The sequence below is a fragment of the Triticum dicoccoides genome, chromosome 4A (genome assembly GCF_002162155.2).
Source record: "Triticum dicoccoides isolate Atlit2015 ecotype Zavitan chromosome 4A, WEW_v2.0, whole genome shotgun sequence".
NCBI classification, from domain to species: domain Eukaryota; kingdom Viridiplantae; phylum Streptophyta; class Magnoliopsida; order Poales; family Poaceae; genus Triticum; species Triticum dicoccoides.
Genome location: NC_041386.1, coordinates 60,557,527 through 60,629,615, shown reverse-complemented (window position 1 = coordinate 60,629,615; position 72,089 = coordinate 60,557,527). Strand labels below are relative to the sequence as shown.

Below are 72,089 nucleotides of genomic sequence, written 5' to 3'. Positions count from 1 at the left end.
AAAGCCCATAAACATCCAAAGTTGATAATATAATAGCATGGAACAATCAAAAATTATAGATACGTTGGAGACGTATCAGCATCCCCAAGCTTAATTCATGCTCGTCCTCGAGTAGGTAAATGATAAAAACATAATTTTTGATGTGGAATGCTACCTAACATATTCATCATGTATTTCTATTTATTATGGCAAGAATATTCAGATCCATAAGATTCAAGACAAAAGTTTAATATTGACATAAAAATAATAATACTTCAAGCATACTAACTAAGCAATCATGTCTTCTCAAAATAACATGGCCAAAGAAAGCTATCCCTACAAAATCATATAGTCTGGCTATGCTCCATCTTCACCACACAAAGTATTTAAATCATGCACAACCCCGATGACAAGCCAAACAATTGTTTCATACTTTTGATGTTCTCAAACTTTTTCAATCTTTACGCAATACATGAGCGCGAGCTATGGACATAGCACTATAGGTGGAATAGAATGGTGGTTGTGGAGAAGACAAAAAGGAGAAGATAGTCTCACATCAACTAGGCGTATCAACGAGCTATGGAGATGCCCATCAATAGATATCAATGTTAGTGAGTAGGGATTGCCATGCAACGGATGCACTAGAGCTATAAATGTATGAAAGCTCAACAAAAGAAACTAGTGGGTGTGCATCCAACTCGCTTGCTCACGAAGACCTAGGGCATTTTGAGGAAGCCCATCATTGGAATATACAAGCCAAGTTCTATAATGAAAGATTCCCACTAGTATATGAAAGTGACAACATAGGAGACTCTCTATCATGAAGATCATGGTGCTACTTTGAAGCACAAGTGTGGTAAAAGGATAGTAGCATTGTCCCTTCTCTCTTTTTGTCTCATTTTTTATTTTTTTATTTTTTATTTGGGCCTTTTCTCTTTTTTATGGCCACTTTTATTTACTTACAACTCAAGAATTACAACTCGATACTTAGAACAAGATATGACTCTATATGAATGCATCCGACAGTGTACCGGGATGTGCAATGATGCATGAGTGACATGTATGAAAGAATTATGAACGGTGGCTTTGCCACAAATACAATGTCAACTACATGATCATGCATAGCAATATGACAATGAAGGAGCGTGTCATAATAAACGGAACGGTGGTAAGTTTCATGGCAATATATCTCATAATGGCTATGGAAATGCCATAATAGGTAGGTATGGTGGCTATTTTGAGGAAGGTATATGGTGGGTTTATGGTACCGGCAAAAGTTCTGCGGTACTAGAGAGGCTAGCAATGGTGGAAGGGTGAGAGTGTGTATAATCCATGGACACAACATTAGTCATAAAGAACTCACATACTTATTGCAAAAATCTATTAGTTATCAAAACAAAGTACTACGCGCATGCTCCTAGGGGGATAGATTGGTAGGAAAAGACCATCGGTCGTCCCCGACCGCCACTCATAAGGAAGACAATCAATAAATAAATCATGCTTCGACTTCATCACATAACGGTTCACCATACGTGCATGCTACGGGAATCACAAACTTCAACACAAGTATTTATCAAATTCACAACTACTCAACTAGCATGACTCTAATATCACCATCTCCATATCTCAAAACAATCATCAAGTATCAAACTTCTCATAGTATTCAATGCACTCTATATGAAAGTTTTCATTATATCCCTCTTGGATGCCCATCATATTAGGATTAGTTTCATAACCAAAGCAAATTACCATGCTGTTTAGGACTCTCAAAATAATATAAGTGACGCATGAGAGTTCATTACTTTCTATAAAATAAAACTACCACCATGCTCTAAAAGATATAAGTGAAGCACTAGAGCAAATGACAAACTACTCCGAAAGATTTAAGTGAAGATCGATGAGTAGTCAAATAATTATGCAACTATGTGAAGACTCTCTAACATTTAATAATTTCAGATCTTTGTAATTTATTCAAGCAGCAAGCAAAGCAAAATAAAATGACATTCTAAGAATGGCAGACATCATGTGAAGAAGCAAAAACTTAGGATCAACCGAAACTAACCGATAGTTGTTGAAGAAGAAAGGTGGGATGCCAACCGGGGCATCCCCAAGCTTAGACGCTTGATACTTCTTAAAATATTGTCTTGGGATGCCTTGGGCATCCCCAAGCTTGAGCTTTTGTGTCTCCTTAATTCCTCTCATATCACGGTCTCCCTAAATCTCAAAAGCTTCATCCACACAAAACTCAACAAGGACTCGTGAGATAAGTTAGTACAAATCAATTGAAAAACCTTATCATCCTCTACTGTAGCAAATCACAAAAAATATTATTCAACATTTCATACTAAATTCCTCTGCATACTTAATAGTCCTATCCTCAAATAGAATTATTAAAGAAACAAACATATGCAAACAATGCAAGCATAACAGCAATCTGCCTAAACAGGACAGTCTGTAAAGAATGCAGCTAGATTCATACTTACCTAACTCCAAAAATTATCAAAGAAAATTCCCACTGTATTAAATTTATCAGAGCTTAATATGCAAAAGGTTTTAACATTTTATCACATTCTGAATTTTCTAGGGAATAATTGCAACAGCGGTAAACTTTCTGTTTTCAAACAGCAACAGGAAGACTTGTAAAATAGGCATTGTAAAGGCTATCAATGCCACTTTTATTGAAATAAAAGATGCAAAACATTGTTATAAATACAGCAAGAAAATCCTAACAAAATAAATTGACGCTCCAAGCAAAACACATATCATGTGGTAAATAAAAATATATCTCCAAGTAAAGTTACCGATGGAAGTAGACGAAAGAGGGGATGCCTTCCGGGGCATCCCCAAGCTTAGGCTCTTGGTTGTCCTTGAATATTATATTGGGTTTCCTTGGGCATCCCCAAGCTTAGGCTCTTGCCACTCCTTATTCCATAGTCCATCGAATCGTTACCCAAAACTTGAAAACTTCACAACACAAAACTTAACAGAAAACTCGTAAGCTCCGTTACTATAAGAAAATAAATCACCACTTAGGTATTGTTGTGAACTCATTCTAAATTAATATTGGTATAATATCTACTGTATTCCAACTTATCTATGGTTCATACCCTCCGATACTTCTCATAGATTCATCAAAATAAGCAAACAACACATCGAAAACAGAATCTGTCAAAAACAGAACAGTCTGTAGTAATCTGGATCAAACGTATACTTCTAGAACTCATAAAATTCTCAAATAAATTGCTGGACGTGAGGAATTTATCTATAAAACATATGAAAAAATAATTAACTAAATAACACTCTCCAAATAAAAATGGCAGCAGTTCTCGTGAGCGCTAAAGTTTCTGTTTTTTACAGCAAGCTTAACAAGACTTTTCCCAAGTCTTCCCAACGGTTCTACTTGGCACAAACACTAATTAAAAGCATAAAAACACATCTAAATAGAGGCTAGATGAATTATTTATTACTAAACAGGAACAAAAAGCAAGGAACAAAAATAAAGTTGGGTTGCCTCCCAGCAAGCGCTATCGTTTAACGCCCCTAGCTAGGCATGATGATTTCAATGATGCTCACATAAAAGATAAGAATTGAAATATAAAGAGAGAATCATGAAGAATATTACTAGCACATTTAAGTCTAACCCACTTCCTATGCATAGGGATTTTATGAGCAAACAACTTGTGGGAACAAGAATCAACTTGCATAGGAAGGTAAAACAAGCATAACTTCATAACTTTAAGCACATAGAGAGGAAACTTGATATTATTGCAATTCCTACAAGCATATGTTCCTCCCTCATAATAATTTTCAGTAGAATCATGAATGACTTCAACAATATAACCATCACCTAAAGAATTCTTTTCATGATCTACAAGCATAGAAATTTTATTACTCTCCACACATGCAAAATTCATCTCATGAATAATAGTGGGAGCAAACTCAACAAAATAATTATCATGTGAGGCATAATCCAATTGAAAACTAAAATCATGATGACAAGTTTCATGGATATCATTATTCTTTATAGAATACAAGTCATCACAATAATCATCATAGATAGCAACTTTGTTCTCATAATCAATTGGAACCTCTTCCGGAATAGTGGATTCATCACAAAATAAAGTCATGACCTCTCCAAATCCACTTTCATCAATATAATTATCATAAATAGGAGGCATGCTTTCATCATAATAAATTTTCTCATCAAAACTTGGGGGACAAAAAAATATCATCTTCATCAAACATAGCTTCCCTAAGCTTGTGGCTTTGCATATCATTAGCATCATGGATATTCAAGGAATTCATACTAAAAACATTGCAATCATGCTCATCATTCAAATATTTAGTGACAAACATTCTAAGGCATTCTTCTTCTAGCACTTGAGCACAATTTTACTTCCCATCATACTCACGAAAGATATTAAAAAGATGAAGCGTATGAGGTAAACTCAATTCCATTTTTTATAGTTTCCTTTTATAAACTAAACTAGTGATAAAACAAGAAACAAAAAGATTCGATTGCAAGATCTAAAGATATACCTTCAAGCGCTAACCTCCCCGACAACGGTGCCAGAAAAGAGCTTGATGTCTACTACACAACCTTCTTCTTGTAGACGTTGTTGGGTCTCCAAGTGCAGAGGTTTGTAGGACAGTAGCAAATTTCCCTCAAGTGGATGACCTAAGGTTTATCAATCCGTAGGAGGCGTAGGATGAAGATGGTCTCTCTCAAGCAACCCTGCAACCAAATAACAAAGAGTCTCTTGTGTCCCCAACACACCCAATACAATGGTAAATTGTATAGGTGCACTAGTTTGGCGAAGAGATGGTGATACAAGTGCAATATGGATAGTAGATAAAGGTTTTTGTAATCTGAAAATATAAAAACAGCAAGGTAACTAATGATAAAAGTAAGCGTAAACGGTATTGCAATGCGTGGAAATAAGGCCTAGTGTTCATACTTTCACTAGTGTAAGTCCTCTCAACAATAATAACATAATTGGATCATATAACTATCCCTCAACATGCAACAAAGAGTCACACCAAAGTTACTAATAGCGGAGAACGAACGAAGAGATTATGGTAGGGTACGAAACCACCTCAAAGTTATTCTTTCCAATCAATCTGTTGGGCTATTCCTATAAGTGTCACAAACAGCCCTAGAGTTCGTACTAGAATAACACCTTAAGACACAAATCAATGAAAACCCTAATGTCACCTAGATACTCCAATGTCACCTCAAGTATCCGTGGGTATGATTATACGATATGTGTCACACAATCTCAGATTCATCTATTCAACCAACACATAGAACCTCAAAGAGTGCCCCAAAGTTTCTACCGGAGAATCATGACGAAAACGTGTGCCAACCCCTATGCATAGGTTCATGGGCGGAACCCGCAAGTTGATCACCAAAACATACATCAAGTGAATCACGTGGTATCCCATTGTCACCACAGATACGCACGGCCAGACATACATCAAGTGTTCTCAAATCTTTAAAGACTCAATCCGATAAGATAACTTCAAAGGGGAAACTCAATCAATTACAAGAGAGTAGAGGGGGAGGAGAAACATAAGATCCAACTATAATAGCAAAGCTCGCGATACATCAATATCGTGCCATATCAAGAACACGAGAGAGAGAAAGAGAGATCAAACACATAGCTACTGGTACATACCCTCAGCCCCGAGGGAGAACTACTCCCTCCTCGTCATGGAGAGCACCAGGATGATGAAGATGGCCACTGGAGAGGGATTGCCCCCTCCGGCAGGGTGCCAGAACGGGTCTAGATTGGCTTTCGGTGGCTACGGAGGCTTCTGGCGGTGGAACTCCCGATCTATTGTGCTCCTCAATAGTTTTAGGGTACGTGGGTATATATGGGTGAAAGAGATACGTCAGGGGAGCCACGAGGGGCCCACGAGGGTGGAGGGCGCGCCCCCTACCTCGTGACCTCCTCGAAGCTTCCCTTACGTGCACTTCAAGTCTTCTGGGCTTCTTTCCTTCCAAAAATGGGTTTCGTGAACTTTCAGGTCAATTGGACTCCGTTTGGTTTTCCTTTTCTTCGAAACCCTAAAACAAGGAAAAAACAGAAACTGGCACTGGGCTCTGGGTTAATAGGTTGGTCCCAAAAAATAATATAAAAGTGCATAATAAAGCCCATAAACATCCAAAGTTGATAATATAATAGCATGGAACAATAAAAAATTATAGATACGTTGGATACGTATCAATGACATTCTGGTAACCACCGATGGACGAGAACGTTGCCTACTGGTCCACCTCGTTCAACGAGCAGGAAAATGGTTCTCTTCATCCCTCGCCCTTGGTACCGATGTTGTTGCTGACATAACCGACAGACTATCCTCTGACATGCCTGGCTTACATGATCATACAAGATGTCACCGACCTTCCTACTTGTAACCACATGGTGGGCCCATAACCCACAGTTCCACAGGATCGAAACCTGACTCTCCTGTACATCCCTGTTTCAAAGTTATCCCTTGCGCTTCGTTTCGTATGTAAATTGCGAGCCACCTTCCTAGTGATCAATTCTGGTATCGGACACAATACTTATTTCTATTGCTCTGAACCCCTTTCACACTCTGTTTCAGGCAATAAACGATTGCCTATCCGCTCAAAACTTCTTATTGGACCGTCTTACTTGCTCTCGATGTTTTCTTAAGTTTCAACTCGAGAGTTACTTTCCGCCACCTTCCCTGGTGTTATCTACCGGCTGAGCAACCTTGTAGAGGCCCGTTCTTCCGAAGTTACCCCTTAGCATTATCGTAAGTACGGTGGAGTTCCTGAAGAAAGGACGACAACCTCATCATGATGCATTGATGCATAGGAATGAAGACATCAGCACTATGGATCGACCACTGAAAGTGCGTTATATCGACTAGAGGGGGGGTGAATAGGCGATTTTTATGAAATTCTTCACTGAGGAATTTGCTGGTGAGGAAATTCCTTAGCGAAGAACTACTAGCAGCGGAATAAGTACTCAAAAGTAAACACAACAGAATACAAGCATAGTCATCATGATGAAATGAAGACAGGCACAGAGTACAGGAAGCATAATCACAGGATAACTCAGGATGAAGGCAAACAGACTGAAGAAATTGAACTGAGGAAATTGAGAAAGTCTTCAGTCAAAGTCTTCAAACACAGATATGAACAAACATACAACACAGTTATGAGGAAATGAAAGAGTTGAGGAAATAAAATCAGTAAGCTCGGTGAAGACAATGATTTGGTAGACCAGTTCCAAATGTTGTCTCAGTTGTACATCTGGTTGGAGCGGCTGAGTATTTAAACTCGCGGACACACAGTCTCGGACACCCAGTCAAGGACACTTAGTCCAAGACACCCAGTCCTCACCGTATTCTCCTTGAACTAAGGTCACACAGACCTCGTCCAATCACTCATGGTAAGTCTTCAGGCTACTTCCAAACCTTCACAAACTTGGTCACTCGGTGATCCACTATTCCTCTTGGATGCTCTAGACCATGACGCCTAACCGTCTGGAAGAAGCACAGTCTTCAAAGGTAACAAGCATAGGATCCACTCAGGATCAATCTCTTCAGTGATGCTCAATCACTTGGGGTTTGTAGGTGTTTGGGTTTTGGGTTTTTGGTTTTTCCTCACTTGATGATTTTCGCTCAAAGTCCTCGGAGGATGGGTTGCTCTCAAATGATAAGTGTCAGTTTCTCTCAGAGCAGCCAACCAGCTAGTGGTTGTAGGGGGCGGCTATTTATAGCCTAGGGAGCAGCCTGACATGATAAGACATAAATGCCCTTCAATGATATGACCGTTAGGTGGATAGATATTCTGGGACAGCTAGTGCATAGCACAGCAACGGTCGGAATTTTGAGTAGCAAAATCCTCAGGGCTATCGTGTTCCTCACTGTGTAGGCAATCCGCACTGGCGAATTCCTAACTCCTCAGTCAGGACAAATTCCTCAGAGACCAGAAGAACTTCGTCTCTGTCACTGAAGAAATTGACTGAACTGTATGAGAATTCCAATGGCTTCACTCGAAGGGATTGGTAGGTGTAGGATTTGAGTTGAGCATCACATGGAAATTTTGCCTTAGTATTTCCTCGACCCCCTTTAACAGTATGGTGTTTCCTATGACTCAAGAAGGAGAAAAACAAAACTATGAAAATGAAAGTCTTCAAGCTTCATATTTCTCGCATGAATATCAAGTCTTCACGGACACACCAATTTCTTCACTTTCAAAGTCTTCATGAAAGTCTTCAGAAATACCAAAATCTTCAGTCGAAGATATTCATTTTTAGGGGTCGACTTTTCCTGTAAATATCAAACTCCTCATAGACTTATAGACCTGTGTACACTCACACATGCATTAGTCCCTTAACCTATAAGTCTTCAATACACCAAAATCACTAAGGGGCACTAGATGCACTTACAATCTCCCCCTTTTTGGTGATTGATGACAATATAGGTTTAGTTTTCAACGGGGATAAACATATGAAGTGTAAATACTGATATTGAGGAATTTGATTGCAAGATATAGAAGAACTCCCCCTGAAGATGTGCATAGTGAGGAATTTGCTTTTGAAGCAATGCACACTTGAAGAATTGAATCATGGAGATCTCCCCCTATATCTTGTAATTCATACACGCATTTAACGTATAATATGAAGAATTTGAAATGCATGATGAAATATGGTGCCTGATGAAATTCAGCATGCGTGCAATAATATTAACAAGGAATAAGCATGCAAAATAGTGCATCAAGAGTATCAGAGCACAGTGCATCAAAAGTATCAGAGCACCATCGGGTTTAAGATTACAACTCGATCCAATAAAGTTTCAGAAGAACGAGAGTTGTAACTTAGCAAAAAAACGCCCATATAGTAGACCCGCTTGAAGACTAACTCATATTTCTCCCCCTTTGTCATCGAATAACCAAAAGGATCGAAAATGAGGACTAACGCCCCTGAAGATAATCATGTTGATGAAGGAGCGCCAGCGTTGTTGGGGTCGTTTGTTGATATAGGGCCTGCCGCAGTGTCGTCCAAATCTTCATGTTCATCAGTGTCGCGCGATGAAGAATATGAGCTGGCCACCAGAGAAGGAACCTTGACCTTCTTGAATTTCTTCGGTGGAGGTGCAGACCAGTCAAAATCTTCATTAAGACCCATGTTCTTCAGATCTTCTTCACCATACAGATGTGACAGGATTGCCCAGGTGCGACCGAAGACTTGATGGAGGTAGTAGTGGTTTTTCTTCACTGCATTGTGTGTGGCAGTCATGTTGTGAAGAAGTGAACCAAACTGACGCTTAACCCATTTGTGATTACGATCCACCTTCTGGTGAAGACTAAGCAGAAGTTCGCGGTCAGTCATCACGCGCGGAGTAGTGGCTTGAGGAGTGGACTTAGGTGCATTGGCAGAGTCATGTGTGGCAGAGTCATCATTGGTGGAATAAGATGCAGCTTTACGAAACTGACCATCCAATGGACTAATGCCTTCATCAATTACAGCTGGTGCCTTGCCCTTTCCATCAACTAAGGAATATGTCTGCTTGAGGACTTCAATTGGGGGCAAGTAGCTGAGATGATTCTGGAAATCAGCTTTGTAGTTGAGTGAAGACCTTGTCCTGAGGAATCTCATGATCCAAGGTGCATAAGGCTTCAGCTCAAATGGAGATAGTGCAACATTGTCCATAGTCCTCATGAAGAAATCGTGATAATTGACAGGAATGCCATGAACGATGTTGAATACCAGATTCTTCATGATGCCAACAATTTCCTCATCAGATGAGTTGTGGCCTTTGATAGGACTGATTGTCCTCGTAAGAATACGATAGACAGTTCTGGGCACGTACAGCAATTCCTTCACGAGGAATTTGGTTCTTGGTGCTTGACCTGGCTTCAAAGGTTTCATCAGCACCTGCATGTAATGATGTGTGAGCTCAGGTTCACTGTAGATGCAGCGAGCTTCTTCAAGGGGAGGACTGAGTGGTAGAGCACGAAGCAATTCAGAGGCTGGTGCAGTGTAGTGAGTGTTTTCAGACATCCAGTCCAGCACCCATGAATTCACATCTTCAGCATCTCCGGTGATGTGTAGCGTTGCATAGAATTGAAGAATCGGTTCCTCATTCCAATCGCAGATGTCAGAGCAAAAGTTGAGCAGCCCAGCGTCGTGAAGAACACTGAGGACTGGTGCGAAGCACGACAGAGATTCCATATCCACGTGAGGAATATGCTCATGGTAGAAAATCTTCTCCTTGTTGAACAACACTGAGGAATAGAAATTGGCTTGACTAGCAGTCCAGAAACGCCTCTTCCTAATGCGAGCAGAGTCATATGGGTTGTAATCTTCGAAGAATACGTGCTCGCCGAAGAAATCATCAGCCTTGAACTTTTGCTTGCGTGAGAATGGATCCTTTGGCTTCGGCAAAGGAGTGTCAGTGAGTTGCATCACGACTTCAAGAATCTCAATCGCAGGTTCTTTAGGCTGAGGAATTTCTGGTTCCTCCTCAGTGGCAGTCTGCGTAGTTGGTTGTGCAGCAGCAGCAGTTTCATTAGCGCTAGTGGCTGGAATTTCCTCATGGACAGATGTAGTGGGATGAGTTTCTTTAAAGCCCATGTGAACAGTTTGTGTGGGGGACTGAGGAATTTGCTGTAGAGGAGTGAACATTGGAGAGTTTGGATGCTGACCTTCCCAGAATTCATCACTGATGACGGGTGTGGAGCAGCCAATGTCCACATCATCATCTTCCATTTCTTCAACGCCAGCCTCTTCAGCTGTGAACTGAGGCATAGGCGAGGAGATGATAGGTGTTGAAGGGATCGCATCCACTTCAATTTCTTCATCCAATGGTTCAGACGAGGCAGCAGAATGAGTTTCTTCATCAGATCCGCTGGGGATCACATATTCTTCATCAAAAGGAACAAGATCCTTTGATGTCCTAGTTGAGATGGGAACAACATCAATCGGATGTGCAAATGAACTTGTCATAGGCTTCATTTTCTTTGGAGCTGAAGAATCTGAAGCAGCTAATGCTTTCCTTTTCTTCACTGCAGCACGCTCTATAGCCTTGGTCTTCTTCACATCTGATGCAGATGGAAGGATTGGAGTTGAAGTTGGTGCAGGAGCAGCTGAGGAATCTGGTTGATTTTCTTCAGACACAACTGATGCAGTTGCCCTGATTTCTTCAGTTTCTTCAGGCGCACCACAAGTGGATGCCCTGGCAATTTCTTCAGCGGCTGGAGTGCAGTCATCAGCCCTGGAACTCACATTTTCTTCAGCAGCCTGATTTTCATCAGCGGTGCTGGCATGTTCTTCAGTCGGCTGAGCAGATGCTTTAGCCTGAGGAATTTCCTGTTGTGTTGGGGCAGCAACATTTGAAGTGAACTGTTCAGTTATCTTTACAAATCTAACTTTGGCTCATTTCAGATTGGATTTTTACAAGTTCATCAGTTGTCATAGTGACAACGTTGTTCTTCAGAAATTTCTCCTTCTTATACTGCGCTTTCTTGATCTGCCTGGCCTTCTCAAATTTCCACTTTTCTTCTTGAATGAAGTGGGTCAGCATGTGACTTTGGCCAGGAGTCGGCTTGAAGTCAGGCAAGGGAGTGTTGGGGTCCTTGTGCCAATCATCAATGTAGTCGAGGATCAGCTTGGGATCCAAAAGCAGTGGCACCTCTGATCCTTTGGCTCTAGCGGCCCTGACTTGCCTGTCTCTGATAATTTCTGCAAGTTCATCATCATCAGCTTCGTCTTCATCAGACGGCACTTGGAAAGCGACTTGCTTCTTTTGAGGACTTGGGCGTGGACCTCGTCCAGCAGTGGCCTTTGTCTTCAGTAGTGAGGGGCCAGCTGAGGAACTTGGTGCAGCTGAGGAACTAGCTGAGACACCTGAGGCAATGGAGATGCCGGCAGTCCTTTGGCACGAAGCGAGATGCACAGGTGCTGAGCATTTGGTCGGAACAGCTGAAGGCTTCGGCGTAGGAGCTGAGGACTTTGGAGGAATAGGAGCAGCATGAGGAATTGGCCGTGAGGGCTTTGATGATTCTAGCCGTGAGGGCATTGCTGGGGAACTTGGCCTTGAGGGCATTGTTGGTGAAGCACTTGGCTTGCGCACAGGCTTCTTTGACATAGCCTTCTTTGGCTTGACAGCAAAGGCCTCAGCAGAGGCAACAGCAGCAGCAAAGTCTTCATTAAATTCCCTCACTGCTTCTCTGGCTTGCTTAGCCAGCTTGGCTTGACGCTTGGCCCATTCATTAGGATAGTCCTCACCTCGCTTGAGGCTGGTGGGATCAGCAATTTGGCCAGGTGCCAATGGAGCTCTTGGGCAAGGAGGATTGAGTGCGGATTTCTTCATATACTTAGGAGTGACATATCTGTACTCCCTCCATTCTCTTGCCCATCTTCTCTCTATTTTATGAATGCGCACTTTGCGCTCATTCTTGGTTTCCTCAGTAGGTGTGCACTACCCAGCATATATGTCATCAGAGATCTCAAATGTTGTATTTACCTCAGGCCTCTTTCCTCCCTTCTGTGGCCTTTTACCATCAGCCATTTTCTTCAGTTGAGGAATTTGAACAATCGAATTCTCTTAAGAAGTATGCAACTTTTCTTCGAGGAACGCTGCAAATGAGTTAAGTTGATGAGAACCTAGTGATTCAACAGCTGACATGTGTACCTGTGAACAGAGTATAGTTGCGAGGAATTTGGAGAGGTCATATGCGTTCTCAGAAGGTTTTTCAAAATGAACAGGTTTGAGGAATTTGACCAGATGAGTCTTGAAGATTTTCACTAAGCGTTCTTTGTCTTAGGTTCCAGAGTTGTATAGATCGAAGATCCACACAATTGAGAAATCTTGAAGAAAAATGATGCTTAGAGAAACGAATCAAGAACAGATGACTTGTGAGATGTTTAGTGTGTGAAGATATGAAGAAAAACACCTTTGAAGATTTTGTAGATAATCATTCGAATCAACGAGGGCAGTAAAAGTAACTTTTATTTACCCTGGATGAAGAACACGACGAACTGGAGTGAGGAGATGTGAAGTTCGTCTATGCAGATCTTCCACGCCCTAACTTGGCGGAGGAAGACGGCTACGGTTGCGGCGGAGTGAAGATGTCCGCGGTCGGCACGAGTACGTCGGCGACGAGGTCGAGGCAGTGAAGCTCTTCCTCATCGGCGGTGATGAAGTAGCGACGGCGCTAGGGTTTGAGAAGCTCGAGCTGGAGAGAGAGGTCGAGCGGAGTAAAAGAAGTGAGGAAGGGAAGGAGGGGTATTTATAGCCATGGTGAAAAACTGCTCGCCCGAAGAAATTGGACGAACGTGCCCCTGACCCTTCTCATTCGCATGACATGTGTCACCCACGTAGTGAGAGGTGGAGATCGTGTTAGATCGTGGGTGAGTGGATAAGTGTATCGAGGGATGCGGAACGGTTTGAGCGGCAAAACCGAAAATTTCAATAACATAGGTTTTAAAGTTCCGTTCGCAATTTCTTCAGCTGACAAGGACACAGTGAAGATTTTGAACGAGTTTCAAATAGAACGCACATGAAGAATTTGTGAACAGATTGGGTTGAGTATAGCATAGAGGGGAAGGGTTCGATCACATTCACTTAGCAAAAAACCAACTTGAAGAAATAGCAATAAGTGAATGTTGTAGAGGACATAAACTCATATATATATATATATATATATATATATATATATATATATATATATATATATATATATATATCCAATGAAGAAAAACGACGGAACCAGTGAAGACTATGCAAAGTTGAAGAATATGAATAATTTGAGGAATTTCAACTTTTGGTGGTGGCGTGACCCACCGTATAAGAATGATGATTTCAGACACCGCGTACAATTATCGTAGGGTTCTGAGAATCAAATTCTTCGTTAATTTCTTCACACTAAGAGTGTTATTCTTCATTGATTGAAGAAAAACGTTTCTTCATGTGTTGCACATCTAAGTCATCAATTTTGCATAAGTGTTAGGGTGAGTGTCCTTTTCAAAGAACATTCGAAGATTCTAGGATATTTAGCTCACACCGCAACTTGCTAAATCTCTTCTCATCCAAGGGCTTTGTGAAGATATCGGCTAGTTGTTCTTCAGTCTTCACATGCTCAATAGAAATGTTGCCCTTCAACACATGATCATGAAGAAAATGATGACGAATCTGAATGTGCTTTGTCTTCGAGTGCTGAACTGGGTTGTGTGCAATCTTGATGTCACTCTCATTGTCACAGAAGAGAGGTACATTCTTCATGTTGACGTCGTAGTCCTTGAGAGTTTGCTTCATCCATAGTAATTGGGCACAGCAAGAACCAGCGGCAATGTACTCAGCTTCAGCAGTAGATAGTGATACGCAGTTCTGTTTCTTCGAGGACCAACAGACCAAAGATCGTCCGAGGAAATGACATGTACCAGATGTTGACTTGTGATCCACACGATCACCAACATAGTCAGAGTCAGAATATCCAACAAGATCAAAAGCCGAGCCCTTGGGGTACCATAATCCAGGTGTTGGTGTGTGAGCTAGATATAGAAGAATATGCTTCACAGCCTTATGGTGTGATTCCTTCGGTGCAGCTTGAAATCGGGCACACATGCAAACACTAAGCATTATATCTGGCCTAGATGCACATAAGTATAATGAGGAACCTATCATGGAGCGGTATACCTTATGATCGAAGTCAATACCATTTTCATCAGTGCACAGATGGCCATTTGTGGGCATAGGAATTTTGACGCCTTTGCAATCTTGCATGCCGAATTTCCTCAGTACATCCTTGAGGTATTTCTCCTGAGATATAAATATGCCATTGTGTTGTTGATGAATTTGAAGACCTAAGAAGAATTTCAACTCTCCCATCCTAGACATTTGATATTCTTCACTCATCATATAGGCAAATTCATCACTATAAAGTTGGTCAGTACAGCCAAAGATAGTATCATCAACATATACTTGGCACACAAACAATTCACCATCATAAGATTTAGTGAAAAGAGTAGGGTCGAGTGAACCGGGTTTGAAGCCTTTCTTCATGAAGAGTTCCTTCAAAGTATCATACCAAGCCCGTGGGGCCTGCTTGAGGCCATAGAGGGCCTTGTTGAGTCTGAAGACTTTGTCACGATTCTTTGGATCTTCAAAACCTGGGGGTTGAGCAACATACACTTCTTCCTCAAGCTTACCATTGAGGAATGCACTTCTCACATCCATTTGATATAGAGTGATATCATGATGGTTAGCATAAGCAAGTAATATGCGAATAGCCTCAAGTCTAGCAACAGGTGCAAAAGTTTCATCGAAATCAATTCCTTCAACCTGTGTGTAGCCTTGAGCTACAAGCCGTGCCTTATTCCTCACCACAAGGCCATTTTCATCTTGCTTGTTGCGGTAGATCCACTTTGTGCCGATGATATTGTGCTTGCGAGGATCTGGACGTTTGACCAGTTCCCAGACATTGTTAAGCTCGAACTGATGTAATTCTTCTTGCATGGCCTGAATCCACTCAGGCTCCAGAAATGCTTCATCTACCTTAGTGGGTCTGTAATAGAAACAAAAGCATACTGCCCACAAAAGTTAGACAAATGTGAAGCTTTTGAGCATGTGAGAGGACCTGGCGCTTTGATGTCATTGATGATCTTTTCAACTTGCACTTCTTTTGCAATGCGAGGATGAGCTGGTTGTCGTTGAAGAATTTGATCAGTGTTTTCTTCAGCACCATTTTCTTCAGCATTTTCTTCAGGTGCATTAGCTCGACGTTCTTCATGTTCCGGAATGAATTCTTCAGCAGATTCTTCAGTAGGAATGACATCCTCAGTAGCCTTGAACTTGATAGTTTCCTCAGGTGCTGGTTCATCTATCACAGTAGGTAGGTGCTCTCTTTGCGAGCCATTAGTTTCATCGAACCGCACATCTACAGTTTCAACAACTTTGTGAAGAATGTTGTTGAAGACTCTGTAGGTGTGCGGGTCCTTTCCGTAACCAAGCATAAAACCTTCATGTGCTTTCGGTGCAAATTTTGAGTTGTGATGAGGATCTCTAATCCAACATTTAGCACCGAAGACTTTGAAATAACTTACATTGGGTTTCTTATCAGTGAGGAGTTCATAGGCAGTCTTTTTGAAGAATTTGCGAAGATATACTCTGTTGATGATGTGGCACGCAATATCAATTGCCTCAGTCCAGAAACGACGAGGCGTTTTGTATTCATCAAGCATAGTGCGAGCCATCTCAGCAAGAGTCCTGTTCTTGCACTCCACGACGCCATTCTGCTGAGGAGTGTAAGGAGCAGATAACTCATGAGTGATACCAAGTTCATCAAGATAGTCACCGAGACCAGAATTCTTGAACTCGATGCCATTGTCACTTCTGATGTGCTTGATCTTCACACCAAAGTTGGTTGAAGCCCTCGAGGAAAATCATTTGAAGACTTCCTGCACTTCATGTTTGTAAGTAACAAGGTGTACCCATGTGTAACGAGAATAATCATCAACAATAATGAAGCCATATTGAGATGCTTCATTTGAGATAGCAGAATAATGATTAGGACCAAAGAGATCCATGTGAAGCAATTCAAATGGGCGAGTGGTGGTCATGATAGTCTTCGCTGGATGCTTGGCCTTGGTCATCTTCCCAGCTTCACAGGCTCCGCATAGGTGCTCCTTGAGGAATTTGACATTCTCGATGCCAATGACATGCTTCTTCTTTGCAAGCGTGTGCAAATTCCTCATGCCTGCATGACCAAGTCGTCGATGCCAGAGCCAGCCTTCTGAGGCTTTTGCAAGTAAGCACACGGCTGGTTGTGGTCCTGTAGAGAAATCAACAATATACAGGTCTCCTCTCCTAAAGCCTTCGAAGACTTTGGAATTGTCAGCTTCCATAACCACAACACAACGGTACTTGCCGAAGACAACAACCATATCAAGATCACAAAGCATTGAGACAGACATAAGTTTGTATCCTAAGGACTCAACAAGCATGACTTTGTCCATGTGTCGATCCTTTGTAATCGCAACCTTACCTAGACCCAATACCTGACTTTTGCCTTTGTCAGCAAAGATGATATGCTTCAGATGCGATGGAGATAATGGAGCATCCATCAATAGATTCTTGTCACCAGTCATGTGGTTTGTACATCCACTATCAAGGACCCACTCAATGGCTTTAGGTTGATCATCCTGCAGATGAATTAGTGCAGCTTACAAACTCATATACTTCATCAGTGAAGAATATGACATCAATTCATCAGATCAATTTCATCAAGTAAAAGAACTGATAAAGCAATATGAGGACGTGAGAAAAGAATGTTCATTTCTTCATGATTAGCCTGCGTCCTATCAGGCATGCTCAGGTCTCCAGCAAATTCTTCAGACGATTACGTGCGTCTGGAGACCTGACCCTGCAGAAGAGATTAGTTTTTTTTCTTCACCACCCACATCTGAAGGGGTGGCAAAGAGTTCATCATTCTGCGAGCTCCATACGAGAAGGATGGCATAGAAGCCAATCCATTTCGTTTCACATAAGATGGGTTAGAGTAAGCATATGAGTAAGCAGAGAAATTCTTCGAGGACTTATGGACATAATGATTTGAAGAATAATGCACATATCCATAATCCTTAGATCTTCCCTGCGAAACAGACGGGTTAGCATGATGATGTTCATATGAGGACTTTGATCCATATGAGGAATTTGGTCCGTATGAGGAATTTGATCTGGGGTTCCTATTCTTCACAGGTGGCGTCATGATGACATTCACCTGAAGATTTTCAAGGCATCTTTTGGGAACCCAGATTTTCTACATAGGGGAGCCGTTCCTGCAGTTAGTGCCAACATATCTAGCAAATACTTCACCATTCTGATTTTTGAATAGCTTATAGTTGGAGTCAATTGACTCATCATCAGAATGAGGAGATTCACATGCAAATCCAGATAAGTTAGATGGATCAACTGAAGGTCCCTTTGCAGCAACCCATGTAGTTTTGGGGTACTGCTCAGGCTTCCAATATGTACCATCAGCATTGAGTTTCCTCTCAAAGGCGATACCCTCTTTTCTAGGGTTCCTGTTGAGGATCTGCTTTTTAAGCACATCACAAAGAGCCTGATGCCCTTTGAGGCTTTTGTACATGCCTGTCGTGTACAATTCCTTCAGCCCTTCATTGTCAGTGATACTAGCAATATCCTCAGATGAGGAATTAGTGATGGCAGAGGCATGTGAAGAATTTGAAACATTAGGAGCATTTGAACATTCAGGTGAAGAATTAGCAGATTCACGTTCAATGCACTTCAAGCATGGAGGAACAAATTCTTCCTGAGATGCACTGATTTGTTGAGCAAGTAATGAATCGCGCTCCTTCTGAAGATCTTCATAACTCACTCTTAGCTTCTCAAGGTCTTGATTTCTTTGAAGAAATTCATAAGAAAGCTTCTCATGATCCGATAAGAGAGTGTTATGATGACTTTGAAGTTTGTCAAGCTTGGACTGAAACCTCTGAAGATTTTCAGTCAAAGTTTCAGTGCGATCCATTTCTTCACCCAACATATCATCACTTCTATTTAGCATGTTTTGAACCTTTTCTAAAGCCCTTTGTTGTTTTATAGCAATCTTAGCAAGTTTAGAATAGTTGGGCTTAAGGTTTTCATCAGATTCATTATCACTTGATTCAAAGGAGGTATATTTGAGTACCTTGGCACCTTTTGCCATGAAGCAATAGGTGGGAGCGTAGTCATCATCGCCTTCATCAGCCTTGTTTGGTGAGGTCATTTTCTTCAGTGTTGAAGATAGACTTGCTGACGAATGCAGTAGCGAGAGCTAGGCTCGCCACTCCGGATTTAGACTCCTCAGATGACTCCTCTTCCTCATTTTCTTCAGATTCAGCCTCAGAGTTCATTTCCTTGCCAATGAATGCCCTGGCCTTCTTGGAGCTGCTCTTCTTGTGATATGAAGGTTTTGAGGATTTTGATGATGAGGATTTTGTGGATTTCTTCTTTTTCTTTGCATCATCAGAACTGTAATCCTTATATTTCTTCTTCTTTGATTCCTTTTCCCACTGCGGACAATCTTGAATGAAATGTCCAGGTTTTTTGCACTTGTGACAGAGCCTCTTCTTGTAGTCACTGGATGAGGAATCATTGCTCCTTGAGGATCTTCCAAGGCGACCACGTCTTGAGAACTTTTGGAACTTCTTCATGAGCAGAGCCAGATCATGGCTCAGTTCTTCAGGATCACCAAGGCTGCTACCAGAGTCTTCATCTTCGGACTCAGATACTGCCTTGGCCTTCAGTGCACGTGTTCTGCCATAGCTTGAACCATAGAGATCTCTCTTTTCAACAAGTTGGAACTCATGAATATTTAGCCTCTCGAGAATATCAGCGGGATCAAGTGACTTGTAATCAGCACGTTCTTGTATCATCAATGCCAGAGTGTCAAATGAGGAATCAAGCGATCTCAGCAATTTCTTCACCACCTCATGGTCGGTGATGTCAGTGGCACCAAGTGCTTGAAGCTCATTTGAGATGTCAGTGAGGCGATCGAAGGTTTGTTGAACATTTTCATTGTCGAGTCTTTTGAAGCGGTTGAAGAGATTGCGAAGAACATCAACTCGAGAGTCACGCTGAGTTGGGACTCCTTCATTCACTTTGGACAACCTCTCCCAGATAAGCTTCGTTGTTTCCAAAGCACTCACTCTGCCATACTGTCCTTTGCTCAGATGGCCACATATGATATTCTTCGCTTGAGAGTCGAGTTGCTTGAATCTCTTCACATCGACAACATTCAGAGAAGGTGTGACTGAGGGAACACCATTTTCCACAACATACCAGAGATCGTTATCAATTGCTTCAAGATGCATTCGCATCTTATTCTTCCAGTAGGGGTAGTCCGTCCCATCGAAGGTAGGACACCCAGCAGAGACCTTGATCATACCTGCGGTCGACATAACTAAAACTCCAGGCGGTTAAACCAAAATCACACAGAACAAGGGAGTACCTTGCTCTGATACCAATTGAAAGTTCGTTATATCGACTAGAGGGGGGGTGAATAGGCGATTTTTATGAAATTCTTCATTAAGGAATTTGCTGGTGAGGAAATTCCTTAGCGAAGAACTACTAGCAGCGGAATAAGTACTCAAAAGTAAACACAACAGAATACAAGCATAGTCATCATGATGAAATGAAGACAGGCACAGAGTACAGGAAGCATAATCACAGGATAACTCAGGATGAAGGCAAACAGACTGAAGAAATTGAACTGAGGAAATTGATAAAGTCTTCAGTCAAAGTCTTCAAACACAGATATGAACAAACATACAGAACAGTTAAGAGGAAATGAAAGAGTTGAGGAAATAAAGCCAGTAAGCTCGGTGAAGACAATGATTTGGTAGACCAGTTCCAATTGCTGTCTCAGTTGTACGTCTGGTTGGAGCGGCTGAGTATTTAAACTCGAGGACACACAGTCCCGGACACCCAGTCAAGGACACTTAGTCCAAGACACCCAGTCCTCACCGTATTCTCCTTGAACTAAGGTCACACAGACCTCGTCCAATCACTCGTGGTAAGTCTTCAGGCGACTTCAAAACCTTCACAAACTTGGTCACTCGACGATCCACTATTCCTCTTGCATGCTCTAGACCATGATGCCTAACCGTATGGAAGAAGCACAGTCTTCAAAGGTAACAAGCGTCGGATCCACTCAGGATCAATCTCTTCAGTGATGCTCAATCACTTGGGGTTTGTAGGTGTTTGGGTTTTGGGTTTTTGTTTTTTCCTCACTTGATGATTTTCGCTCAAAGTCCTCGGAGGATGGGTTGCTCTCAAATGACAAGTGTCAGTTTCTCTCGGAGTAACCAACCAGCTAGTGGTTGTAGGGGGCGGCTATTTATAGCCTAGGGAGCAGCCCGACATGATAAGACATAAATGCCTTTCAATGATATGACCGTTAGGTGGATAGATATTTTGGGACAGCTGGCGCATAGCACAGCAACGGTCGGAATTTTGAGTAGCAAAATCCTCAGGGCTATCATGTTCCTCACTGTGTAGGCAATCCGCACTGGCGAATTCCTAACTCCTCAGTCAGGACAAATTCCTTAGAGACCAGGAGAACTTCGTCTCTGTCACTGAAGAAATTGACTGAACTGTATGAGATTTCCAATAGCTTCACTCGAAGGGATTGGTAGGTGTAGGATTTGAGTTGAGCATCACATGAAAATTTTTCCTTAGTATTTCCTCGACCCCTTTAACAGTACGGTGTTTCCTATGACTCAAGAAAGAGAAAAACAAAACTATGAAAATGAAAGTCTTCAAGCTTCATATTTCTCGCATGAATATCAAGTCTTCACGGACACACCAATTTCTTCACTTTCATAGTCTTCATGAAAGTCTTCAGAAATACCAAAATCTTCAGTCGAAGATATTCATTTTTAGGGGTCGACTTTTCCTGTAAATATCAAACTCCTCATAGACTTATAGACCTGTGTACACTCACACACGCATTAGTCCCTTAACCTATAAGTCTTCAATACACGAAAATCACTAAGGGCACTAGATGCACTTACAACCACTTCGAGAAGAGCAACCAAGGCCGAGAAGATCCGTTGGAATATCGTAACCGGAACTTTCCCCCTTACTCCCCTCTTAAATCTCGGGACGAGATTTCTTGTAGTGGAGGAGAATTGTGACGCCCGGGTAATTAAGCTACAGTAATTCCACGCTAATGATGCCACGGCACCTCGGTTATTGTTGTTAATCTCGCGTTATTTTGAAACCCATTCAAATTCAAGTTTGAATTAAAGTCAAATGATAAAAGTTCACAAACATACCAAACTAAAATGTTCCAAGTGTGGCAAATATTCCATAATTAAATATGGTGGTGAACCAACATTTTTGTAAAGTGTTTGAATGCCCTATAATAATTAAAACAGTGAATAAAAACAAGTATTAAATGCTTTAATTACTAAGAAAATACTAAACTATTTAATCAAAGTGCCAAATAAATTGTGGCAGAAGCCTAATTATAGATAATAATTTAGGGGTAGTATTATATTTTAAAAATCTAAAATGAAAATGAAACTAAAATAAAATAGCAAAGGATAAAAGAAAGGTAAAAGACTAAACCAAAAAAACATAAAAAGAAAAGGGGGCACTGCCCCCTGCGTCACCCCCTGGACCTTGCTCACTTGGGCCGGCCCAGCTCCTCGCACCGAACGCGCCCCCTCCCTGTTCCTTGGTTGCGCGCCGCTACAGGGGCGCGTCCCCGCCGGAACGCGTCGCCGGCGCTGCCTCGAGGGGATAAGGGCGACAGCCGCGCCCCCTTGATCCCCTCTCCCACTCGGTCCCTGCTCCTCTCACCCTCTCTTGCTCCCTCTCGCCCTCTCCTGCTCCCTCTCGCCCTCGCGCTCCAGATCCGCCGCAGCCGACGCGCCGTCGACATGGCCACCGTCGCCCTCGTGCTCCCTGTCGCCCCCGAGCCCCACTAGCGCGTCCAGGTCATCCGCCGCGTTCTGCTGCGTCGTCTGCGATGAAGAAGGCGAACCGGGGGCCCTCACTTCGACCGCTGCGACCTCTTCTTCCCCCTCCGCTCCGTCGTCGACATCACCGGGATTCGCCATCCTACGACCATCGCCGGCTTCCTCGGGCCTTCCCTGCAACGACCGTGAGCTCCTCCCCCTTCCCCCTCACTCCACGCGCTCGATTGCGAGCTCTAACAACCGATCCGCCACCGGCCGAAAACTTGCTCCGCCGCTCACCTCGCCGTCGCGGCCACAGCTCACGCCGCTGGCGTCTGAGCACACCACCGTGCTCAACATCTCCGTAGGATGCCGTAGCACGCACTAGTTCTTTCCCTCGTGCCCCTTGCGTCTTCCCCGTCGGTACCGTGCTCCGGCCCCCGCCTCGGCTCATCGCCGGTGCCGCTCCCGACCACCCCCGCACCTGCAGCTTGCCCCATCGGACGCGCGCGAACGTCAGCTCACCGTAGGACCTAACCGCGCCCAAAATGATGCCATGTGGGCGATTTCCGACGATGCCCGAGGACGCGCCGCCGCGAACGAGCTCGCCGGCGTGATTCCGACGAGTCGCCGGCCATCGCTGAGCAGACCTGACGCGTGGGCCCCCCTTGTGTCGCTGACGGGTGGGCCCCATCGGCCCATTGACTCGGTCAGCGCTGATGTGGCTCCCCTGTATCCATGACATGCGGGCCCCATGCCATAAACGAAAAAAAATTAAATAGATAAATTGCTAATTAATTAAATTAGTTAATTAAAACCTTAATCTCTCACTGACTACGGGCCCCATCCGCTAATTAACCCATTTAGTTAGTCTAAACCGCCCTATTAATGACCCTGACAATGACATGTGGGTCCCAATGGACCCACCTGTTTGGTTTGACTGGTCAATCGACCAGTTGACCTGTTGACATCACTTTGATATCATGCTTGCGTCATCGTTCACTGTTCTGAATAATGTTAGTTTTAAATTAATAAATAAACTCAGAAAATTAATAAAACTTTAGAAAATCATATCTTTTAAACCGTAACTCGGATTAAAATATTTTGTACATGAAAGTTGAGCAGAACAACGAGACGAATCCTAATACGCAGCCCGTTCGACCGCCACACATCCCTAGCATAGCGAACACGTAACTTTCCCCCTTCGGTTCATTTGTCCGAAAACACGAAACACCGGGAATATTTTCCCGGATGTTTCCCCCCTTCACCGGTACCACCTCATACCGCGTTAGGGCACCCCTAGCACCGCTACTTGTCATGTCATGCATCGCTATGCATCGCTATGCATCTGTTTGCTTAATATTTATTGTTTCTTCCCCCTCTTCTCGTGCTAGACACCGAGACCGACTCTGCTGCTACCCAGTACGACTATGGTGTTGACGACCCCTCTATACTTCTTGCATTAGAGTAGTGTAGCATGTTACTGCTTTCCGTTAATCCTATTCTGATGCATAGCCTGTCATTATTGCTACAGCTGCTGATACCTTACCTGCAATCCTAAATGCTTAGTATAGGATGCTAGTTTATCATCAGTGGCCCTACATTCTTGTCTGTCTGCCGTGCTATACTATCGGGCCGTGATCACTCGGGAGGTGATCACGGGCATATACATACATATATACATACTATACAGGTGGTGACTAAAGTCGGCTCGGCTCGTTGAGTACCCGCAAGTGTTTCGGATGTGGGGGCTGAAGGGGCAGGTGGTTCCATCCAGGTAGTGGTGGGCCTAGGTTCCCGACGGCCCCCAACTGTTACTTTGAGGCGGAGCGACAGGGCAGGCGGAGACCACCTAGATGAGAGGTGGGTCTGACCCTGGTCGGCGTTTGCGGTTACTTCAAAATAACACGCTTAACGAGATCTGGGTATTTGATCTGAGTCTGGCTACTGGCCTATACGCACTAACCAACTACGCGGGAACAGTTATGGGCACTCGACGTCGTGGTATCAGCCGAAGCCTTCGTGACGCCAACGACTGAGCGGCGCGCGCCGGGTTGGAGTGGAACGCCTGCTCTTGTATAAGGGAGGCTAGGTCTGCTCATCGGCCGCGTACGCAACGTGCAGGTGTGGAATGGGCGATGGGTCCAGACCCTTGTGCCATAGGATTTAGACCGGCATGCTGACCTCTCTATTGTGCCTAGGTACGGCTGCGACATGTTGATCTTCCGAGGCCGGGCATGACCCAGAAAAGTGTGTCCGGAAAAAGGGGATCGAGCGTGTTGGGAAATGTGGAGCACCCCTGCAGGGAAGTTAATCTATTCGAATAGCCATGATTTTCGGTAACAGGACGACTTGGAGTTGTACCTTGACCTTATGAAAACTAGAACCGGATTCTTAATAAAACACACCCTTCCAAGTGCCAGATACAATCGGTGATCGCTCTCTCATAAGGCGACGAGGGGAGGATCATCGGTTAGGATTATGCTATGCGATGATACTTGGTGAACTTACCATCTTCTCTCTTCTTCTGCTGCAAGATGGAGGTTACCAGAAGCGTAGTCTTCGATAGGCCTAGCTATCCCCCTCTTATGCCGGCATTCTGCAGTTCAGTCCACATATGATACCCCTTTTCCATTTGATACCAATGCATACATATGTAGTGTAGCTCCTTGCTTACGGGTACTTTGTATGAGTACTCACGGTTGCTTTGCTCCCCCTTTCCCCCCTTCTATACCCGATTGCTGCGACCAGACGTTGGAGTCCAGGAGCAAGACGCCACCGTTGACGACGACTCCTACTACTCTGATATTATATGTGGATGACATATTACTAATTGGAAATGATATAGAATTTCTGGATAGCATAAAGAGATACTTGAATAAGAGTTTTTCAATGAAAGACCTCGGTGAAGCTGCTTACATATTAGGCATTAAGATCTATAGAGATAGATCAAGACGCTTAATTGGACTTTCACAGAGCACATACCTTGACAAAGTTTTGAAGAAGTTCAAAATGGATCAAGCAAAGAAAGGGTTCTTGCCTGTGTTACAAGGTGTGAAGTTGAGTAAGACTCAATGCCCGACCACTGCAGAAGATAGAGAGAAAATGAAAAATGTTCCCTATGCTTCAGCCATAGGCTCTATCATGTATGCAATGCTGTGTACCAGGCCTGATGTGTGCCTTGCTATAAGTCTAGAAGGGAGGTACCAAAGTGATCCAGGAGTGGATCACTGGACAGCGGTCAAGAACATCCTAAAATACCTGAAAAGGACTAAGGATATGTTTCTCATATATGGAGGTGACAAAGAGCTCATCGTAAAAGGTTACGTTGATGCAAGCTTTGACACTGATCCGGACGATTCTAAATCGCAAACCGGATACGTGTTTGCATTAAACGGTGGAGCTGTCAGTTGGTGCAGTTCTAAACAAAGCGTTGTAGCGGTATCTACATGTGAAGCGGAGTACATAGCTGCTTCGGAAGCAGCAAATGAAGAAGTCTGGATGAAGGAGTTCATATCCGATCTAGGTGTCATACCTAGTGCATCGGGTCCAATGAAAATCTTTTGTGACAATGCTAGTGCAATTGCCTTGGCAAAGGAATCCAGATTTCACAAGAGAACCAAGCACATCAAGAGACGCTTTAATTCCATCCGGGATCTAGTCCAGGTGGGAGACATAGAGATTTGCAAGATACATACGGATCTGAATGTTGCAGACCCGTTGACTAAGCCTCTTCCACGAGCAAAACATGATCAGCACCAAGGCTCCATGGGTGTTAGAATCATTACTGTGTAACCTAGATTATTGACTCTAGTGCAAGTGGGAGACTGAAGGAAATATGCCCTAGAGGCAATAATAAAGTTATTATTTATTTCCTTATATCATGATAAATGTTTATTATTCATGCTAGAATTGTATTAACCGGAAACATAATACATGTGTGAATACATAGACAAACAGATGTCACTAGTATGCCTCTACTTGACTAGCTCGTTAATCAAAGATGGTTATGTTTCCTAACCATGAACAAGGAGTTGTTATTTGATTAACGGGATCACATCATTAGATGAATGATCTGATTGACATGACCCATTCCATTAGCTTAGCACCCGATCGTTTAGTATGTAGCTATTGCTTTCTTCATGACTTATACATGTTCCTATGACTATGAGATTATGCAACTCCCGTTTGCCGGAGGAACACTTTGTGTGCTACCAAACGTCACAACGTAAATGGGTGATTATAAAGGTGCTCTACAGGTGTCTCCAAAGGTACATGTTGGGTTGGCGTATTTCGAGATTAGGATTTGTCACTCCGATTGTCGGAGAGGTATCTCTGGGCCCTCTCGGTAATGCACATCACATAAGCCTTGCAAGCATTGCAACTAATGAGTTAGTTGCGAGATGATGTATTACGGAACGAGTAAAGAGACTTGCCGGTAACGAGATTGAACTAGGTATTGAGATACCGACGATCGAATCTCGGGCAAGTAACATACCGATGACAAAGGGAACAACGTATGTTGTTATGCGGTCTGACCGATAAAGATCTTCGTAGAATATGTAGGAGCCAATATGAGCATCCAGGTTCCGCTATTGGTTATTGACCGGAGACGTGTCTCGGTCATGTCTACATTGTTCTCGAACCCGTAGGGTCCGCACGCTTAAGGTTTCGATGACAGTTATATTATGAGTTTATGAGTTTTGATGTACCAAAGTTAGTTCGGAGTCCCGGATGTGATCACGGACATGACGAGGAGTCTCGAAATGGTCGAGACATAAAGATTGATATATTGGACGGCTATATTCGGACACCGGAAGTGTTCCGGGTGATCTCGGAGAAAACCGGAGAGCTAGAGGGTTACCGGAACCCCCCCGGGAGAAGTAATGGGCCATATGGGCCTTAGTGGAGAGAGAGAGAGGCAGCCAAAGGTGGGCCGCGCGCCTCCTCCCCCTGGTCCGAATTGGACTAGGAGAGGGGCGGCGGTGCCCCCCCTTTCCCTCTCCCTCCCCACTTCTTTCCCCCTCCTAGTAGGAGTCCTACTCCTACTAGGAGGAGGACTCCTCCTTGGCGCGCCATAGAGGGCCGGCCGGCCTCCTCCCCTTGATCCTTTATATACGGGGGCAGGGGGCACTCCTTGACACACAAGTTGATCCACGTGATCATATTCTTAGCCGTGTGCGGTGCCCCCTTCCATCATAGTCCTCGATAATATTGTAGCGGTGCTTAGGCGAAGCCCTGCGACGGTAGTACATCAAGATCGTCACCACGCCGTCGTGCTGACGGAACTCTTCCCCGACACTTTGCTGGATCGGAGTCCGGGGATCGTCATCGAGCTGAACATGTGCTAGAACTCGGAGGTGCCGTAGTTTCGGTGCTTGATCGGTCAGGCCGTGGAGACGTACGACTACATCAACCAAGTTAACGCTTCCGTTGTCGATCTACAAGGGTACGTAGATCACACTCTCCCCCTCTCGTTGCTATGCATCACCATGATCTTGCGTGTGCGTAGGATTTTTTTTAAATTACTACGAAACCCAACATGGGGCACTCTTTGAAGTTCTTTGTGTTGGTTGAATAAATGAATCTGAGATTGTGTGATGCATATCGTATAATCATACCCATGGATACTTGAGGTGACATTGAAGTATCTAGGTGACATTAGGGTTTTGGTTGATTTGTGTCTTAAGGTGTTATTCTAGTACGAACTCTTTAATAGACTGATCAGAAAGAATAACTTTGAGGTGGTTTCGTACCCTACAATAATCTCTTCGTTTGTTCTCCGCTATTACTCACTTTGGAGTGACTCTTTGTTGCATGTTGAGGTATAGTTATATGATCCAATTATGTTATTATTGTTGAGAGAACTTGCACTAGTGAAAGTATGAACCCTAGGCCTTGTTTCAACGCATTGCAATACTGTTTACGCTCACTTTTATCATTAGTTACCTTGTTGTTTTTATAATTTCAGATTACAAAAACCTATATCTACCATCCATATTGCACTTGTATCACCATCTCTTCGCCGAACTAGTGCACCTATACAATTTACCATTGTATTGGGTGTGTTGGGGACACAAGAGACTCTTTGTTATTTGGTTGCAGGGTTGCTTGAGAGAGACCATCTTCATCCTACGCCTCCCACAGATTGATAAACCTTAGGTCATCCACTTGAGGGAAATTTGCTACTATCCTACAAACCTCTGCACTTGGAGGCCCAACAACGTCTACAAGAAGAAGGTTGTGTAGTAGACATCAAGCTTTTTTCTGGCACCGTTGCCGGGGAGGTTAGCGCTTGAAGGTATATCTTTGGATCTTGCAATCGAATCTTTTTGTTTCTTGTTTTATCACTAGTTTAGTTTATAAAAGAAAATTACGAAAAAATGGAATTGAGGGTACCTCATATACTTCATCTTTTTAATATCTTTCATGAGAATAAGGATTTCGATAATTGTGCTCAATTGCTAGAGGAAGAATGCATTAGAATGTTTGGCACTAAATCTTTGAATGATGAGCATAATTGCAATGTTGTTAGTATGAACTCCTTGAATATCCATATTACTAATGATGATTGCACCATTCATGATGAAAATGTCTCTTATAAGCATGTCAACTTTTATGGAGTGCACAGAGTTTGCAAGTAAACACCAAATAGAGAAGATAGATTTTGCAAGAGGCATAAGTACTTAGAAACTAAATGGTTGCAAGAAAGGCTAGATGATTGTGCTGAAAGATTCAATATTTATCGTCATCCTTGTGAACTTTGCAATGAACATGGTAATTTAAAGCTCGAATGCTATTTGTTTCGTGATCAAATCATGTCCAAAATTTGTGATAACTTGATTACCCTTGAGTATCATAAAGAGCTTAGTCTTCTTTTGGGGTATGAAGAAATGAAATGTATAACTGGGGGTATTCCAAAATTTAATCTTGATAGATTTCTTGATTTCAATCTAGAGGAAATTTATATGTATTGTGCGGTGAATTGCATTGAAAATCCTTATATTTCCAATTACATAAAGACAAGAAAACAAATAGAAGATGAAGAGCATACTAATGAAAAGGAAGAGACTTCCCAATATCTTCCTATTATTTCTTATGATGAATCAGGTAACGAGGAGGAGCCTTCTATTCAACCAATCTCATTAATAAAGAGCTCCAAAAAGAGGATTAAATCCACACATAATGTGAAGAAGAAAAAGAAAAGACGTAGAAGCAAAGGTGAAAAGGTATCCCTCCCAAATGATGTTGCTCCTATTACTCATTGTGATGATGATAATTGCTATACTATTGGTGCTATCCATACTATTAATGATGAAAGTGATTATGCTTATGATATGAAAATGCCCAAGCTTGGGGATGATATGTTTGATGAGAATGACATGTTTGAGAATATATTTGCTGCAATTAATGTCTGTCCCAAGCTTGGGGAGGCTATGTTTAATGAAGATGATATTTCTAGCCTCACAAGTTTTGATACGCAAATTTGTTATGATGATAGCATGCCTCCTACTTATGATGACTATATTGATGAAAGTGGGTTTGGAAGAGTATCAACTTTAGGAAGTAATGATCCCATTATTTTGGAGGATGTTGAATCTTATCGTGATAATTATAAAAGTGGATTTGGAGAGGTCATGACTTTATGTAGTAATGATTTCACTATCTTGGAAGAGGTATCAATTGATTATGATGAGAACAAAGTTGCTACTTATGATGATTATTGTGATGACACTTATGCTATAAAAAGTAGTGATGATTATATTTATAAAACTTGTCATGATTATGATTACCCTTTTTCTGAACATTACTCTTTTAATATGGAAACAATTTATAGTATTCGAGTTTCTTATGATACTCCCACTATTCCGAATGAGAAGAATGTTGCTTATGTGGAGAGTAGTAAATTTTATATGCCTGTAGATCATGAAAAGAATGCTTTATGTGATGGTTATATTGTTGAATTCATTCATGATGCTACTGAAAATTATTATGAGGAAGGAACATATGCTTGTAGGAATTGCAATAATATGAAGTTTCCTCTCTATGTGCTTAAAGTTTCAAAGTTATTCTTGTTTTACCTTTTTATGCAAGTTGATTCTTATTCCTACAAGTTGTTTGCTCACAAAATCCCTATGCATAGGAAGTGGGTTAGACTTAAATGTGCTAGTCATATTTTTCATGATGCTTTCTTTATATTTCAATTCTTATCTTTTATGCGAGCATTATTGAAATCATCATGCCTAGTTAGGGGCGTTAAACGTTAGCGCTTGTTGGGAGGCAACCCAATTTTATTTTTGTTCCTTGATTTTTTTTGTTCTGTTTAGTATTAAATAATTTATCTAGCCTCTGTTTAGATGTTGTTCTATGCTTTTAATTAGTGTTTGTGCCAAGTAGAACCTTTGGGAAGACCTGGGTGAAGTCTTTGTGATCTTGCTGTAAAAAACAGAAACTTTAGCGCTCACGACATTAGCTGCCATGTTTTACTGGAGAGTGCGATTAAGTTGATTCTTTTTACAGATGATTAATAGACAAATTCCTCACATCCACCAATTTATTTCATAATTTTATGAGTTTCAGAAGTATACGTTTGATACAGATTACTACAGACTATGTTTTCTATGTGTTGTTTGCTTATTTTGATGAATCTATGAGTAGTATAGGAGGGTATGAACCATAGGGAAGTTGGAATACAGTAGATATTACACCAATATGAATTTAGAATGAGTTCAAAACAGTACCTAAGTGGTGATTTATTTTATTATACTAATGGAGCTTACGAGTTTTCTGTTAAGTTTTGTGTTGTGAAGTTTTCAAGTTTTGGGTAAGATTCTATGGACTATGGAATAAGGAGTGGCAAGAGCCTAAGCTTGGGAATGACCAAGGCACCCCAAGGTAATATTCAAGGACAACCAAGAGCCTAAGCTTGGGGATGCCCCGGATGACATCCCCTTTTTCGTCTTCGTTCATCGATAACTTTACTTGGAGCTATATTTTTATTCATCACATGATATGTGTTTTGCTTGGAGCGTCATTTTATTTTATTTTGCTTTGCTTGCCGTTTGAATAAAATACCAAGATCTGAAATTCTTAAATGTTAGAGAGTCTTCACATAGTTGCACAATTATTCGACTACTTATTGATCTTCACTTATATCTTTCGAAGTAGTTTGTCATTTGCTCTAGTGCTTCACTTATATCCTTTTAGAACACGGCGGTGGTTTTATTTTAAAGAAATAGATGAACTCTCATGCTTCACTTATATTATTTTGAGAGTCTTTAGAAAAGCATGGTAATTTTCTTTGGTTATGAATTTAGTCCTAATATGATGGGCATCCAAGAGGGATATAATAAAAACTTTCATATAAAGTACAATGAATACTATGAGAAGTTTGATACTTGATGATTGTTTTGAGATATGAAGATGGTGATATTAGAGTCATGCTAGTTGAGTAGTTGTGAATTTGAGAGATACTTATGTTAAAGTTTGTGATTCCCGTAGTATGCACGTATGGTGAACCGTTATGTGATGAAGTCGGAGCATGATTTATTTATTGATTGTCTTCCTTATGAGTGGCGGTCGGGGACGAGCGATGGTCTTTTCCTACCAATCTATCCCCCTAGGAGCATGCGCGTAGTACTTTGTTTCGATAACTAATAGATTTTTGCAATAAGTATGTGAGTTCTTTATGACTAATGTTAAGTTCATGGATTATACGCACTCTCACCCTTCCACCATTGCTAGCCTCTCTTGTGCCGCGGAACTTTCGCCGGTACCATAAACCCATCATTTACCTTCCTCGAAACAGCCACCATACCTATCTTTTATGGCATTTTCATAGCCATTCCGAGATATATTGTCATGCAACTTTCCACCGTTCCGTTTATTATGACACGCTCCATCATTGTCATATTGCTTTGCATGATCATGTAGTTGGCATCGTATTTGTGGCAAAGCCACCATTCATAATTCTTTCATACATGTCACTCATGAGTCATTGCACATCCCGGTACACCGCCGCGGGCATTCATATAGAGTCATAACTTGTTCTAAGTATCGAGTTGTAATTCTTGAGTTGTATGTAAATAAAAGTGTGACGATCATCATTATTAGAGCATTGTCCCATGTGAGGAGAGGATGATGAAGAGTATAATTCCCCCACAAGTCGGGATGAGACTCCGGACGAAAAAGAAAAAAAAAGAGGCCATAAAAAAAGAGAAGGCCCAAAAAACAAAAAAAATTAGAGAAAAAAAAGAGAAGAGGCAATGCTACTATCCTTTTACCACACTTGTGCTTCAAAGTAGCACAATGATCTTTATGATAGAGAGTCTCCTATGTTGTCACTTTCATATACTAGTGAGAATCTTTCATTATAAAACTTGGCTTGTATATTCCAATGATGGGCTTCCTCAAAATGCCCTAGGTCTTCGTGAGCAAACGAGTTGGATGCACACCCACTTAGTTTCTTTTTGAGCTTCCATACACTTATAGCTCTAGTGCATCCATTGCATGGCAATCCCTACTCACTCACATTGATATCTATTGATGGGCATCTCCATAGCCCGTTGATACGCCTAGTTGATGTGAGACTATCTTCTCCTTTTTGTCTTCTCCACAACCATCATTCTATTCCACCTATAGTACTATGTCCATGGCTCACGCTCATGTATTGCGTGAAGATTGAAAAAGTTTGAGAACATCAAAAGTATGAAACAATTGCTTGGCTTGTTATCGGGGTTGTGCATGATTTAAATATTTTGTGTGATGAAGATAGAGCATAGCCAGACTATATGATTTTGTAGGGATAGCTTTGTTTGGCCATGCTATTTTGAGAAGACATGATTACTTAGTTAGTATACTTGAAGTATTATTATTTTTATGTCAATATTAAACTTTTGTCTTGAATCTTCTGGATCTAAATATTCATGCCACAATATAGAAGATTACATTGATAAATATGTTAGGTAGCATTTCACATCAAAAATTCTGTTTTTATCATTTACCTACTTGAGGACGAGCAGGAATTAAGCTTGGGGATGCTTGATACGTCTCCAACGTATCTATAATTTTTGATTGTTCCATGCTATTATATTATCCATCTAGAATGTTTTATATGCATTTATATGCTATTTTACAGGATTTTTGGGACTAGCCTATCAACCTAGAGCCCAATGTCAGTTTCTGTTTTTTCCTTGTTTTTGAGTTTTACAGAAAAGGAATATCAAACGGAGTCCAAACGGAATGAAACCTTTGGGAGAGTTATTTTTGGAACGGAAGCAATCCAGGAGACTTGGAGTAGACGTCGGGGAAGCTTCGAGGTGGCCACGAGGCAAGGAGGCGTGCCTGTCCCCCTGGGCGCGTCCCCCACCCTCGTGGGCCTCTCGTGGCTCCACTGACCGACTTCTTTCTCCTATATATGTCATATACCCTAAAAACATCAGGGAGCACAATAGATCAGGAGTTCCGCCGCCAGAAGCCTTCGTAGTCACCGAAAACCAATCTAGACCCGTTCCGGCACCTTGCTGAAGGGGGGAATCCCTCTCCGGCGGTCATCTTCATCATCCTGGCGCTCTCTATGACGAGGAGGGAATAGTTCACCCTCGAGACTGAGGGTATGTACCAGTAGCTATGTGTCTGATCTCTCTCTGTCTCTCTCGTGTTCTTAAGGTGGTACGATCTTTATGTATCGCGAGCTTTGCTATTATAATTGGATCTTATGATGTTTCTCCCCCTCTACTCTCTTGTGATGAATTGAGTTTTACCTTTGAAGTCATCTTATCGAATTGAGTCTTTAAGGATGTGAGAACACTTGATGTATGTCTTGCATGTGCTTATCTGTGGTGACAATGGGATATCACGTAATCCACTTGATGTATGTTTTGGTGATCAACTTGAAAGTTCCGTGACCTCGTGAACTTATGCATAGGGGTTGGCACATATTTTCGTCTTGACTCTCCGGTATAATCTTTGGGGCACTCTTTGAAGTTCTTTATATTGGTTGAATATATGAATCTGAGATTGTGTGATGCATATCGTATAATCATACCCACGGATACTTGAGTTGACATTGGAGTATCTAGGTTACATTAGGGTTTTGGTTGATTTGTGTCTTAAGGTGTTATTCTAGTACGAACTCTTTAATAGATTGATCAGAAAGAATAACTTTGAGGTGGTTTTGTACCCTACAATAATCTCTTCGTTTGTTCTCCGCTATTAGTGACTTTGAAGTGACTTTTTGTTGCATGTTGAGGGATAGTTATATGATCCAATTATGTTATTATTGTTGAGAGACCTTGCACTAGTGAAAGTATGAAGCCTAGGCCTTGTTTTAATGCATTGCAATACTGTTTACGCTCACTTTTATCATTAGTTACCTTACTGTTTTTATAATTTCAGATTATAAAAACCTATATCTACCATACATATTGCACTTGTATCACCATCTCTTCGCCGAACTAGTGTGCCTATACAATTTACCATTGTATTGGGTGTGTTGGGGACACAAGAGACTTTTTGTTATTTGGTTGCAGGGTTGTTTGAGAGAGACCATCTTCATCCTACGCCTCATACGGATTGATAAATCTTAGGTCATCCATTTAAGGGAAATTTGCTACTGTCTTACAAACCTCTGCACCTGAAGGCCCAACAACGTCTACAAGAAGAAGGTTGTGTAGTAGACATCACGGAGCAGCTCGCCGAACCGCACTACGCCGTTGACTCGCCCAACTGGGCTCGATGGTTCGCCTTCGAGCACGAGAAGGCGACGCGACGCGGCGTCCACGGCGTCCTGCCGCCGCCCGAGCCGGAGGAGCCGGCCTACCTCAAGCGCTACTCCTGGACCGGAGTAGTGCACGAGTGGGTCGGCGCTCCGCCGATCTAGCTCGGGGCGACGGAGAAGCAGGAGGCGGCCTACCTCGACCACTGGCGCCGCGTTCGGCTGGCCGAGGAGCGCCTGCAGATGCTCGAGCGCGATACCGAAAAGGAGGCGTGCCAGGCCCAAGCAGCGGCGGAGCAGCCCGACATCGCCGCCCTCTGGAACACGGCGTTCCCCTGGGCTGCCCTGCGTCGACGCTGATCGACCTCACCAGCCCCGACGCAGACGCCGCCAACGACGAGGACGCCTAGGGCAACACATCGTCTAGTTTTTAGTTTTTTATGTTAATTAATGTAATGTGGACTTTCGCTGGCCTTTGTGGCCGGCTTTTATGTTTAATTAAATGTATGTATTTATTTTTTAAATGCTTGCAAGACTTTTTTTGGCGCGTCGACAAAATGGATCAGGCCAGCGTTAGGCGCTCGCGCCGATTCAAACACAACGTCGGACATTTATGTTCGCCGAATCGACCCAAACAAACAAAAAACGAACAAAAACATCGTCCATTTAGGTCGGCCCTCTAAACGTCCAGTGTTGAGAGTTGAGACAAATATCTCCTCCGATCCGTCGAATGTGACGCAGTTCAGTGGAAATGGCGGCAGATTCGTTCCGTACGAAGTTCCCATTTTGTATAGCTACGGCAGACCGGCGGCACGTGTGCGGTCAGCACAAGAACTCACCAGTGGCGGAGGTGCTTCCAGACCAACCGGCTCGCTCACCGCCACGATCTTTTCCTCCTCTCCCTTATCTTCTTCCCCTTCACCTACACAAAAACAAACCATGGAGATAAACCCCCCGAATTTCCTCCCACGGTAGGTGGAGTCCAGCTAGCGGCCATGGCAATCGCACTGGCAGCCTGCTTCCTCCTGATACCGCTCTTCTCCCTCGGCGCAGTCTTCGTCCTCCGTGCGTGGAGACTCGACAAGAAGGCGCCGGCGCAGCGCACGCCGAGGACGCGGCCGTACCCGCTGCTCGGACACCTGCCGCAGTTCCTGGCGAACCGGCACCGCGTGCTGGACTGGCTCACCGAGGTGCTCGCGCTCCTGCCAACCTGCACGCTCGTGTTCCGCCGGCCCGGCGGCGTCCGAGGCGTCATCACCGCCAACCCGACCAACCTGGAGCACATCATGCGCGCCAGCTTCGACAACTACCCCAAGGGCCCGCGCTTCGCGGCGCTGCTCCACGACTTCCTCGGCCGGGGCATCTTCAACGCCGACGGCGAGGCGTGGCGCGCGCAGCGGAAGGCCGCCAGCTACGAGTTCAACACGCGCTCGCTGCGCCTCTTCGTGGCGCGAAGCGTGCACAGCGAGCTCCACGGCAGGCTCCTCCCGCTCCTGCGCCGTGCCGCCGGCTCCGGCCGCCAGCTCGACCTCCAGGACACGCTCGAGCGGTACGCGTTCGATAATATCTGCCGCGTCGCCTTCGACCACGACCCCAGCCAGCTCCCGGACGGAGACGGCGCTCGCCCAGAAGTCGAGAGCGCCGCGACAGCGAGCAGCAGCTTCGCCGACGCGTTCCGGGACGCGGCCAATCTCAGCGCGGGCAGGTTCCAGTACGCCGTCCCAGGATTCTGGATGATCAAGAAGGCGCTCAATCTGGGCTCCGAGCGGCGGTTGCGCGAGTCAATTGCCATGGTGCACGGCTTCGCCGATCGCATCATACGGTCGCGGCGGGAGGAGATGGACGTGGGCTGCGAGAAGCACGACTTGCTATCGAGGTTCATGGTGAGCCAGGGCGAGAGCTACACCGAGACGGCCCTCCGCGATGTAGTGATCAGCTTCCTCCTCGCGGGGCGGGAAACGACGTCCTCGGCGCTCACCTGGTTCTTCTGGCTGTTGTCCTCGCGCCCGGACGTGGAGCGCCGCATCCGCGACGAGGTCGCCGCCGTGCGCGCCCGCCGAGCGATCGGTGACCTCGGCAGAGCCGGGTTCGATCTCGACGAGCTGAGGGAGATGCACTACGTGCACGCGGCCATCACGGAGTCGATGCGGCTGTACCCGCCGGTGCCGGTGAACTTTCTGCGGGCGGAGGCCGCCGACGTCCTGCCGGACGGCACGGCGGTGGGGGCAGGTTGGTTCGTGGCGTACAACTCGTACGCAATGGGGAGGATGGAGTCCGTGTGGGGCGAGGACGCGCGGGCGTACCGGCCGGAGCGGTGGCTGGACCCGGCGGAGGGGACGTTCCGGCCGGAGAGCCCGTTCCGATACATGGCGTTCCACGCGGGGCCGAGGATCTGCCTCGGGAAGGAGATGGCCTACATCCAGATGAAGTCTATCGTGGCATGCGTGCTGGAAGAGTTCGAGCTCGCCGTGGACGGCGCATACCGGCCGCGGCAGGTGACCTCGCTGACGTTGCGGATGGCGGACGGGCTCCCGGTGAGGGTGAAGGCTAGAGTGAATTGAGTAGCACGACAAGATGGAGGGAAATTTTGTTTTAAATAAGGTAACCATATAGAAGAACGTCAGTGAGTGAAAGATGAATTCCAGAATACACGCAATTGTCTTTTTCTTAGGAGAGTGGTTTTTCTACTCCCACGGACATGGCACCTATGCGCCCATGATCGGAAACACGGAAAAAAGCTCAAAAGAATCTGAAACTTGATGGCTTCATTATGACTAAGGATGACAATGGGTTGGATTTGGATCGGTTTGAACAATATCAAATCCATATTCATATCCATGAAGACTGTCTTTGCCCGTCTATGAAAAAACCCAAGGGGGGAAATTGTGTCCATGTCCAAACTCGATGGATATTCATACCCACTGGATATCCACTGGGTCCTCACAAGACATATAAATAAGAAATAACACAGTGGTAACATGAGGTCCTCCATTCTTCACCTCGTGGCAGGGGAGGCTTCACTTATGGTAAACATCAACTTGTGGCAAATCAACGTCCACTGACAACCTAATATCATTTAGTATTTTTCTAAAAGATGAGAATGACGAGTCATTTAACGAGGAGATAAAAATAAGTGAAGGTACCCTGTATTATGTTACGACGGGGATTGAATGACAACTAATAGAAGTTACAGCGGGGATTATGCAATTTCTTTTGCATGTTTTAGATAACAAAGTGGAAAATTGCAGTGGGACATGTGACTGTGGGGTAGGGATAGCAGATTTTGACCCATTAAATCATACTATCGGGTCGGGTTTGGGTATACCCATGGGCACAAGATTAGATCCATGCCCTATCCACGAGCAATCGGGTCGGGTTTGGGCGCTGCCCATGGGCAAAAAAGCATATCCAAACCCCATCCATTCGGGTCGGATATCCATGGGTATCCATGTCCATGGGTAAAATTGCCATCCTTAATTATGACCAAATGTTTCAGGTGCTTGTAAAATTTCGAGGCCAAATGACATATGAGGAGTTCTTTTAAAAAAACAAATTTGTATGCACTTTCAAGCAGAATTTGCATTTACGAAGATCATTTGATGTTATTTGGCCACCAAACTTTGCAAGCACCTAAAATATTTGTTGATAATCAACGTCATAAAGTTTCAGATTTTTTATACCACTAAGAAAAGCCTAAACCGTGGAGCAACAACCTGCCCCCTAAATTCGAGAGTTGCACAGGCGTCTTCGGTGTTGATCTTCATCTAACCAAGAAAAGCCAGGTGCCTTGAGCCTTGGTCGTCTCGTTGATACTACGATAACACCCCTCACAAAAGGAATGTCGAAGGAGAACGAGGAGAACCACGAATGGGTCTGCTCGCTAACCTGACTTCAGATAGAACGATCAGACCTCTCCCCAAGTATTATAAGCGCACCCAGTGCACCGCGACCATGACCCATGGTGCACGCCGAACTACGTCGTCAATGCACCCGAAACTGAATTGTAATCCATTGAGAATGGAACAAGATGACATAGTCCCGGCCTGACCAACCGACAGTATGTCTAATCAACTCATGCCGAACAATAGAGTTCATCATCATCATCAAGTTCAATACATTGGCAATTGATATTTTTTATTTCACAAAGTATTTCTCTCAAACGTGATTGTGGATACTATTTGTACCACCTACATGTTTGTCGAGATTATCGGGTTTGCCCTAGTTTCTCCATCGACCGTTTACAAAGTTGTCACCCCTCTGTTGTAATTGTTGTTGTTGTTGTTGTTGTTGTTGCTGTAGATAGGGTTGTGTTGGATGAAGAGCATCCACATTCAAATGTCACGCTGTAAGCATAATGACAATGCACGAAACGACGGTAAATCCTATAATCAATCGGTCTTTTTTGATAGGTAGAATTGGTTGTTTTGCTGAACGAAGGAGAAGATTAAGGAGGAAGCAGAAGGGGAAACGAGAGATGACGCTTCGGGGATCTAAAAATCGAGGGAGCCCCTATTGGGCGCTGCAAGCGCCGGCCAGCGCTCCTGGCGCCTGCACGCGGCGCGTAGCGAGCCGGCCCAATGAATCAGAGGAAAAACGCAAAACGGGAAGTGAAAAAAGCTGAGGCCAAATTCGGGCACAACAGGAATCAATCTCCGAACGCTAAATTAGTAGCTTCGAGCCTTCACCACTATACCAAGCTTGGGTTGTTGCCTATTATTAGAAAATAAATCTATTTGAGTTCTCCTTTAGTACAAACATTAACATGCATTCAACTTTGTTCACGTTGATTAATATAAAAAAACAAATGATTTGCCAAAAACGAGAACGTGTACGAATACAAAAATGTTCACGGATTTGAACAAAACTTCGCAAAATTTTCAAACGAAGTTGAAAAATATTCATCGAATTTGAAAGTAGTTCATCGATTCTTAAAAAGGTCCATCAGATTTGAAAAGAGTTCATCATTTTTTTGAAAAAAATTCACCTAATTTGATAAAAGTTCATCAAATTTGAAGAAAGTTTGCCAAATTTCAAAAAAGTTCATCAATTTTCAAAAATAGTTCATCCAAAAATGGAAAAAGTTCATAGAATTTGAAAAGAGTTCATCATTTTTTTGAAAAAAGTTCACCTAATTTGATAAAAGTTCATCGAATTTGAAGAAAGTTAACCAAATTTCAAAAAAGTTCAACAATTTTCAAAAATAGTTCATCCAAAAATGGAAATAGTTCATTGATTTGAGAAAAGAGTTCATCGAATTTTCGAAAAAGTTCACGAACTAAAATACCGCGCATTTAAGAAAATAAATAAAAGAAAAAGGTAAAAGAACTAGAAAAAAAGAAAAGAAAAAGAACAAAACAAACTGACAAATGAATAAAAGAGTAAAACGAGGACTCTTTGCACCAGTTGGTTAGTGGCCTGGTGGTTGTGGCGTGTTTGTTTCTGAAGGAGGTCGTCGGTTCGATTCGTTGGTGGTGTTAATTTTTTGGATTTAACACAGGAAGAGAAAAACCCTTAGACGGGCCGGCCCAGCAAGGGAAAAATCAATGCCTTGTCTCTGCTTAATTCTAACAACACACACATGTGGGCTTAATAGGTACGCGGTTACAAGGCTGTTTAGCCCATGACGGCACACACATGATAATAGTGACTCCTTGTTATTTCTACCAATGAAGAAGATGACACTATCTGCCTATCTTCTCCGTCTTGCCTTCTTGATGACCAAAGTAGGAGAAAATATCTCTAGTCTTCTCATTATCTCAACAATATATACTGTGCAGAATAGCACTAATATTTCAATCACCATCGGACAAGATTAAGCAATGGGTGACATTCAATCAGCCAATCAAGCGACGGGAGTGGTGGCGGTGGGATGACTTTACGGTTACGTCTAAGCGGTAGCAGAGAAGATTGAAGCTGGAAAAATTGACGCCATACCGCCTGCTGGAGCCGGGGTTGCTCCGTTGTAGCACAGTCTGCGTCGTTGCCCCGTGCCGCCGGCTAGTCTCGTCAATGAATTACACGATGAGCCCGCGAGGGGGCACTATTCCAGCCGTCGGGAGCGACAGTGCATCGACACATTGTGCACTCCTGCTTGTCTAGGACGGGCCCTATCTCTAATGAGGCATAACTGAAGGTTGTGGGGAGTCAAGAAATGGGATGTTGTGATGGGTTTCAAACTAAAACAATGTGTCGATGCAGGAGTGTACATTATTTCAGTTCACAGGTTTTTATTTGTTTTCATAGCTGACAGGTTGACATGCCGGCTGTGTATAAGGTTTTTATTTATTTTCCTAGTTGGCGTTTACGGCGCGCTATGGCTAAGAAACGCTCACATACGTTCTGGATGGGCTGGGAGGCCCATATATCTTCGCCCCCAGTCTCTCTAAATCTGCGACAAGCTTGTGTTTGGTTTTTCTTACCCAGTCCAGGTTTTGGAAGCTTCCGGACTGTTTTTTCAACTGGTTTTCTCTATGCGTTTGGTTTTTATTTTTTATCTTAAAAAAATAATGATCTTTTTACCAAATTTGCAAATATTTTTAATTTTTTGCAGTTTTTTCAAATTTGTAATCTTCTTTTTAACTTCTAGAAAAAAATTCAAATGCCTGAACTTTCTCTACTTCATGAACTTTTTAAACTTTGTGAACTTTTTCAAGCGTGCAATCTTTTTTCAAGATCGTTAACTCTTTCAAAATCAATGGTTTTTAATTTGTTGATTGCTTTTATCAGTTTTCTAGAACTTTTGATAAATTCATGAACCTTATCAGATTCATGAACATTTTTTCATATGCATGTTTTTTCTCAAATTCCTGAACTATTTCCAAATGTGCTAACTTTTTTCAAAAATCATGATCTTTTCATTTTTACCATTTAAAAAATTTAACCAAGAAAATTGGTTGATTTTCCCTAAAAGAACAAACCGGCGAGAAAAAGACAAGCACAAAAAACAATAGTTAAAAAACAAGCGAGTCAGAGCGAGTAATAAAAAAACCAGCAAGGCTGAGCGAGTCCTCTACTGAACGAGCAAGCGAAAAAACAAGGCCAAGTCCCACGTGGACACCCCTATGTGTTGCTGTGCCAACCGACACTTAGGCGTCGATGAGGGCAGATCATATGAAATCATTAGTTAAGGGTTACACTTTGCAAAGATCATTTCCATCTTCTCAGGCACGACAAGTGGCACACATAGATTCGTTTTTTCAAAATATTTTATCTCTTGAACTGTGCGTTCAAATCCCAAACCGATTTTACCGTTGTATTTCTCGTGTCAAGATTTTTGAAACTAGATACCATGTTAATAAGTTTCGGCGAAGCACGGTTTGAAACTAGATCCCATGTTGAAAAGTTGTATTTTACCGTTGTATTTTTCATGGAAGCATAATTTTTCCCTATTTTGATCCGTTTTTCGAGAAGCACAATTGTGCTTCTTTTCGAAGCAAATTTGTGCCTTCATAAGAAGCAAATCTGTATTTCTCGTGAAAGCACATCTTTTTCCCTGTCCAGAAAGCACAACTGTGCTTCTCGCGAAAATAAATCTATGTCTCAACGAGAAACAAATATGTGCTTCTTGTGGAGCACTTTTTTTTTCCTTTCAGAAAAGCACACTATGCTTCTCCTGGAAGTAAATATGTGCCTCCACAAGACGTAAATATGTGTTTCTCATTGAAGCACAACTTTTTTTACCTTTTCGAGCTATGCTTCCCACATAATTAAATATGTGCTTCTCAGAGAAGCACAACTTTTTTCGCACAAGAAAAATCAGGATTTCCTTCTCTACAAAACCTAAGGAAAATCGGATGAAAACCGAAAAGCCAAAACACCCAGAAAAAAGCCACCCAAACCCCAAAAACACATACAGAAAAAAAATCAGAGTGAGTGTCGAACACTTGGCATGTGGTAGCGGCTCCACGCACCACTTGGCATGCTCTAAGGGCACAAAGGGTGATCCCTGGAGGTTCCCTGCAAGGGGTAATCTCAAGTTAGTTGCTCTCATCTTACAGAATCACTACTTAGCTCGCTATATGGATCGCAATCGCATGAAGAGAGCTAGTAGAAGGTCGGCCCAGTTAGTTATTTGATGCATTCGTTAGTTCGCTAGTTCATCGGTTGTATTTTTTATTTTTATTTGTTTTATAACTTCATTTATCATTTTGATATTAAATGTATCACATTTACTTCAAAAATATAAAGTTGAGAAATTCCAAATTGTTAATACAGTGTAATTTTTTGTTAGAATGACTAAGAAAATTTGAAAGCTTTAAAGAAAATTCTGACATTTTAAAAATGTTCACGCATGTAAAACTATTTATGCAATGTAAAACAATGTTCATATTATTCAAAATGTAAAATTTGTACGAAAAATGATTCCGATGTATAAGAAAATTGTATGTTGCGTACAAAAAATGTGGACATAAAAATATTTATTTAAAAAATGTTAGTCATGTATACAAAAAAGGTTAAACCTGTATAAAAAATATATTTCATATGTATGTAAGAAATATATAAGTGTGCATGAAAACAATAGACATCAATTTTTTTCTTAGAAAATAATATGAATAATGTATTTAATAGATGTTGAACATGTATAAAAACTGTTTCAGATGTATACCAATATTGTACAGTGTGTATGAAACAATAGACATCAAAGGATATATTTGAAAAAATAATTAATGATGTATTAAAAAAATAGAAATGTATTTAAAAATGTTCATAATGTACACGAAAGATATACAATGTCTAATAAAAACATACACATGTACCGGATAGGGAAAATACCATTGGAAATCCAAGAAAATGACAAAGAGAAAAAGCAAAGAAAACCGAATAAAAGATCGAGAAACAATTGAAGTATACCAAAGAAAAAAGGAAAGCCGATGAAAACCTGTGAAAAAACAAAGTAACCTCAATTATAAGGAAGGAAAAAAAAGGAAAACCATAGATACCAGTGAAGGAAAAACCGAACGAAGACAGTAGTGATGATCACATGAATGAACTGTGAACCAATCTGTGGTTTGATGGCTAGAGGGACAATGGTATCCCAGCCCACTAGGATTCAAGTCCTGGTGCTCGCATTATTCTTAGATTTATTTCAGAATTTCTACGATGCGTTGTCAATGGGAGAAGACGTTCCCGTCGACAACAAGGCGCTTACGGTGACTTCGTAAATCTCAAGATGATATGCCGGCTCAGTCTCTTCCAGTGCTCCGGTCCGGTCTGGCCCATGGGGACCTTCGCTGGAGCTGTTTCTATTCCTTTTCCATTTTATTATATATTTATTTTCTTTTTTCTACTTTGTATTTTTTTTCTTGCCTTTTTCATGTGTATGATACAAAAGTTCATTGTGTATTAAGAGTTCACCATGCACTATAAAATATTCATTGTATTAGGAAGTTGTTCAAATACCACAAATGTTCACTATATTTTTGAAATTTGTTAAACATATATTAGACAAATGTTCAATGTGTATTCGGAAATTGTTCAAAGTATATTGCAAAAATTTCAATGCGTATTTAGAAATTATCTGGCATGCATATTCATATTTTGAAAAATGTTAGAAACAAAAACTGAGCAAAAAAACAGGGTGATACTGTGAAGGGGGTGCTGCTGTGAACCGGATGCTAGAGTGACGGACCAAACATTGTTTCTCGTGCATACAAAAAAATGTACAATGTGCATGGAGAAAGGTAGACATCAAACATGTATATGAAAATATTGTTAATCATGTACTTAACAAATGTTCCTGATGCACACAAAAAATATACTAATGTGTATGAGTAAAGTAGACATCAAAACATTTATATAAGAAAGTGGTAATCAAGTATTTAAAAATATTAAACCTATATAAAAAATGTTACTGATGTTTATAGAAGATGCACAACGGCGAGACACTTAAAAATGTATATAAACAATGTTGCTCAAGTACATATAAAAATGTATAATGTGTATGGAAAAAATAGAAATAAAAAATATGTTTTAGAATATGTTAATTATGTATTTAAAAGTGTTAAACATGTATACATAAAAATGGAAAAGCTTCAAGCGAAGGTAGCATACACGTCGCTAGAGGCGAAATATAGTTCCCGTGGCTCAAGGCACTTCTGTTGCCATGCCAGGAGAAGAATGTCCAGATTGTAAATGTATGGGCCCTGATCAAAGGTAAGACATCTTGGGCCTACCTCTCCCTTCTCTGATCCAAAAATAAACTTCTTCATTGTCATCAAGTAACTTAAAGTTATAAATGATTGTCTCAAAGACAAAAGATATCAGGATTCTCTCCGTTTCAACATAAATTTTAAAATTGAACTTTGATCATTAATTTAACTATTAAAACATTAGTCATGTGACTTAAAAATTATACCACTACAAACATTTTTTGGATACAAGTTCAATGGTATAATTTTTATCACGCATAACTCACATTGGTTGGTCAAATTGATGATCAAACTTAAATTTTAGAAATACATGCATGATTTATTCATTAGAATGAAGGGAGTATGTGCTATAAAAATTACAGTTTATATTGGAGAGTGAATTGTGCAGCTCATGTGATAGGCGGCTGCATAGGCGACTAGGAAACACTAGCTGCCACCCATGTTTTCTCCCTCTTGCCGCCATATAGGAACGTCGCCAGGCAAATCCCGTGCGGGGCCGGCGAGGAGATCTTGTTCATGGACATCCCACTGTGGAGGATTGGAGGGTTGTTATGATGCGGTGAACAAGATGCATGTTAGAGTGATCTGCATGAGGCGGTGCTCAACGACGGTATTGCTGAAGCTGACGACAGCCGACGGGATCCAGTGCGGCGATCTTCAACGGCTACCTGGCTTGGCTAGGTTACCGGAAAGAGGGCGTCGACGCACGGTTCTGGGCGGTGGCAGGCTAGACATCATACCCAGACCTATCATGCAACAACATGGGTGATTTTTTTTCAGGTTTAGTTTAGAAAGTCTTCGTGCTTGGTTTGGGGTGGCGAAGATGTGACGATGTTCCAATGTAGGAATAATGTTCTCCCCGCCCTTTCCCTATTCAGTTGATGTTCTTTCGCTGATGGAGGGTGTGTAGAGCCGTGTCTCCAATGGGTCCTCCGATTTCCGGTTGGTTTAGGTTTCCGGTGGATCTGTCTGGATTTAGCCGACTTTCGTGGTCTTTGGAGTTTCTACTGGCCCTTATCTACGTATTCTTTTCTGGGGCAGCGATTTGCTTCGCATATCGCATCCGTCGGCGTCTCCTGGTCTGGATCGACGACTTCCTGATCACTCCTTCTATAAGCTCTCGGGTTTATAAAAGATTGCTTCGTGGAGGTGAGGTTCAGAGACGACATCAAGCTATGCTCATTGCGCCAAGAATCAATTTTCCTTTTAGTAAGGGCTAAATCACTTCTTTTTCTGGATTTTGACCCCATATTGTAGGGTGGATCTAGAAAGATAGGAAATATCTCCCACCAAGCCATACATATGACTTCCATCGAATATGGCTTCCCGTCGGGGAGGTCTGAGAGGCTACGATTTAACCTGTGGCGAATGTGGTTCGAGTCCGTTTATCTCCAGCCGTGAACTTAGCGGAAACTATGATAGCGATGGCACTGAATTTTGCCAATTTGGTAGTTCGGTCTATGATTTTCCATTTATGGACGTTGATAAGATGTTCACGGCACGTCACCGGTGGATGCAGGAGGAACAAGACTTCGGCACTTCCAAGTATTTGATTATAACTTTATATTTTTGTTTAGATGCGATTGTAATGACTTGTGATATATATAATATATGGCTTTAGGCCTTTTCACAAAAGGGGAAAAGAGTTGTGCAACTCATATCCTAGCTCATAATGTCTTTCTCATCTGGATCTCACATACACATATTTTCCTCTCCTTACTCCCGTCGGTTCCAAAAAGGCATTGAAGTCTATCAAAATTACTCGAAATACAAGTGAGAAAAACGTGAGACACTGATTAAGGGCGTGTTTGGTTGCCTGCATGAGGCCCGGCCTGGCTCACGTGGGACGCAAACGGGCCGATTAGTTGCCTGCTTTTACTGTTCGGCCCGCATGGCACGAACCTTAAAGCACTCCTGGCCCTGGCTCCCTGGGAACGCTCGAATCGGCAGCTTCTCCAGGGCTAGGCCCGAGCGGTGCATGTGGGCGGCGGTGGTTGCACGTGCGCGGCCACGCTCGAGAAGCCGCGTTGCTTCCCGAAGCGCCGGCAGTTATTAGCCTCACCACCCCTCACCGCTCCATCTCCTCACTCTCCCCCACTCTCCCAACTCTCACCGGCGGCGGATCGGAGGAGACTAAGAAGACCACCGGACTCCATCACCGGTGAGCGGATCATCACCTGGCCCGTGGCAATCATGGTAAGCACTTCTCTGTTCGTCATGCACTACTTTTTCGCATTTGATCCGGCGATAGATCCGATCCACGGTGGAGAGGGGAATGGGGAATAGAGGTAGATAAGCATGGCAGTTCATACGAGTTCATACTACTTCATACTAGTTCATGGAAGATCGGAATAGAGGTAGATGTGGATGGAGTAGAAGGGGGATTGGGGGTACAGAACAGACACCAGCTAACCGCGGCGGCCGTCACCGGCGGGTCGAGTGGCTGGCCTTCATCTTCTTGTCCATCGCCGTGCGAGGCGGCGGGTCGTCGTCGCTGTCGGAGGAGTCGAGGTCGATCTGCCACGTACGACGGCCTGGCTCCGGCGCCCTCACTGGCATCTGCACCAGTTCTTCCTCCTCCTTAGGCTCCCCACCGATGACCGTCGGCGGCACTATTGTCGTCTCCCAGTACACTGCGACACGGCGGTCATTAGGAGTCTAGTAGTTCTTGTACTTGGACCACTTCTTCCTCTGTTTAGCGTCGTCGGAGATGGCCTGATTCATGGCCCAGCGAATGATGTCGACTGCCATCGCGCCCTTTGCTAGGTCAGGAATCGGCGTCTTCAGCTCTTGTGCAGTGGCCCTCATGAGCAATGCATCAGATTCCTTCTGCATGTCAGGCATGGAGCCAAAGTTTGAGCACACCTCCATGGTGTTCTCGAACTTGGTGCGGTCACCAGCCGACCACCCGAGGAAGAAGGCCCTCCAGCCAATACCCCAATGGAAGGGGTTGGCGTTGGAGCTGGAGCTAGAGCTCATGGCGATGGAGAGGAGGAAGGTATATAGTGAGAGAAGAGAGGGGGTGGGTAAGTAGTGGTGGGCAGGGTGAGTAAATATAGGCACGATGGAGCGGAGGAAGAGTGACAGTCATGCCGTTTAGCTACATGTTCTTCAATAAGCCATGAACTCTGTGATGTGTCTGGCTCCACGAATTGTGTGCAGATCGAGGAGGGCAATGAGATGGGCACGGAGGTGCTCCCGGCCATTGACAACAAGGGCAAGTAGCCCGTTCATCCAATGCCCGAGGTTGTGCTGCTGCCCACCGCCGAGGAAGAACCGAAGACGCCCGAGGTTGGCGACGACGAGCGCATGGAGGAGCCCCCCAGCAACAAGCGCCACAACTACGACCACTACCATGAGGAGATGGCCCAACTCACTTCTGCAAGGTCATCCTTGCATCGAAGCTTGAGTGCATCCCCATGCCTCTGGACTTCACCAAGCACTTCGTCGCGGTGCCGACGGAGTTCAAGCTCGGGAACAACACCGGCTGCTCCTGGAAGGTGACGGTGAAGCTGATGAACGACATCGTAACCCTGGATCAGGGTTAGGCCACCTACGTAGCCGTTCATCAGATCAAGATCGACTACATGGTGACATTCAAGCTCCTCACTCCCGACACCCTCAAGGTCGTCATCTTCGACGGCGATGGCATTGAGGTCGTCAACAAGTGCGGGAAGCACGACGAAGCCTTCGCCGCCAAGGACTAGGGCCGGGGCACCTCCTTCCTAAGTACTATCGAGTATGCTTTGAACTGTTTATGGCTTATGCATTGAACTGTTATGAAGTGTGGTACTGCTTATCTGAATTATGTTGTTAAGTAGTTGATGCTGTTTATACTCTGCTCTGCTTATGATGTGTGCTACATGGTTGTGCCGAAGTGTGCTGGTAAGCTCACCAACTAGCCAAAGATGTTATCACACACCAGACGTTGCATACAATCAAACACCATGCCTTGGGTTTGTTCACTAACATGCAGGCAAACAAACACCAGGCACTGTGGTTCACCTCATGCAGGCAAGAGGGCATGCAGTCAACCAAGCAACTTACAGATGATGCATTTGAGGCTGCATTTGCATAGTCAGACTGAGTTGAGAAGGCTGTGCAATGCAGCTACTGTTCACTACTGCAACCAAATGCACCCTACATAAAAGAACTTGAGGCCTCTGTGTCTCTGGGACCGGATCACCGCACACACAAGCAGCCTACTTCGCTGCTGCTCCTGCTATATGCCTACATATGTGTACATGTGACTGAACTAAGCTCTCTTATTGTTGTACGATTAGCAAGTCTGAGCTAACCATCTCTTTCTTGCTCATGCTTTGCTTCCAACTTTCCCTTCTCCCGAGCTCCCCATCGAAACGGGCTTTGCGTTGCCCGCAAGGCTTCCACTGTTTCGATTCCATTTCGACAACAAGACAAAGTATGCAGGCCTGTAAGTGCGTCCACTGAGCAGAACCAGGACACTGCTAACCCAGTTAATTAGGCCACCTGCAGCGACACTGCAAGAAAGAAAAGGGGGCTAGGAATTAGGGAGCAATCAGGATCAATCATCAACCAAAATATTGCCGACACAGAAGCGTCTGCGAGTTCCATCACACGGCGCACGTTCACTGTGCCCAACGAACGATTCTTTCTTTTGTCCTGAAAGATTATTGTTAGCCTGTGCGTACTACTCAGTTGTTAATTAGCTCTGCCCACTGCTTGAAATAACAGTACTTAAACAATAACAATAATCTCTTGGTGATGGGCTAATTGGCCTTGGCCATTTGTCTATTCTGTCAGCGATGACTATTTAAACCGTCTGTCAGGAGGAGCAAATGCGGCGGGTGTCAGGGGCGAGTCACGCTGCGATTTGGGCCGTTCCGTCCGGAAGAGGGCAGTGCGGATGGTGATCTAGCTAGGTGGTTGCGGTTTGTGGGGGGAGTAACCTCGATTCCAAACTACTACTGCATGATCATATTCATACGTGGGTTTGGACATGCTTCGTTTTCGGTATTAGGCAGTGCGTTTCTTTCACCGTTTGATCAAGTAAAGCAGGGAGATGCCTGCGTCTAATGGCGCATTTGAGTGTGACAAGCACGATTGAGCTAGCAGTACAATGTCCAGGGTTCAGCTGACGTGCACAGATCAGCATATAGTCAACTAGTGTGAGATATACTATGTGTACCACGAGTGAAGGACTGGCCCGCGTCTGTCGGTGGTAACACCAGCTCTGTGAAGAAGGTCAGCAGTTGATGGTCCCTGTGTTTCAACAAAATAATCATGAATGGGTGTAGTAGGAGTAATTGACAATGGGAAGGTCAGCTTCTACAAGAATGTGCTTGTTGGAAAATGGTACTAGATGCTTAAATTTGCCGGTGAAAAACTGACCCAACAGTTGTCGAAGTTCAAAATTCGGTAACACGGCATTTTTTATAACACGGTCATTTTTTATATTTGGCAAACATTTTTTCAAAATTTGAGTGTTTTATGAAAATGCGAACATTTTTTTAAACATGGGCATTTTTCTGAAGTTTGAACTTTGTTTGGAAACACGGATATTTTTTTGGAAAAACATGAATATTTCTTTTAGTGAATCTAGAACATAAAAAAATGTGTTTTTTAAAAAAAATAGAAAAATAAAAGGAAAATTTGAAAAAGAAAACAACAGAAAAAACCGGTGCATGAACCTTTCTACAAGGTTCCTAAAAACAGTAGGAACCTTTCCAAAAACAAGGTCGCGTACAATGTTTTCTTCTACAAATGAGCTCACCCATCTTGGTTCAGCACGTCACTCGCCCTATGCGAAGCATCGACAATTTGTCATAGAATGCGGCGAATAGGATTCGCCCCGGTTCGAAGCCCAATCCCAAAATGTCAAGCATGATTCCAACCCGGTTATAGGGTTTTTTTTCCTACGGTTTACTCTTCCTATGGCGATTCTCGCCTGAGTCCACCAAATCCTCACGTTCCACTCGGGTTCCACCGGAGGGACGGGGGTCTAGCAATGTAGGGGGCATCTAGATCGAGAATTGTATGGCAGAACCACCTCTACTTTGTGGCGGCAGGAATGGGGGATGAAAAGAAGGTAAAGTGGATGGAGGTCTAGGAAAGAACGTAGATGCCGGAGGAAAATCAGTTCCGATTTAGGAGAAGAAGGAAGCCGGAGAGGGGATCGTGTGGCGGATGAGAAAGAGGAGTATTAGTGGGGGCTGAACCAGGCCTAGAAAATCATTTTGAGGGGCTTAGTCTCTATGGAGAGGAGGATGTAGATCTCGACTTCTCTGATGAACTTGAGCAACTGATTAAAGAGGTGTTATGGTTGGTAATCTTCAAGGTCCACACTACTCGACCATTTAGCCAACCGGCGTTGTTCAACGCATTGCGCATTGTGTGGTCCCTGACGCAACAAATTACCTTCAAGACAATGGGTCCAAACCTATTTTATTGTTCAGTTTCAGTGCGTTGCCGATTGGAAGAGGATGATGGATGGAGGACCTTGGTTGTTTCATGATGCGATCGTTGTGATACAAGTACAATGGGTTCAGTAATGTGAATGATTAGAAGCTAGACAATATCCTAGTCTGGGCCAGAATTCAGGGAGCCCTGAGCGCATTAATGAGGAAGAAGGAGTTGGCTGAGAAAGTTGCTAGGAAAGTTGGAGGGCCACCTATAACGGTAATGATGATGAGGGTATACTTAACCCCTCAAAGTTTTTGAGAGCAAGAGTTTATCTCAATAGTCATGTTTCGCTAGTGAGATTTGTGTTGATCACGGTAAAGGAGAGGAAGAAATACCCCGTGTACTATGAAAGCTACCTGACTTCTGTTATTATTGTGGCCTAATGGGTCAGTCGGGGTGTGGAAATAAAGGTCGATAGGAGAGAGTGGAACCGGGAGGTCGTGGAAGAGGATGGGGTAGACGTGAAAGGGGTAGAGCTAATTTGGGAGGATGGACATGCAGAGGAGGAGTATGAGGAAGGGGGCGAGGTGAGTGAGTAAGCTTGGGGTTGTTGGGAAACGTAGTAGAAAACAAAAAATCAACCTACGATCAAACCAAGAACACTATGAAGATGCATTAGCGGTTTAGATTTGACCATTACCAACTCCGAGTTGCAGCGGAAGAGGAGTTGGTGTAGATAGTGTTGGGGAACGTAGTAATTTCAAAAAAATTCCTACGCACACGCAAGATCATGGTGATGCATAGCAACGAGAGGGGAGAGTGTGATCTACGTACCCTCGTAGACCGACAGCGGAAGCGTTAGCACAACGCGGTTGATGTAGTCGTACGTCTTCATGGCCCGACCGATCAAGCACCGAAACTACGGCACCTCCGAGTTTTAGCACACGTTCAACTCGATGACGATCCCCGGACTCCGATCCAGCAAAGTGTCGGGGAAGAGTTCCGTCAGCACGACGGCATGGTGACGATCTTGATGTTCTACTGTCGCAGGGCTTCGCCTAAGCACCGCTACAATATTATCGAGGATTATGGTGGAAGGGGGCACCGCACACCGCTAAGGCTATGATCACGTGGATCAACTTCTGTCTATGGGGTGCCCCCTGCCTCCGTATATAAAGGATCAAGGGGGGTGCGGCCGGCCAGGAGGAGGGCGCGCCAGGAGGAGTCCTACTCCCACCGGGAGTAGGATTCCCCCCCTTTCCTAGTTGGAATAGGATTCGGGAAGGGGGAAAGGAGAGAGAGAGAAGGAAGGGGGGCGCCGGCCCCCTCTCCTTGTCCTATTCGGACTAGGGGGGGGGAGGGGCGCGCGGCCCAGCCCTGGCAACCTCTCCTCTCTTCCACTAAAGCCCACTAAGGCCCATATACCTCCCGGGGGGTTCCGGTAACCTCCTGGAACTCCGGTAAAATCCCGATTTCACCCGGAACACTTCCGATATCCAAATATAGGCTTCCAATATATCAATCTTTATGTCTCGACCATTTCGAGACTCCTCGTCATGTCCGTGATCACATCCGGGACTCTGAACAAACTTCGGTACATCAAAATGCATAAACTCATAATATAACTGTCATCAAAACCTTAAGCGTGCGGACCCTACGGGTTTGAGAACAATGTAGACATGACCGAGACACGTCTCCGGTCAATAACCAATAGCGGAACCTGGATGCTCATATTGGCTCCCACATATTCTACGAAGATCTTTATCGGTCAGACCGCATAACAACATACGTTGTTCCCTTTGTCATCGGTATGTTACTTGCCCGAGATTCGATCGTCGGTATCTCAATACCTAGTTCAATCTCGTTACTGGCAAGTCTCTTTACTCGTTTCGTAATACATCATCTTGCAACTAACTCATTAGTTGTAATGCTTGCAAGGATTATGTGATGTGCATACCGAGAGGACCCAGAGATACCTCTCCTACATTCGGAGTGACAAATCCTAATCTCGAAATACGCCAACCCAACATGTACCTTTGGAGACACCTGTAGAGCACCTTTATAATCACCCATTTACGTTGTGACGTTTGGTAGCACACAAAGTGTTCCTCCGGCAAACGGGAGTTGCATAATCTCATAGTCATAGGAACATGTATAAGTCATGATGAAAGCAATAGCAACATACTAAACGATCGGGTGCTAAGCTAATGGAATGGGTCATGTCAATCAGATCATTCACCTAATGATGTGATCCCGTTAATCAAATAACAACTCTTTGTCCATGGTTAGGAAACATAACCATCTTTGATTAACGAGCTAGTCAAGTAGAGGCATACTAGTGACACTCTGTTTGTCTATGTATTCACACATGTATTATGTTTCCGGTTAATACAATTCTAGCATGAATAATAAACATTTATCATGATATAAGGAAATAAATAATAACTTTATTATTGCCTCTAGGGCATATTTTCTTCAGTCTCCCACTTGCACTAGAGTCAATAATCTAGATTACACAGTAATGATTCTAACACCCATGGAGCCTTGGTGCTGATCATGTTTTGCTCGTGGAAGAGGCTTAGTCAATGGGTCTGCTACATTCAGATCCGTATGTATCTTGCAAATCTATATGTCTCCCACCTGGACTAGATCCCGGATGGAATTGAAGCGTCTCTTGATGTGCTTGGTTCTCTTGTGAAATCTGGATTCCTTTGCCAAGGCAATTGCACCAGTATTGTCACAAAAGATTTTCATTGGACCCGATGCACTAGGTATGACACCTAGATCGGATATGAACTCCTTCATCCAGACTCCTTCATTTGCTGCTTTCGAAGCAGCTATGTATTCCGCTTCACACGTAGATCCCGCCACGATGCTTTGTTTAGAACTGCACCAACTGACAGCTCCACCGTTTAATGTAAACACGTATCCAGTTTGCGATTTAGAATCGTCCAGATTAGTGTCAAAGCTTGCATCAATGTAACCATTTACGATGAGCTCTTTGTCACCTCCATAAACGAGAAACATATCCTTAGTCCTTTTCAGGTATTTCAGGATGTTCTTGACCGCTGTCCAGTGATCCACTCCTGGATCACTTTGGTACCTCCCTGCTAGACTTATAGCAAGGCACACATCAGGTCTGGTACACAGCATTGCATACATGATAGAGCCTATGGCTGAAGCATAGGGAACATCTTTCATTTTCTCTCTATCTTCTGCAGTGGTCGGGCATTGAGTCTTACTCAACTTCACACCTTGTAACACAGGCAAGAACCCTTTCTTTGCTTGATCCATTTTGAACTTCTTCAAAACTTTGTCAAGGTATGTGCTTTGTGAAAGTCCAATTAAGCGTCTTGATCTATCTCTATAGATCTTAATGCCTAATATGTAAGCAGCTTCACCGAGGTCTTTCATTGAAAAACTCTTATTCAAGTATCCCTTTATGCTATCCAGAAATTCTATATCATTTCCAATTAGTAATATGTCATCCACATATAATATCAGAAATGCTACATAGCTCCCACTCACTTTCTTGTAAACACAGGCTTCTCCAAAAGTCTGTATAAAACCAAATGCTTTGATCACACTATCAAAGCGTTTATTCCAACTCTGAGAGGCTTGCACCAGTCCATAAATGGATCGCTGGAGCTTGCACACTTTGTTAGCTCCCTTTGGATCGACAAAACCTTCTGGTTGCATCATACACAACTCTTCTTCCAGAAATCCATTCAGGAATGCATTTTTGACATCCATCTGCCAAATTTCATAATCATAAAATGCGGCAATTGCTAACATGATTCGGACAGACTTAAGCATCGCTACGGGTGAGAAGGTCTCATCGTAGTCAATCCCTTGAACTTGCCGAAAACCTTTTGTGACAAGTCGAGCTTTGTAGACAGTAATATTACCGTCAGCGTCAGTCTTCTTCTTGAAGATCCATTTATTCTCAATTGCTTGCCGATCATTGGGCAAGTCAACCAAAGTCCATACTTTGTTCTCATACATGGATCCCATCTCAGATTTCATGGCTTCAAGCCATTTTGCGGAATCTGGGCTCACCATCGCTTCTTCATAGTTCGTAGGTTCATCATGATCTAGTAGCATGACTTCCAGAATAGGATTACCGTACCACTCTAGCGCGGATCTCACTCTGGTTGATCTACGAGGTTCAGTAGTGTCTTGTTCTGAAGTTTCATGATCATCATCATTAGCTTCCTCACTAACTGGTGTAGGAGTCACAGAAACAGGTTTCTGTGATGTACTACTTTCCAATAAGGGAGTAGGTACAGTTACCTCGTCAAGTTTTACTTTCCTCCCACTCACTTCTTTCGAGAGAAACTCCTTCTCCAGAAAGTTTCCGAATTTAGCAACAAAAGTCTTGCCTTCGGATCTGTGATAGAAGGTGTATCCAATAGTTTCCTTTGGATATCCTATGAAGACACATTTCTCCGATTTGGGTTCGAGCTTATCAGGTTGAAGCTTTTTCACATAAGCATCGCAGCCCCAAACTTTCAGAAATGACAACTTTGGTTTCTTTCCAAACCACAGTTCATAAGGCACCGTCTCAACGGATTTTGATGGTGCCCTATTTAACGTGAATGCGGCCGTCTCTAGAGCGTATCCCCAAAATGATAGCGGTAAATTAGTAAGAGACATCATAGATCGCACCATATCTAGTAAAGTACGATTACGACGTTCGGACACACCATTACGCTGTGGTGTTCCGGGTGGCGTGAGTTGCGAAACTATTCCACAATTTTTCAAATGTACACCAAACTTGTAACTCAAATATTCTCCTCCACGATCAGATCGTAGGAATTTTATTTTCTTGTTACGATGATTTTCAACTTCACTCTGAAATTCTTTGAACTTTTCAAACGTTTCAGACTTATGTTTCATTAAGTAGATATACCCATATCTGCTTAAGTCATCTGTGAAGGTGAGAAAATAACGATATCCGCCACGAGCCTCAACATTCATCGGACCACATACATCTGTATGTATGATTTCCAATAAATCTGTTGCTCTCTCCATAGTACCGGAGAACGGTGTTTTTGTCATCTTACCCATAAGGCATGGTTCGCAAGTACCAAGTGATTCATAATCAAGTGGTTCCAAAAGCCCATCAGTATGGAGTTTCTTCACGCGCTTTATACCGATATGACCTAAACGGCAGTGCCACAAATAAGTTGCACTATCATTATCAACTCTGCATCTTTTGGCTTCAACACTATGAATATGTGTGTCACTACTGTCGAGATTTAATAAGAATAGACCACTCTTTAAGGGTGCATGACCATAAAAGATATTACTCATGTAAATAGAACAACCATTATTCTCTGATTTAAATGAATAACCGTCTCGCATCAAACAAGATCCAGATATAATGTTCATGCTTAACGCTGGCACCAAATAATAATTATTTAGGTCTAATATTAATCCCGAAGGTAGATGTAGAGGTAGCGTGCCGACTGCGATCACGTCGACTTTGGAACCATTTCCCACGCGCATCGTCACCTCGTCCTTAGCCAATCTTCGCTTAATCCGTAGTCCCTGTTTCGAGTTGCAAATATTAGCAACAGAACTAGTATCAAATACCCAGGTGCTACTGCGAGCATTAGTAAGGTACGCATCAATAACATGTATATCACATATACCTTTGTTCACTTTGCCATCCTTCTTATCCGCCAAATACTTGGGGCAGTTACGCTTCCAGTGACCAGTCTGCTTGCAGTAGAAGCACTTAGTTTCAGGCTTAGGTCCAGGTTTGGGTTTCTTCTCTTGAGTAGCAACTTGCTTGCTGTTCTTTTTGAAGTTCCCCTTCTTCTTCCCTTTGCCCTTTTTCTTGAAACTAGTGGTCTTGTTGACCATCAACACTTGATGCTCCTTCTTGATTTCTACCTCCGCAGCTTTCAGCATTGCGAAGAGCTCGGGAATAGTCTTATTCATCCCTTGCATATTATAGTTCATCACGAAGCTCTTGTAGCTTGGTGGCAGTGATTGGAGAATTCTGTCAATGACGCAATCATCTGGAAGATTAACTCCCAATTGAATCAAGTGATTACTATACCCAGACATTTTGAGTATATGCTCACTGATAGAACTGTTCTTCTCCATCTTGCAGCTATAGAACTTATTGGAGACTTCATATCTCTCAATCCGGGCATTTGCTTGAAATATTAACTTTAACTCCTGGAACATCTCATATGCTCCATGACGTTCAAAACGTCGTTGAAGTCCCGATTCTAAGCCGTAAAGCATGGCACACTGAACTATCAAGTAGTCATCAGCTTTGCTCTGCCAGACGTTCATAACATCTGGTGTTGCTCCAGCAGCAGGCCTGGCACCCAGCGGTGCTTCCAGGACGTAATTCTTCTGTGCAGCAATGAGGATAATCCTCAAGTTACGGACCCAGACCGTGTAACTGCTACCATCATCTTTCAACTTTGCTTTCTCAAGGAACGCATTAAGATTCAATGGAACAACAGCATGGGCCATCTATCTACAATCAAGCATAAACAAGCAAGATACTATCAGGTACTAAGTTTCATGATAATTTTAAGTTCAATTAATTTACTTAAAGAACTCCCACTTAGATAGACATCCCTCTAATCCTCTAAGTGATTACGTGATCCAAATCAACTAAACCATGTCCGATCATCACGTGAGATGGAGTAGTTTCATTGGTGAACATCACTATGTTGATCATATCTACTATATGATTCACGCTCGACCTTTCGGTCTCCGTGTTCCGAGGCCATATCTGTATATGCTTGGCTCGTCAAGTATAACCTGAGTATTCCGCGTGTGCAACTATTTTGCACCCGTTGTATTTGAACGTAGAGCCTATCACACCCGATCATCACGTGGTGTCTCAGCACGAAGAACTTTCACAACAGTGCATACTCTGGGAGAACACTTCTTGATAATTAGTGAGAGATCATCTTATAATGCTACCGTCAATCAAAGCAAGATAAGATGCATAAAAGATAAACATCACATGCAATCAATATAAGTGATATGATATGGCCATCATCATCTTGTGCTTGTGATCTCCATCTTTGAAGCACCGTCGTGATCACCATCGTCACCGGCGCGACACCTTGATCTCCATCGTAGCATCGTTGTCGTCTCGCCAATCTTATGCTTCCACGACTATCGCTACCGCTTAGTGATAAAATAAAGCATTACAGCGCGATTGCATTGCATACAATAAAGCGACAACCATATGGCTCCTGCCAGTTGCCGATAACTCGGTTACAAAACATGATCATCTCATACAATAAAATTTAGCATCATGTCTTGACCATATCACATCACAACATGCCCTGCAAAAACAAGTTAGACGTCCTCTACTTTGTTGTTGCAAGTTTTACGTGGCTGCTACGGGCTTAAGCAAGAACCAATCTTACCTACGCATCAAAACCACAACGATAGTTTGTCAAGTTGGTGTTGTTTTAACCTTCGCAAGGACCGGGCATAGCCACACTCGGTTCAACTAAAGTTGGAGAAACTGTCACCCGCTAGCCACCTCTGTGCAAAGCACGTCGGGAGAACCGGTCTCGCATAAGCGTACGCGTAATGTCGGTCCGGGCTGCTTCGTCCAACAATACCGCCGAACCAAAGTATGACATGCTGGTAAGCAGTATGACTTATATCGCCCACAACTCACTTGTGTTCTACTCGTGCATATAACATCAACATATAAAACCTAGGCTCGGATGCCACTGTTGGGGAACATAGTAGTTTCAAAAAAATTCCTACGCACACGCAAGATCATGGTGATGCATAGCAACGAGAGGGGAGAGTGTGATCTACGTACCCTCGTAGACCGACAGCGGAAGCGTTAGCACAATGCGGTTGATGTAGTCGTACGTCTTCACGGCCCGACCGATCAAGCACCGAAACTACGGCACCTTCGAGTTTTAGCACACGTTCAGCTCGATGACGATCCCCGGACTCCGATCCAGCAAAGTGTCGGGGAAGAGTTCTGTCAGCACGACGGCGTGGTGACGATCTTGATGTTCTACTGTCGCAGGGCTTCGCCTAAGCACCGCTACAATATTATCGAGGATTATGGTGGAAGGGGGCACCGCACACCGCTAAGGCTATGATCACGTGGATCAACTTCTGTCTATGGGGTGCCCCCTGCCTCCGTATATAAAGGATCAAGGGGGGGGGTGCGGCCGGCCAGGAGGAGGGCGCGCCAGGAGGAGTCCTACTCCCACCGGGAGTAGGATTCCCCCCTTTCCTAGTTGGAATAGGATTCGGGAAGGGGGAAAGGAAAGAGAGAGAAGGAAGGGGGGCGCCGGCCCCCTCTCCTTGTCCTATTTGGACTAGGGGGGAGGGCGCGCGGCCCAGCCCTGGCAACCTCTCCTCTCTTCCACTAAAGCCCACTAAGGCCCATATACCTCCTGGGGGGTTCCGGTAACCTCCCGGTACTCCGGTAAAATCCCGATTTCACCCGGAACACTTCCGATATCCAAATATAGGCTTCCAATATATCAATCTTTATGTCTCGACCATTTCGAGACTCCTCGTCATGTCCGTGATCACATACGGGACTCCGAACAAACTTCGGTACATCAAAATGCATAAACTCATAATATAACTGTCATCAAAACCTTAAGCGTGCGGACCCTACGGGTTCGAGAACAATGCAGACATGACCGAGACACGTCTCCGGTCAATAACCAATAGCGGAACCTGGATGCTCATATTGGCTCCCACATATTCTACGAAGATCTTTATTGGTCAGACCGCATAACAACATACGTTGTTCCCTTTGTCATCGGTATGTTACTTGCCCGAGATTCGATCGTCGGTATCTCAATACCTAGTTCAATCTCGTTACCGGCAAGTCTCTTTACTCGTTTCGTAATACATCATCTTGCAACTAACTCATTAGTTGTAATGCTTGCAAGGCTTATGTGATGTGCATTACCGAGAGGGCCCAGAGATACCTCTCCTACATTCGGAGTGACAAATCCTAATCTCGAAATACGCCAACCCAACATGTACCTTTGGAGACACCTGTAGAGCACCTTTATAATCACCCATTTACGTTGTGACGTTTGGTAGCACACAAAGTGTTCCTCCGGCAAACGGGAGTTGCATAATCTCATAGTCATAGGAACATGTATAAGTCATGAAGAAAGCAATAGCAACATACTAAACGATCTGGTGCTAAGCTAATGGAATGGGTCATGTCAATCAGATCATTCACCTAATGATGTGATCCCATTAATCAAATAACAACTCTTTGTCCATGGTTAGGAAACATAACCATCTTTGATTAACGAGCTAGTCAAGTAGAGGCATACTAGTGACACTCTGTTTGTCTATGTATTCACACATGTATTATGTTTCCGGTTAATACAATTCTAGCATGAATAATAAACATTTATCATGATATAAGGAAATAAATAATAACTTTATTATTGCCTCTAGGGCATATTTCCTTCAGATAGTACTTGAAGTCCCTCGAACCAAAGACGAAATGCATGACCTCTCCATAGTTTGCAAGCATACAATATTCACGACCCGACAGCGCTTCTCGTCCAGAGCTAACCGATACCAGAGAATTAGAGGGAGAAGACTAGAACCACACTGAGCTTCTAATTATGAGTACTAGAAAGGATTAGATCTAACTCTAATTAGATCAACTAGAACTAGAGGGGATTCCAAAACTTGTGTCTATCAAGGGCCAAAATCTTTAGTATATATAGGTTGGAGGAGAGGGAGGTGCGCCACAAGGGGGAAGGAATCCTTCCCCCCTTGGTCGGCCAAGAGGAGGGGAAGTTCCCCTCCAATTCGGCCTCCCCTAACTTGTCCGCTAGGGAAGCACCTAAAGTGTTATTGGGCCCTCTCCAACACTTGGCCTTTTTCTTATTTCTTTGGCCTATTGATATTTAATTAATTATAAAAGCCTTCTAATTATTACGTATTAGAGTTTTTTATTATTAATTTATCATCTCCGGAAACATTTTCCACCTATATATAGATTTCCACCCTGTAAACCCCGAAGCTCTTCCGATAACTCTAAAATGCTTTCGGTTCCTCTAGAAACTATTTCTAATATTAATGAAATTATTTCATAAATATTTTCTCATAACTCTTGCTCCACTAAGACTCAGCAGATCGTGATTCCCTTAAGCCCGTGACCCTGTAGGTTCGGTAAAACATAGACATGAATAACCCTCTTTTGTTCAATGACCAATAGTGGAACCGTGGACACCCATATTGATCCCTATGAATACACAAATGGCATTCGAGTGAACCTTTGGTTATCATGTTCTATTCCTTTTGCTTCACGATACTCTACAAAACCTGAGGTGAGATATATCGGTATCCTCTTGAGTCATTCTCATGCTCACTATATCAGTCTTCTCAGTACAGGTTTTGTTCTTATTTCTCTTTGACATGTTACAACATCCCTATGACCTAGTCATTTGTGTCTGGCCAGACGATGTTGGATGCCGTCACACCGACAGGTCCCTAAGAATATCTCTTCATCGTTGGAGGAGAAAATCTCACTCTCGAGCTATCTAGCCTCTTGTCAAACTTTTCGATGAGCCTGTAAGTTGTCGTTATGGTCGCCGTGTTACGGATGACGTTTGAGCAACCCTAAAGTTCATCGTACGGTAAGAACTGACTACGATAGTCTCATGGCATAAGGAACTAAATCATAAGTTAAGTATCCATGTTATAATGATTGACTTGTGATGATTGTATCTCAAAGTATAAAAAACAAGTTTGATCAATTTAATATGACCGTTCTTCCAACGTCATATTCTCAAAGTTGTTTTAGGACTACCATTACACTTCAAGATATCCTAAGATCCAACAAACATGATCATAAACAACACTTGAGCTAATCTTAGAGGCGAGACTAGGAATCGGATTTTTACCGTTCATCATTCCACACGTGCATATGAGTTTTCCACTGAATCACATATTTTAGGATCATAACAGTTTAAACTCTTAATTATAAACATAAAAATAAATAATACAATATTTTATTGCCTCTAGGGCATATTTCCAACAGGAGTCTTACTCAGGTGTGCTTGATCCTTAGAAGTTCAACCCTGCTGATGCTCATGACAAAAGTAAAAGTGCACGAAAGAGATATGTTAGGCCGGATGGGTCAGTCAATGTTAATGGTCAAAATGTCCTAAGTTTAGCAGACAAAGTGGTGGGAACAACTATGCTTTTGGAGAATGAAGGTGGGGGTAATGTTGATGTGGGGGCTTGGGTACCCCAGGGAAAGCACCTATTGTGAAATGAAGAAGGCAAGGTTATGGTTCGAAAGTAAGAGATTATGATATGACGAATGAGACAACCTCCTTAGAGGAGGGCCGATGGGATCAATGACTCCTTTATGCTGAAACAACCGTTGGATTGGCGACCCCGCGACAGTTCGAGAGATCCTGATCTCATCCGAGAGGTGGTGCCACGGCGGCGAACTGTGGTGCCGAGATGGTTGCAACTATCAACAGTAGAAGCTGGGACCGGTAGAATTTTCTGCTACAACAGATGGAGTGGTGTTGGGGCAATTAGTGGGGGTGGCGTCATGATTGTTGCAATCGTCAACCATAAAAGCTATGATTGGAGAGCTTTTTTGTTTGCTATGGCGAGGTGAGAAATTACAATCGGCGAGGGGAGAAAAGCTGCGACTAGTATGTAGCGATGCTACGACAAATGAGGCAAGAAGTTGGGACCAGCGTGGTGTGGCGCTGGAACCAGTGGGAGTGAGGTGCTGCGACGGTGACATGCGAGATGTCATGCTTGGACCAACGAGGCAAGGGTGTTGCAACGATGACATGGATGCTGGACCAGAGATGGTGTGTCCATGGGAACAATAAGGCGAGGTGTTGAGTGTTGGGGAACGTAGCAATAATTCAAAAAAATTCCTACGTGTCACCAAGATCAATCTACGAGATACTAGCAACGAGAGAGAGGGAGTGCATCTTCATACCCTTGAAGATCGCTAAGCAGAAGCGTTACAAGAACGCGGTTGGTGGAGTCGTACACGCAACGATTCAGATCGCGGTCGATTCCGATCTAAGCGTCGAACAACGGCGCCTCCGCGTTCAACACATGTACAGCCCGGGGATGTCTCCTCCTTCTTGATCCAGCAAGGGGAGAGGATAAGTTGAGGGGGAACTCCGACAGCACGACGGCGTGGTGGTGATGGAGCTCGTGGTTCTCCGGCAGGGCTTCGCCAAGCGCTACGGAGGAGGAGGAGGTGTAGGAGAGGGGAAGGGGCTGCGCCAAGGGAAGGGTCTAGGTAGTCTGGCAGCCCTCCCACCTCCACTATTTATAGGAGAAGGGGAGAGGGGACCGGCCCCTTCAGATCCCATCTAGGGGAGGGGCGCCTGCCAGGGAGGGAACCCTAGATGGGTTTTGGGCGCCCCCACCCCTAGGAGACTTGCCCCCCAAGCCAGGAAGGGAGGCTGCCCTAGGGGAGGCGCCCCCACCTCTCCTGGTTACGTGAGATGGGGTGGGAGGGGCGCACAACCCCTTAGTGGGCTGGTGTGCCCCTTCCCCTTGGCCCATAAGCCCCCCCAACACTTGTCGGTGCCTACGAAACCACTTTCGGACACGCTGGTCGTCACCCGGTACCCCCGGAACAATCTCGGACTCCAATACCCTTCGTTCAATATATCGATCTTCACCTCCGGACCATTTCAGAACTCCTCATCACGTCCGGGATCTCATCCGGGACTCCGAACAACCTTCGGTAACCAGATAATATTTCCCATAACAACTCTAACGTCACCGAACCTTAAGTGTGTAGACCCTACGGGTTTGGGAGACACGTAGACATGACCGAGACGACTCTCCGGCCAATAACCAACAGCAAGATCTGGATACCCATGTTGGCTCCCACATGCTCCTCGATGATCTCATCGTATGAACCACGATGTCGAGGATTCAATCAATCCCGCATACAATTCCCTTTGTCTATCGGTACGATACTTGCCCGAGATTCGATCGTCAGTATCCCGATACCTTGTTCAATCTCGTTACCGGCAAGTCTCTTTACTCATTCCGTAACGCATGATCCCATGACCAACTCCGTAGTCACATTGAGCTCATTATGATGATGCATTACCGAGTGGGCCCAGACATACCTCTCTGTCATATGGAGTGACAAATCCCAGTCTCGATTCGTGCCAACCCAACAGACACTTTCAGAGATACCTGTAATGCACCTTTATAGCCACCCAGTTACGTTGTGACGTTTGGTACACCCAAAGCATTCCTACGGTATCTGGGAGTTGCACAATCTCATGGTCTAAGGAAATGATACTTGACATTAGAAAAGCTCTTAGCAAACGAACTACACGATCTTGTGCTATGCTTAGGATTGGGTCTTGTCCATCACATCATTCTCCTAATGATGTGATCCCGTTATCAATGACATCCAATGTCCATGGTCAGGAAACCATAACCATCTATTGATCAATGAGCTAGTCAACTAGAGGCTTACCAGGGACATGTTGTGGTCTATGTATTCACACATGTATTACGGTTTCCAGTTAATACAATTATAGCATGAATAATAGACAATTATCATGAACAAGGAAATACAATAATAACCATTTTATTATTGCCTCTAGGGCATATTTCCAACAGTCTCCCACTTGCACTAGAATCAATAATCTAGTTCACATCACTATGTGATTGTAATGAATCCAACACCCATGGGTTTGTTCATATCTCGCTTGTGAGAGAGGTTTATTAGTCAATGGGTCTGAACCTTTCAGATCCATGTGTGCTTTACAAATCTCTATGTCATCTTGTAGATGCAGCTACCACGCGCTACTTGGAGCTATTCCAAACAACTTCTCTACTATACGAATCCGGTTTACCACCCAGAGTCATCTGGATTAGTGCCAAAGTTTGCATCGACGTAACCCTTTACGACGAACTCTTTTACCACCTCCATAATCGAGAAAATTCCTTAGTCCACTAGTTACTAAGGATAAGCTCGACCGATGTCATGTGATCCATTCCTGGATCACTCTTGTACCCCTTGACTGACTCATGGTAAGGCACACTTCAGGTGCAGTACACAACATAGCATACTATAGAGCCTACGTCTAAAGCATAGGGGACGACCTTCGTCCTTTCTCTCTCTTTTGCCGTGGTCAGGTCTTGAGTCTTACTCAATACTCACACCTTGTAACACAGCCAAGAACTCCTCTTGCTGATCTATTTTGAACTCCTTCAAAATCTTGTCATGGTATGTATTCATTTGAAAGTATTATTAAGCGTTTTTGATCTATCCTTATAGATCTTGATGCTCAATGTTCAAGTAGCTTAATCCAGGTTTTCCATTGAAAAACACTTTTCAAATAACCCTGTATGCTTTCCAGAAATTCTACATCATTTTTGATCAACAATATGTTAACAACATATACTCATCAAAAATTCTATAGTGCTCCCACTCACTTCTTTGGAAATACAAGTTTCTCATAAACTTTGTATAAACCCAAAATCTTTGATCATCTCATCAAAGCGTACATTCCAACTCTGAGATGCTTACTCCAGTCCTTAGAAGGATTGCTGGAGCTTTCCATACTTGTTAGCATCTTTCAGGATTGACAAAACCTTCTGGTTGTATCACATACAACCTTTCCTCAAGAAAAACGTCGAGGAAACAATGTTTTGACATCCTATCTGCAAGATTTCATAAATAATGCAGTAACTGCTAACATAAGTCCAACAGACTCTTAGCATCGCTACGAGTGAGAAAGTCTCATCGTAGTCAACTCCTTGAACTTGTCGGAAAACATTTAACGACAAGTCGAGCTTTCTTAATGGTGACACTTACCATCATTGTCCGTCTTCCTTTTAAAATCCATCTGCACCCAACAGCCTTACGACCATCAAGTAGTTCTTCCAAAGTCTATACCTTGTTTTTTTATACATGGATCCTCTCTCGGATTTTATGGCCTCGAGCCATTCGTCGGAATCCGGGCCCACCATCGCTTCTCCATAGCTCGTAGGTTCATTGTTGTCTAGCAACATGACTTCCAAGACAGGATTATGTACCACTCTGAAGTAGTATGCATCCTTGTCGACCTATGAGGTTTGATAGTGACTTGATCCGAAGTTTCATGATCACTATCATAAGCTTCCACTTCAATTGGTGTAGGTGCCACAGGAACAACTTCCTGTGCCCTGATACACACTAGTTGAAGTGACGGTTCAATGACCTCATCAAGTCTCCATCATCCTCCCACTCAATTCTTTCGAGAGAAACTTTTCCTCGAGAAAGGACCCGTTTCTAGAAACAATCACTTTTGCTTCCGGATCTGAAATAGGAGGTATACCCAACTGTTTGGGATATTCTATGAAGATGCATTTATCCGCTTTGGGTTCGAGCTTATTAGCCTGAAACTTTTCCACATAAGCATCGCAGCCCCAAACTTTTAAGAAACGACAACTTAGGTTTTTCTAAACCATAGTTCATACGGTGTCGTCTCAACGAAATTGTGTCGTGCCCTATTTAAAGTGAATGTGGTTGTCTCTAATGCCTAACCCATAAACGATAGTGGTAATTCGATAAGAGACATCATGGTATGCACCATATCCAATAGGTGCAGTTATGATGTTCGGACACACCATCACACTATGGTGTTCCAGGCGGTATTAGTTGTGAAACAATTTCCACAATGTCTTAATTGTGTGCCAAACTCATAACTCAGATATTCATCTCTATGATCATATCATAGACATTTTATCCTCTTGTCACGACGATCTTCAACTTCACTCTGAAATTACCTAAACCTTTCAATAATTCAAACTTGTGTTTCATCAAGTAAATATACTCAACATCTACTCAAATCATCTGTGAAGTAAGAACATAACGATATCCACTGCGTGCCTCAGCACTCATTGGACTGCACACATCAAAATGTATTACTTCGAACAAGTTGCTTTCTTGTTCCATCTCACTGAGAACAAGGCCTTTCAGTCATCTTGCCCATGTGGTATGATTTGCATGTCTCAAGTGATTCAAAATCAAGTGAGTCCAAACGATCCATCTGTATGGAGTTTCTTCATGCATATATACCAATGGACATGGTTCGCATGTCTCAATCTTTTCAAAAACGAGTGAGTTTAAAGATCCATCAACATGGAGCTTCTTCATGCGTTTTATACCAACATGACTCAAATGGCAGTGCCACAAGTATGTGGTACTATCATTACTATCTTATATCTTTTGGCATGAACATGTGTATCACTACGATCAAGATTCAATAAACCATTCATTTTAGGTGCAAGACCATTGAAGGTATTATTCAAATAAACAGAGTAACCATTATTCTCCTTAAATGAATAACTGTATTTCGATAAACATAATCCAATCATGTCTATGCTCAACGCAAACACCAAATAACAATTATTTAGGTTTAACACCAATCTCGATGGTAGAGGGAGCATGCTATGCTTGATCACATCAACCTTGGAAACACTTTCAACACATATCGCCATCTCACCTTTAGCTAGTCTCTATTTATTCTGTAGCCTTTTATTTCGAGTTACTAACACTTAGCAACTGAACCGGTATTTTAATACCCTGGTGCTACTAGGAGTACTAGTAAAGTACACATTATAATGTATATCCAATATACTTCTGTCGACCTTGCCAGCCTTCTCATCTACCAAGTGTCTAGGGTAGTTCTGCTTCAGTGACCGTTCCCCTCATTACAGAAGCACTTAGTCTCGGGTTTGGGTTCAACCTTGGGTTTCTTCACTAGAGCAGCAACTGACTTGCCGTTTCATGAAGTATCCCTTCTTTCCCTTGCCCTTCTTGAAACTAGTGGTTTAACCATCAACAATTGATGCTCCTACTTGATTTCTACTTTCGCGGTGTCGCGAATAGCTCAAGGATCATCATATCTATCCCTGATATGTTATAGTTCATCACGAAGCTCTAATAGCTTGGTGGTAGTGACTATGGAGAACCATCACTATCTCATCTGGAAGATTAACTCCCACTCGATTCAAGCGATTGTAGTACTCAGACAATCTGAGCACATGCTTAACGATTGAGCTTTTCTCCCTTAGTTTGCAGGCTTAAGAAACTTGTGAGAGGTCTCATACCTCTTGACGTGGGCACTAGTCTGAAATCCCAATTTCAGTCTTTGGAACATCTCATATGTTCTGCGACATTTCAAAAACGTCTTTGGTGCCACAATTCTAAACCGTTAGCATTACGCACTGAACTATCATGTAGTCATCAAAACATGTATGTCAGATGTTTCCCAACATCTACAGACGACGCCTAAGGTTCAGCACACCGAGCAGTGCATTAAGGACATAAGCCTTCTGCGTAGCAATGAGGATAATCCTCAGTTGAGGGACCCAGTCCGCATAATTTCTACTATCAACTTTCAACTAAATTTTCTCTAGAAACATATCTTAAACAGTATAACTAAAGTGTAAGCTACGACATAATTTACAAGGACCTTTTGACTATGTTCATGATAATTAAGTTCATCTGATTATTTAATGAACTCCCACTTAGATAAACATCCCTCTAGTCATCTAAGTGATATATGATCCGAGTCAACTAGACCGTGTCCAATCATCACGTGAGACGGACTAGTCATCATCGGTGAACATCTTCATGTTGATCGTATCTACTATACGACTCATGTTCGACCTTTTGGTCTCTTGTGTTCCGAGGCCATGTCTGTACATGCTAGGCTCTTCAAGTCAACCTAAGTGTTTCGCATGTGTAATCTGGCTTACACCCACTGTATGCGAACGTTAGAATCTATCACACTCGATCATCACGTGGTGCTTCGAAACAACGAACCTTTGCAACGGTGCACAGTTAGGGGAAACACTTTCTTGAAATTTTAGCGATGTATCATCTTATTTATGCTACCGTTGTTCTAAGAAAATAAGATGTAAACATGACAAACATCACATGAAAATCATAAAGTGACATGATATGGCCAATATCATCTTGCGCCTTTTGATCTCCATCTTCGAGGCGCAGCATGAACACCATCGTCACCGGCATGACACCATGATCTCCATCATCGTGTCTTCATGAAGTTTCCTCGCCAACTATTACTTCTACTACTATGGCTAACGGTTAGCAATAAAGTAAAGTAATTACATGGCATTTTCATTGACACGCAGGTCATAAATAAATTAAGACAACTCCTATGGCTCCTGCCAGTTGTCATACTCATCGACATGCAAGTCGTGATTCCTATTACAAGAACATGATCAATCTCATACATCACATATATCGTTCATCACATCCTTTTGGCCATATCACATCACATAGCATACCCTGCAAAAACAAGTTAGACGTCCTCTAATTGTTGTTGCATGTTTTACGTGGCTGCTATGGGTTTCTAGCAAGAACGTTTCTTACCTACGCAAAACCACAACGGTGATATGCCAATTGCTATTTACCCTTCATAAGGACCCTTTTCATCGAATCCGATCCGACTAAAGTGGGAGAGACAGACACCCGCCAGCCACCTTATGCATCAAGTGCATGTCAGTCGGTGGAACCAGTCTCACATAAGCGTACGTGTAAGGTCGGTCCGGGCCGCTTCATCCCACAATGCCGCCGGATCAAGATAAGACTAGTAATGGTAAGCAAATTGAACAAATCATCGCCCACAACTACTTTGTGTTCTACTTGTGCATAGAATCTACGCATAGACCTAGCTCACGATGCCACTGAGGGAGTCCTAGATTAGGGGGTCTCCGGACAGCCGGACTATATCCTTTTGCTGGACTGTTGGACTATGAAGATACTAGATTGAAGACTTCGTCCCGTGTCCGGATGGGACTCTACTTGGTGTGGAAGGCAAGCTAGGCAATACGGATATGTATATCTCCTCCTTTGTAATCGACCTTGTGTAACCCTAGCCCCCTCCGGTGTCCATATAAACCGGAGGGTTTTAGTCCGTAGGACAAGATACAATCATACCATAGGCTAGCTTCTAGGGTTTAGCCTCTTTGACCTCGTGGTAGATCAACTCTTGTAATACTCATATCATCAAGAACAATCAAGCAGGACGTAGGGTATTACCTCCATCAAGAGGGCCCGAACCTGGGTAAACATCGTGTCCACTGCCTCCTGTTACCATCCGTCTTAGACGCACAGTTCGGGACCCCCTACCCGAGATCCGCCGGTTTTGACACCGACATTGGTGCTTTCATTGAGAGTTCCACTGTATCGTCACCATAAGGATTGATGGCTCCTTCGATCATCGCTAGTGATGTGGTCCAGGGCGAGGTTTTCCTCCCCGGACAGATCTTTGTATTCGGCGGCTTCGCACTGCGGGCCAATTCGCTTGGCCATCTGGAGCAGATCGAGAGCTACGCCCCTGGCCATCAAGTCAGATTTGGAAACTTGAACTAGACGACCGACATCCGCGGAGACTTGATCTTCGACGGATTCGAGCCCATGTCGGACGCGCCGCACAGTCGCGACGAGCATGACATAACTCTGCCGTCGGACAGTGTTCGGGAGATCGCATCCGCAACTACTCTCACCGTTAATCTGGAGCAAATTGCGCCATCCGAGAGCGAGGGATAGACCCCGCCATGGAGGCCGCACTCTAAGTGGCGATAGAGCCAGATACTGACTTCACCCCTTTCGAGAGCCGCGTCGCCGAACCATTGGATTTACCTCCGGCCACGGACTCCGAGCCGCCTACATCCGTGCCCGTCGAATTCGACGGGGCGCCGATCATGGAGTTCACCTCCGCGGATATCTTTCAGCACTCACCTTTCGGAGATGTGCTAAATTCATTAAGGTCTCTCTCCCTGTCAGGAGAACCTTGGCCGAACTATGTCCGGCTAGAATGGGATGCGGTCGACGAAAAAATTCGCTGCCCACCCACTTAGTAGCCACTATCGACGACTTAACCGACATGCTTGACTTCGACTCTGAAGACATCGACGGTATGGACGACGATGCAGGAGACGAACAGGAACCATCGCCCACAGGGCGCTAGACCTCCACTTCATCACATGACGTATACATGGTGGATACACCCAGAGAGGGCAATGGCAAAGAGACAATGGAGGATGACCCCTCCAAGCAACCCAAGCGCCGATGTCAGCGGCGCCGCTCTAAGTCCTGCCATAGCAAAAACAGTGATAACAACGCAAGAGGAAATAATAGTCCAGTCGACTCTAGAAACGACGACTACACCACCCCGGTGGCAGAGCACGATCAAGATGCAAACTGCAAACATAGTACGGATCCGACGTCCAAACACGCCGCCGCCAAGGATAAGCCTCATCAAACCCCGTCTGGGGAAAAAACAGTCCGGGCGAAGATGCACACATTGATGTCTACTACACAACCTTCTTCTTGTAGACGTTGTTGGGCCTCCAAGTGCAGAGGTTTGTAGGACAGTA

At 43.5% G+C, this 72,089-nt stretch overlaps 1 protein-coding gene across 1 annotated transcript; it reads left to right on the top strand.

Annotated features, from left to right (window-relative positions):
• Positions 1-35,995: 35,995 nt before the first annotated feature.
• On the top strand, positions 35,996-37,889 carry LOC119284974 (cytochrome P450 94B3-like). The gene has a single exon (XM_037564163.1). It carries the CDS (start codon positions 36,135-36,137, stop codon positions 37,698-37,700), a length of 1,566 nt encoding a protein of 521 aa, XP_037420060.1. The 5' UTR covers positions 35,996-36,134; the 3' UTR covers positions 37,701-37,889.
• Positions 37,890-72,089: the final 34,200 nt, after the last annotated feature.

Coding starts and splice junctions, on each gene's coding strand:
- LOC119284974 (XM_037564163.1), top strand. CDS start 36,135: ATGGCAATCGCACTGGCAGCCTGCTTCCTCCTGATACCGCTCTTCTCC.